Below are 50,517 nucleotides of genomic sequence, written 5' to 3' on the forward strand. Positions count from 1 at the left end.
TGGTTGCTACATCTGAAGGCGGCATTGGAGAGAGTGCAGCAACCATTTAAGAATGGTTCCAGGGTTGAAAAATTTCACTTGAAGACAGATTGAAGAAGTTGGGACTGTTTTGCTTAGACACAATGTGGCTAAGAGGAACTCTGATAGAGGTTGTCAAAATTTTGAGTCTGGATTGAGTAGATAGGGAGAAACTGTTCCTGCTTGTACAAGGATTAAGATTCAGAGGGAACAGATTTAAAGTGATTTGCAAAAGCAGCAAATGCATGGTAAGGAAAAGCTTTTTCACAGTGACTAGTTAAAGTATGGAATGCAACGTACTATCAGGAAGTGCAGTGGAGGCAGGTTCAGTTGAGGCATTCAACAAAGTATTAGATAATTATTTGGATAGAAATAGGGTGCAAGGGTATGAGGAAAAAGCAGGAGATTGGCGCTAGGTAATGACGAGGAGAAAGTGAGGACTGCAGATGCTGGAGATCAGAGTTGAAAATGTGTTGCTGGAAAAGCGCAGCAGGTCAGGCAGCATCCAAGGAACAGGAGAATCGACGTTTCAGGCACAAGCCCTTCTTCAGGAAGGCGGCATTGGAGAGAGTGCAGCAGCCATTTAAGAATGGTTCCAGGGATGAAAAAATTCACTTGAAGACAGATTGAAGAAGTTGGGACTGTTTTGCTTAGACACAATGTGGCTAAGAGGAACTCTGAAGAAGGGCTTATGCCCGAAACGTCGATTCTCCTGTTCCTTGGATGCTGCCTGACCTGCTGCGCTTTTCCAGCAACATTTTCAGCTAGGAAATGACGCTCAACTTCACATTTCCTCATATACTCCATCTACCAGAATTTTGCTCACTCAGTCAGGATGCAGAGGATAGAGATTATGTCATCTTCACAACATGCTTTTGTACCTATCTTTGCATCATCTGATGCCTTTGACCCCCTCATCTAAGTTACTGGTATAAATTGTAAAAGGTTGAGCAGCAGCACAAATACTTGAGATCCCATTTGACACGTTACCAATCTGAGAGAGATCGATATATGCTTTTTGCCAGCCAGCCAATTACACACAGCTCCCCCCCCCTTTCTTAATACTATGAGCCTCTACTTAATAGAATGAATTTTTATCTGGCTCCTTGCCAAATGTCTTCTGGAAACCCAAATATAGTACATCAATATGCTCCCCTTTATCCATAGTGTGTTACTCCTTCAAAGAATTCCAATAAATTGGTTAGGATTTCCCTTTCACAAAACCATGCTAACCTTATTCACTACACTTCTTCAAACCTTGAAATTTCTCTCTCTCCCCCTTTTAAAACCCATCTTTTTAGTCAACCCTTCCTAATATCTCCTTTAGTTCACTGTCTGTCTTGTCTGATTATCTGTCTGAGAGGCACATTCTAGGCACTACAGTCCATTGTTGACATTCAGAGGGAACTGGAAGCTCTATCACTTTTGGATGTGGTAAATATTATATTGGAAAATCTAATTCACTCAAGATATAACAGCCTTTCGGCCTAGTGCACTGGTCAATAAACAGCACAACCAGTGCTGGTATTACGAAACAAGTCAAAAAGAACACAAAATAATTTTATTGACATAACAGGCGTATATTTTTCCACATTGACATGAGCCAAAACAGAGGCCATTTTATGCACAAACCTCATTAGCATTCCAAACACATATCCACTCACAATACATCTCTGAATAAAAATACTTATGAAATGAAGGTATCCATCTTCACATTAAAAAAAAATTTCAAGTAAACTTTTTTTAAAAATCTCTTATGCGATGTGCAATTCCAAAGAAACAATCAGTAGTACTGGAACATATAAGCAGGTTATCAGTGCAATGTAGGTGCTATTAATTCAAATGCCTGCTGAGTAATGTTAGTTCATGCCCACTGTTTGGGAAATCTAAACTCGAAATTCACAAAACGATTCAAGTTGTTCACTTGTGTTAATAAATGGCACAGTTTCAGATGCCAACTTGCTGCCCTTGTTTGGAAAGGACAGAGCTTGGGAGGTTCTTTTCATCTTCACTCTCAATTGGATAGATGTTTTGCAGGGCAATCCATTCAGCCACTGGCTGGATGCTTAAGATGAAAACCACCTATATCATCTTCTGTTCAACTTTGAAAGAAATATTTCCAGCTCCACTCCTCTGTACCTAAGGTACTCTAAACACATCACACAGCATTGCAGCATAAAGATTGAGGTGGAAAGTAGGAGAAGTAAACCTAACTTGAGTTACATAAACAGCAACAATTATCCAGGATTCTACAGTGTAGCAGAGTCAGAATTTTGAATTTAAGAAAAAAAATGACTCTGCACAATATTCAAGCTCTGGTAGACTCCTCCTATTGAATTCTTGGCATCAGTGCTTCTACTTTACTGTCATGAAGCAACCATATATTTTGAATAGCAAAACTCATTGCTCAGGTGACAGTGTGCTAGTGCGGTGGAACTACATCACAAAGTGTAGTGTGAAACAGGAACTGGGACGAATGATATTTAAAAAAATAAGATGAAATCAAAACAATATGGGCATATAGTAGGCAGCAATACTTCAAGTAAGACAGTGTAGAAGCTACCACTAATTTGCACTCACTCTTGTTGCCTATTACTGGCAGAGGAATTAACATGGGCAGCAGATAATTAAGTAAACATCACTTTTTTCCCTTTGAGTTGAGTTAAATATTCAAATCAGTGTCTTATAACAATCCCTCAGTAAACTGTGCCAGCAGTTTTGACAAAGACATGACATTCTATTTGATTATACAGGTAGCTACAAGCTTAAAGCATTCAGCAAATGCAAAAATACTCTCCAAAAAATGCACTAACACCAATTTATATGGCCATTAATGAAATATCAGAGTGCCATAAATATGCTTAAAACAGTAGATCTAGCCCCACTTGACATCAGGTACTTCAATGTGTTTGGCCAGCAGAGTTCTGACAAAAGGTCAATGATCTGAAACGTTAACTCTATTTCTCATTCTTAAGCTTTTGAGTGTTTTCAGAATTTGGTTTTATTTCAGATTTCCAGCATCTGCAATATTTTGCTTTAGTTTTGGTATTATTGACCTGAATATCTTTAGCATTGGAGTGTGAATCATAAGCATTAGGTTGGTCATGAGTTCAATCTACTATGCAAAAGGTGAATTTTCCATGTCCCCTCTGTATTTCAACTGCAAAATCAATAGCTGCATTAAGTGAAAAGTGAAATGGGGAAAATTTGAAGAAGTATTCAGTGACTTTTTTTAAAAAAAAAGATGTTGTTTATATAGTCCAAGTTTCATGTTACTCAAAGCATTTGAATAATGAGCCAGACAGTGACATGCCTTTACCACAAAGCAAAGGAAGGAGCAGTGCAGCTTTGACTGCAACATTGCTGCATTTGATCACACACTTGGCTTTGTCTGAAGTTGCTAAGGCATTTGCATATAACTTATGACATTATATTAACCTCTTATTTTAATAGCAATTTTAAGTGTCCCTTTACTACTGGTCAAATCTTCCAACAATCAAAAATTTGCACATGACTTGACTGCAAACATATCAAAAATGATCTCCCACTGCAGTAAGCTATAAAAGTATTGGTCCAAAAGCATTGTTTCTTTTAAATTAATTCATGTGTGCGCTTTTAAATAAACGATGGAATACATATTTTTCTTTTTCACTCAGATAAATGCATTGAATTTCATTAGGGGAAATCTGCCTCCAAACACAATCATTACACAATAAGAGGCTAGCTATGACAATCTTTTGAATTCTGGAGTCTCATTCTTGCAGTAATGTAGGAATAGTACGTTGTCAACACAACACAGATGTCTTAGGTAAACAAATGCAAAACTGGAATTGCCCATCTAAGGCTTACTTGCTTTTTCTGGAATTGTGGTAATTTGTGGAAAGTAACACCATGCTATGTAACAGCAGCGAGGCTTCAGAATCTGAAATCAGAAAGTATTTCAGTTTTTTTTTAAATTTCGAACTGGTAGATGTTTTTATGTATTTACCACTATTACAAAAAAAACCTAGCTATGTAAAAATGTGACTCCTATCCTGACCACAGCTCTTACAGTTTTATTTTTTCAGAAACCTGTGACTCTCCAAACAGAGCAAAATAGAATTTTCACCAATAGCACAAATGGGAAAAATCTTCACCACTCTATTAAACAGTGAGTCTGACCTTTTCTCTCTCCTTTCTCTTTAAAAAGTCTAACCTCAAAGAAATAGAGAAAGAGCTTTAAAAAAATTACAGAAGTTTAAAACACTACAAATGGAACACCTACAAAGATACAATACTGTCCAAGCAATGTAAGTGTATACTTGGAAATGGTAAGCATAGACTGAATGAGCGCGACACTGATTGCAATAAATGGTTCAGAAGAGCAATGAGGATAAATTATCCCTATTGATTCTACAGTGAGAAAGAGAAATGAATATTAGAAGGTTGGTCATTTGGAAAATTCGGCCCACTGTAGATAAAACAAAAAATCTCGGTTGACATTCCAGTACAGTAGTGAGGGAGTGCTGTACTATTATGAGACATTAAACCAAAGGCCATGTGTTTCATTGCCATGGCACTACTTGAAGAGAAGGAGAAAGTTTTCCTAGTGTCAAGGTTTATTCCATATTAGGACAGCGTGATGACTCAGTGGTTAGCACTGCTGCCTCACAGCACCAGAGACCCAGGTTCAATTCCAGTCTTGGGCAATTGTCTGTGTGGAGTTTGTACATTCACCTCTTACAGTCATAGAGATATACAGCACGGAAACAGATCCTTCGGTCCAACCCATCCATGCCGACCAGGTATCCCAACCCAATCTGGTCCCACCTGCCAGCACTTGGCCCATATCTCTCCAAACCCTTCCTATTCATATACCCATCCAGATGCCTTTTAAATGTTGTCATTGTACCAACCTCCACCGCTTCCTCTGGCAGCTCATTCCATACACGTACCACCCTCTGTGTGAAAAGGTTGTCCCTTACGTCTCTTTTATATCTTTCCCCGATCACCCTAAATATATGCCCTCTCGTTCTGCACTCCCCCACCCCGGGGAAAAGGCTTTATCTATTCATCCTATCCATGCCCCTCATGATTTTCTAAATCTCTCTAAGGTCACCCCTCAGCCTCCTGGGAAAATGGTCCTACCCTATTCAGCCTTTCCCTATAGCTCAAATCCTCCAACCCTGGCAACATCCTTGTCAACATTTTCTGAACCCTTTCAAGTTTCACAACCTCCTTCTGATAGGAAGGAGACCAAAATTGCACGCAATATTCAAACAGTGGCCTAACCAATATCCTGTACAGCTGCAACATGACCTCCCAACTCCTGTACTCAATACTCTGACCAATAAAAGAAAGCATACCAAATGCCTTCTTCACTATCCTATCTACCTGCGACTCCACTTTCAAGGTCTCTTTGTTCAGCAACACTCCCTAGGACCTTACCATTAAGTGTATAAGTCCTGTTAAGATTTGCTTTCTCAAAATGCAGCACCTCGCATTTATCTAAATTAAACTCCTATCTGCTGGGTTTCCTCTGGGTATTCCAGTTTCATCCCACAGTGCAACGGGTGTGCAGGTTAGGTGGATTGGCTGTGCTAAATTGCGCATAGTGTTCAGGGATATGTGGGATATGTAGGATATTTGGATAAACTATTGTAAACGTAAGGTGATGGGGATAGGATAGGGGACTGGGTCCGAGTGGGCCAAATGGCCTCCTTTTGCATTGTAGGGATTATAATCAACCCAAAAACAGACCATCAAACACCAAAACAGACCATTTGTTCATTCATGTCACTGGCATTTGTGGAAGCAAAACATTAGCTTTTGTATTTGGCCTAAGACAGTTTCATTAGGTGTGTCTACCTCAGGCATTTCTATCCATTCTCATAGATTAGCTAGGCATGCGGCCTCTTCCCTACTTCTGGAGTTGAGATATCCCTTTCTCAATTTCCCTTCCTGTGGGGAAAGGCTTGGTCTTCAACTTGCTATTCATGAATTACCATATCCAAGAAAAAATAACGTAGTTGCCCGAAGCATCTGTTCACCATGGTGTCTTAGTTAATTATATGGAATCAGGCAAACCGCTGTTAGTTCAGGGAATTCCGTATTGGAAACGGTTGTGAAAATAGAATGGCTGAATAAATGGGAGGCAAAAATTTCCAAAGGGTATGAGAAACAGATTTAGTGATAATACTTTCAAAAAGCCAGCCACCTTCCTGCATTTTAGAAGTCTGTGATTTTATAGCGACCAAAAGACAGCCATTATATTATCAGTAATAAGAGGCACTTGCTCTGTAAACTTTTACCTTTTAACTTCTTAGAAAGTTGCACCCATTTGGTTAACCATTCCTTACACTCTGCTGCATTCAGGTGCACTGAGTTCAGACCTCTTATATAACATGCCTTGAAATCAGAACCACAAAACATTGATCAGACAAACTACACTCTCAGAGACAAATGGAGAAACAAATAATATAAAATAATATGAAACTTTTTTTTTGCAATTTGCATACATACCTGTGTAAAAGTCAAATCTGAGACATCAATGTTTTGCGCGAAAGTTTAAGTAGTCAACTTTTTAAAAAGCATTATTTGCAGGGGTTTGCATACTGTGGGCTGCCATAGGAACCTATACATGGATCAGCTAACTGCTTCCAGACTGTTGCTATTATACAGATGAGTGTATCCTATTGAGGGATGGTCGGCTGCAGTTGGATAGGTTCACCTTCAGTTGTGGTTGTGCCTTCACAGGGAAACGATTGGGTGATGTTAATAAAGCATCATTTTAAGAAGTTCTTGATAGCTAAGCAGATTCACAACAGAGCTTTTTGGATAGCTTCTCCTACCCATTGAAACTTCTTTATTGAGTGTGTATGGGTGGGAGTGGGTGGACAGCCAGTGGCTTTTGATCCCTGAAAAACTAAGGTTGACTTTTAAAAGAGCTATATGAGAAATGAAATGTCAAGCCAAAGGTATCGGGTAAAATGTTGGACAAGATTTCCTTAATCTAGTGATGGACATATTTATATTTTGTAACAATAACATTTCATTGAACAAGACGACATCAGAAGGTTAATACATGAAAACATAGATAAAAACAGCACAATATTCCGCTCATCACCGACTGATTCAAGTCAAGCCCAGCAGTGGTTTCCACATCTGAACGACAAATAGGTGAATCTGTTCAAGACTTTCATTCACCAAGTTCAGACAGGCTAGGCTCAAAACATCAGCTCCACACATGCATCTGATGATAATGGTCTGTTTATTCAGCAGAGTAACAATTAAGTCTACAATGTTAGTAATGTATCATTAGCATGGTGGAGAAATGAAAGAAAACCCTAGCTAATAAACAACTCTTTTAATGACACTATCCACATTTACATTCTCTCTGCATTATGTCACCCAAGCACAAATTTGAAAAGGACACGGTGGGATATTATAAACAAAATCCATTCACAAGGTCACTTTGAGACAATGGGTTCAAGATGTAAAAAAATATTTCTCCCATTCAGGCCCCTCTAACCCCACCTAAAGTACATGCTATTTTCCAAATGACAAGACAATACTGTCTGCTTCTAATTCAAAGTACTTCTTATGGTCTGACAAAAACAATGTAGGTTTTTACTGCACTGGAACCTACATGCCATCCTTAACATTGTTAGTGGCCAGCACTGTATGATTTTGCAAGCCGTACTGGGATGTTTGTTTGGTGCCCCACAACATGCTTGCCTGATATCATGGAGACCAGTGCCTCAGAATAAGGGCCACCATTTCACTGTGCATATGGATGACTGGCCAGTGCACTTCACTGGCAGGTCAACCCGGTCAAAATCAATTTCCTGTCTCTATATTACTCCAGCCCCACAACCGAAGAAATCTGCGCTCCTCCAATTCTTTCGCCCCATCACTGGTGGCTGTGCCTTCTGCCATCCAGGCCCTAAGTAGCTGAATTCCTTTCTAGAAACTACTCTTCTTTGCCTCCTCAATGACTTCTTTAAAATATACCTTCTCAAAACAAATGGCACTTCTTTGTTTTGGCCTCTATTTTCATTGGAATAAACTTCTGTTAAAGGCATTAAATGAATGCAAGTTGTTGTTGTTATGTAAACTACACAACATCAATTCTTTTTTACTCACAGTCCTCAGTTCATCCTCTGACAGGTTGTGAACACCGAAGACATTGAGAGCTTGGTCCAAATGATGAATCTCCATTATGTGGCTCCGGAGGCGATGGCGCATGATGAAGGTAGGCAAGTGTGGAGTCAGAAACATCACCTTGCTCAAGGTTTTCTAAGAACATAACAGCAGTTGAAAGAGGGGGAAAGCAAGCAAATGGGTGTAACATTTCCTCTATTCCTTTCATTTCAAATGGGACTTAAATATTGTTGAAAGAAAACAAGCCATGAAATTTCACTTTACAAAAATGCCCAACAAATTACTCCACTATCTCAACAAAAACATTGAAAACACAGCATGGCAGAGTTCCATTAAGCTGTGTCGTTAATTAAACCTGCTTAATAGTTCACAGAAATAGACTTCTTAGAAGGTTTCAGCCAATTGCTCACCATCTGGCGTGCATTAATGTATCGTATTTCTAATGGACGTCCCGAGAAAGGCTTTGCCACCAAATACAGCTGGGAGATTTCTGGGTGGATACCTTCCTGAACCTTAAATTAAATACAGAACAATATGAAAAAATGTAAATGCATTGACAGCCAAAATAAAATCAGCTTCCTACATCGGAATTAAGTAAATAATGTATTCAGTGTCAAAAGCTAGGTTGTTTGCCTCAGCAGAGTCATCAATTAGATCAAAAAACAATTAAAATTTCAGGAGAATAAATGATTTAAAAAGCAGCAACTCATCGACAGTCCCCAATAAGCTGATATATCTAATTTAGCAGATATGTTAAGAATTAAATAATTAAAACTTTATTTTAATGGAGGGTGGAGGATTCTTTTCTTCTGAATAAGATGAACATAGAATATTACAGCACAGTACAGGCCCTTCGGCCCGTGATGTTGCACCGACCTGTGAAACCAATCTGAAGCCTATCTTATTCCATTTTCATCCATAAGTTTAGTCATTGACCATTTAAATGCCCTTTAAGTTGGCGAGTCTGCTACTGTTGCAGGCAGGGTGTTCCATGCCCCTACTACTCTGATTAAAGAAACTATCTCTGATATCTGCCCTATATCTATCACCCCTCAATTTAAAGCTATGCTCTCATGCTAGACATCACCATCCTAGGAAAAAGGCGCTCACTATCTACCCTATCTAACCCTCTGATTATGTTATATGTCTCAATTAAGTCACCTCTCAACCTTCATCGTTGGAATGAAAACAGCCTCAATTCCCTCAGCCTTTCCTCATAAGACCTTCCCTCCATACCAGGCAACATCCTAGTAAATCGCCTCTGAACCCTTTCCAAAGCTTCGATATTTTCTTATAATGCGGTGACCAGAACTATATGCAATACTCCAAGTGCGGCCACACCAGAGTTTTGTACAGATGCAGCATGACCTCATGGCTTTGAAACTCAATCCCTCTACTAATAAAAACTTAACACACCAATATGTCTTCTTAATAACCTGATCAACCTGGGTGGGAACTTTCAGGGATCTATGTACATGGACATCGAGATCTCTCTGCTCATCTACACTGTCAAGAATCTTAGCATTAGCCCAGCACTCTTTATTCATCCCAAAGTGAAATACCTCACACTTTTTCACATTAAACTCCTTTTGCCACCTCTCAGCCCAGCTCTGCAGCTTATCTATGCCCCTTTAAAGCCGGCAACATCCTTTGGCACTATCCACAACTCACAAATCATCTGCAAATTTACTACCCCATCCTTCTATGCCCTTATCCAGGACATTTATAAAAATGACAAACAACAGTGGCCCCAAAACAGATCCTTGCGGTACACCACTAGTAACTGAACTCCAGGATGAACATTTCCCATCAACCATCACCTTGTCTTCTTTCAGCTAGTCAATTTCTGATACAAACCGCTAAATCACCCTCAATCCCATGCCTCCCATGTATTTTGTGCAATAGCCTACCGTGGAAAACTTTATCAAATACCTTATTGAAATCCATATACATCACATCAACTGCTTTATCCTCATCCACCTATTTGGTCACCTTCTCAAAGAACTCAATAAGGTTTGTGAGGCCCGATCTACCCTTATCAAAATTGTGTTGACTATCCCTAATCAACTTATTCCTTTCTAGATGATTATAAATCTCATCTCTTATAACCTTTTTCAACACTTTATCCACAACTGAAGTAAGGCTCACTGGTTTATAATGACCAGGATTGTCTCTCCTCCCCTTCTTGAGCAAGGGGAGGACATTTGCTATCCTCCAGTCTTCTGGCATTATTCCTGTAGCCAATGACGACATAAAGATCAAAACCAAAGGCTATACAACCTCCTCCCTGGTTTCCCAAAGAATCCTAAAATAAATCCCATCCAGCCCAGGGAACTTATCTATTTTCACACTCTCCAGAATTGCTAACACCTCCTCCTTGTGAACCTCAATCCTGTCTAGTCTAGTAGCTTATATCTCTGTATTCTCTTCAACAACATTGTCTTTTACCAGTGTGAATACAGACGAAAAATATTCATTTAGCGCTTCTCCTATCTCCTTGGACTCCACACACAACTTTCCACTACTATCCTTGATTGGCACTAAACTTAGTCTAGTCATTCTTTTATTCCTGATATACCTATAGAAAGCTTTAGGGTTTTCTTTGATCCTATCTGCCAACAACTTCTCATGTTCCCTTTGGCTCTTCTTAGCTCTCTCTTTAGGTCTTTCCTGGCTAGCTTGTAACTCTCAAGCGCCCCAACTGAACCTTCATGTCTCAAAAGGATGCCATTGCTTAAAGACAGAACTATTGTCCCCTGTGTTCAAGGATCAGGTGTAACATGGGTTCACTGTAGGGTAGAACTTTTGTTGTTTTTCTCTTTTAACTCCTAAACTGAAAACAGCAATCCCATTTGACATTTCTATTTCCTACACCAGCTACCTGTGATCTTTGAGACAGCTTTCAAATCTACACTTAGATGTCTTATATGTCACATACGTCCAGCATGTCCTTAATGTTGTGACTATCTAGTCTTTCAAGGTGAAGTGCCTTTTCTTATTGGTTATATTTCGGTGCTTTCCCTTTAAGTGTTCTACTTTTGTTATGTGTCAAATGTTATTGAAAATCATTCTCACCTGAAATAACACCACAGAAGCTAGTATCCAATCATCCTTTATTTACACATACTTGACACTGGTCCATATTCCTCAGAGCGAACAGGACCTCTATGACTCCTGTTTATATCTGTCAGCCAGGGCTCCCTGATTGGACCAGGTTAACAGCCCCAATCAGGGAACTCATATTCCATGGGATCCACCTGGCTGACTTTGTTACAATCACTACATCCCAACTTACAAAATAACCCTCAACCTGTCATCATGGCACACTCGTATCCATTCTCTTTCCCCTTTTACTTTAGGTCTTATAGTTCTGTTAATTAAGATGTTAGGTAAGTGAGTTGTCTTGTGGCTTCTACCTAGCACACTAATGGTTGCTAGGAGCTTTGTAAAAGCCGAGGTTTATTTGTTCACTTTTTCTTCCTCACCTTCTTGGAAAGACAACATTCAGATAATCAGTCACAACCTGCACCTTGCTACTCCATAGTATAGATGAAAGTGTGGACTGCTGATGCTGGAGATCAGAGTCGAGATTGTGGTGCTGGAAAAGCACAACCGGTCAGGCAGCATCGGAGGAGCAGAAGAATCACGTTTCGGGCAAAAGCCCTTCATCAGGAATGAGGCTGAGAGCCGAGGGGGTGGAGAGATGGAGGTGGGGGTAATGGTGATAGGTCGGAGAGGAGGGTGGAGTGGATAGGTGGGAAGGAAGATGGACAGGTAGGTGTTGGATACGTGACACCGCTGGCCGCGAGGGCGGTGTCGAATTGGAAGGTTGGAACTGGGATAAGGTGGGGTGAGGGGAAATGAGGAAACTGATGTAATCCACATGGGGTTGGAGGGTCCGGAGGCAGAAGACCGCAATTTCCCCTCCCACGTGGTTGATGATTCCTTCCAAAGCATCTCATCCATGTCCCGCACCTCCACCCTTGAACCCCACCCCTCCAACTGAAACAAGGATGGAACCCCCTTGTTCCTCACCTTCCATCCCACCAACCTCCACATACATGGCATCATTCTCCGCCATTTCTGCCACCTACAAACAGACCCCACCACCAGAGATACATTTCCCTCCCCACCCCATCCGCTTTCTGTAAAGACCATTCCCTCCATGACTACCTTGTTAGGTCCACATGCCCTAACAGCCCACCCTCCCCTCCTAGCACCTTCCCCCGCCACTGCAGGAATTGCAAAACCTGCACCCACACCTCCATCCAAGCCCCCAAAACAGCCTTCCACAACCATCAGGGTTTTACCTGCACTTCCACACGTCATTTACTGTATCCGTTGCTCCTGATGTGGCCTCCTCTACGTTGGGGAGACAGGACGCCTACTCGGACAGTGCTTCAGAGAACATCTCCAGACCACATGCACCAACCAACCCCACCACACCGTGGCCGAACACTTCAACTCCCCCAAGGACATACAGGTCCTGGGCCTCCTCCATCACCACTCCCTAACCACCCGACACCTGGAGGAAGAATGCCTCATCTTATGCCTTGGGACCATCCAACCCCCACTGCATCAACTTGGACTTCACCAGTTTCCTCATTCCCCCTCCCCCACCTTATTCCAGTTCCAATCTTCCAACTCAGCACCGCCCTCACGACCAGCCCTACCTGTCCATCTTCCTTCCCACCTATCCACTCCAGCCTCCTCTCTGACCCCCACGTCCGTCTACCTATCGCAGTCTCAGCTACCTTCCCCCCAGCCCCACACCCCCCTCCCATTGATCTCTCCACACCCTCGGCTCACAGCCTTACTCCATAGTATAGCTTGTTCGTGCATCAATGTGGCACAACATTCAGCAAATGCACTTTTCAAAGCAATAAACTTGGGAATTATTCATTCCCTAATGCAACATATTTGTGTACCTACTTTAGTGCCAAGTTGCAATAGTTGGTTTTTCAGTCTTTTGTCTGGAAATCTTGACACTGCTTTGATCAAATTCTTCACAGCATTTGGGTAAGCCTCAGCCCGTATGGAGTGGTAGATTTCCATGAACTCCTTCTGCTGTTCGAGGTTCCAGAAGTGTCTTATTAACAGCTGCCGTGGAAAGAAATACCTACAAACAATAAAATATTAGATAGGTGTTTGAGATTTTGGAGAAGATTTGTAGCTCAAGTAGGTTTGCTCGCTGAGCTGGTGTGTTTGTTTTCAGGTGTTTCATCACCATGCTAGGTAGTATCATCAGTGAGTCTCCGGTGAAGCGTTGATGTTCTGTACCACTTGCTACTTAAATGTCGTGGTTTGTTGTGGTGGGTGATATCATTTCCAGTTTGGTTTCTGAGAAGTTGGTAAATGGGGTCCAAAGAAACATGTTTGTTAATGGAGTTGCAGTTTGAATAACATGCCTTGAGGAATTCCTGCATGTGTCTTTGTTTAGCCTGTCCCAGGGTGGATGCATTGTCCCAGTCGAACTGGTGTCCCTCTTCATCTATGTGTATGGATACCAATGAGAATCGGTCATGTATTCTGGTGGCTAGTTTCCTGCCCGTCGGTCCAAAATAATGTTTGTTGCAGTTGTTGCAGGGTATTTTGTATATTAGGTTCGTTCTGCTGGCTGTGGGTACAGGATCCTTTAAATTCATTAATATTTGTTTTAGTTTGGTGGTAGATTTTTGGGCTACCATGATAATTAATTTTGGAAAAATGTGGACGTAGTAGGGTTGTTGTAATGGGTGACTTTAACTTTCCCAATATTGATTGGAACCTCCTTTGAGCAGAAGATTTGAATGGAGCTGTTTTTGTAAGGTGTGTTCAGGAGGGTTTCCTAACTCAGTACGTTGACAGGCCGATGAGGGGAGAGGCCATTCTAGGTTTGGTGCTCGGAAACGAGCCGGGGCAGGTATCAGATCTTGTGGTGGGAGAGCATTTTGGTGATAGTGACCACAACTGCCTCACATTCTACATAGCTATGGAGGAGGAGAGGATTAGGCAAAATGGGAGGATATTTAAATTGGGGAAGAGGAAACTATGATGCGATTAGACATGAGTTAGGAAGCATGGACTGGGAGCAATTGTTTCATGGTAAAGGCATTATAGACATGTGGACACTGTTTAAGGAACAGTTGTTGCGAGTGATGAATAAATATGTCCCTCTGAGACAGGCAAGAAGGGATAAGGTAAAGGAACCTTGGATGACGAGAGCAGTGGAGCTTCTCGTCAAAAGGAAGAAGGTAGCTTACATAAGGTGGAGGTAGCTAGGGTAAAGCTCAGATCTAGAGAATTACAGGCAGGCGAGGATTGAGCTCAAAAAAGGTCTGAGGAGAGCCAGGAGGGGGCACAAGAAAGGCTTGGCAGAACGGATTAGGGAGAACACAAAGGCATTTTACACTTATGTAAGGGATAAGAGAATGGTCAAAGAAAGAGTAGGGCCGATCAGGGATAGCATAGGGAACTTGTGTGTGGAGTCTGAGGAGGTAGGGGGAGCCCTAAATGAGTTTTTTGCTTCTGTCTTTACGAAAGAAACAAACTTTGTAGTGAATGAAACCTTTGAAGAGCAGGTGTGCATTCTGGAATGGATAGAGATAGAGGAAGCTGATGTGCTGAAAATTTTGTCAAACATTAAGATTGACAAGTCGCCAGGCCCGGACCAGATTTGTCCTCGGCTGCTTTGGGAAACGAGAAATGCAATTGCTTCGCCACTTGCGAAGATCTTTGCATCCTCGCTCTCCACTGGAGTCGTACCTGAGGACTGGAGAGAGGCAAATGTAATTCCTCTCTTCAAGAAAGGAAATAGGGAAGTCCCCAGCAATTACAGACCAGTAAGTCTCACGTCGGTCGTCTGTAAGGTGTTAGAAAGGATTCTGAGGGACAGGATTTATGACCATCTGGAAGAGCATGGCTCGATTAAATGCAGTCAACACGGCTTTGTGAGGGGCAGGTCAAGCCTCACAAACCTTATCGAGTTCTTTGAGGATGTGACTAGAAAAGTTGATGAAGGTCGAGCTGTGGATGTGGTGTATATGGACTTCAGCAAGGCATTTGATAAGGTTCCCCATGGTAGGCTCATTCAGAAGGTCAGGAGGAATGGGATACAGGGGAACTTAGCTGTCTGGATACAGAATTGGCTGGCCAACAGAAGACAGCGAGTGGTAGTAGAAGGAAAATATTCTGCCTAGAAGTCAGTGGTGAGTGGTGTTCCACAGGGCTCTGTCCTTGGGCCTCTACTGTTTGTAATTTTTATTAATGACTTGGATGAGGGGATTGAAGGATGGGTCAGCAAGTTTGCAGACGACACAAAGGTTAGAGGTGTCGTTGACAGTATAGAGGGCTGTTGTAGGCTGCAGCGGGAAATTGACAGGATGCAGAGCTGGGCTGAGAGGTGGCAGATGGAGTTCAACCTGGATAAATGCATTTTGGAAGGTCAAATTTGAAAGCTGAGTACAGGATTAAGGATAGGATTCTTGGCAGTGTGGGGGAACAGAGGGATCTTGGTGTGCAGGTACATAGGTCCCTTAAAATGGCCACCCAAGTGGACAGGGTTGTTAAGAAAGCATATGGTGTTTTGGCTTTCATTAACAGGGGGATTGAGTTTAAGAGTCGTGAGATCTTGTTGCAGCTCTATAAAACTTTGGTTAGACTGCACTTGGAATACTGCGTCCAGTTCTGGTCGCCCTATTATAGGAAAGATGTGGATGCTTTGGAGAGGGTTCAGAGGAGGTTTACCAGGATGCTGCCTGGACTGGCTTATCTTATGAAGGGAGATTGACTGAGCTCAGACTTTTTTCAGTGGAGAAAAGGAGGAGGGGGGGACCTAATTGAGTTATACAAGATAATGAGAGGCATAGATAGAGTCGATAGCCAGAGACTATTTCCCAGGGCAGAAATGGCTAACACGAGGGATCGTAGTTTTAAGCTGGTTGGAGGAAAGTATAGAGGGGATGTCAGAGGCGGGTTCTTTACACAGAGAGTTGAGAGAGCATGAAATGCGTTGCCAGCAGCAGTTGTGGAAGCAAGGTCATTGGGGACATTTAAGAGACTGCTGCACATGCATATGGTCACAGAAATTTGAGGGTGCATACATGAGGATCAATGGTCGGCACAACATCGTGGGCTGTTCTGTGCTGTACTGTTCTATGTTCTAATTAGGGGCCGGAGTAGTCTGGTCGTCATCTCTGAAATATCTTTGATGTACGGTAGGGTGGCTAGAGTTTCTGGGTATGTTGTGTCTTCCTGTTTAGGTCCGTTGTGCGGGAATCGGTGGACTGCGCTTATTGGGTAACTGTTGTTCCTGAATATATTGTATAGGTGTTTCTCCTTGGCTTCTCATAGTTCCTGGGTGCTGCAGTGTGTTGTGACTCATTTAAGTAATGTCCAGACGCAGCTCCATTTGTGGGTGTTGGGATGGTTGCTCCTGTAGTTGAGTATCTGGTCAGTGTGTGTGGCTTTCCTGTAAACGCTGGTCTGCAGTTCTCTATTAGCTTTTCGTTCTACCGTGACATCCAAGAAGGGGAGTCGGTCGTTGTTCTCTTCCTCTTTGGTGCTTTATACCAGTAAAAATGTGGTTTGTGTGTTTGTGGGTCTCTTCTAGATTGTTGCGTTTTGTGATGACAAATATGTCATTCACTTAGTGGACCCAAAGCTGAGGTTGGATCACGGGAAGGCTGTTCATTCTAACCTTTGCATAACTGCTTCTGTTGTAAATCCAGATATTGGTGATCCCATGTGGTGTCCCATTGATTTGTTTATATATCTTGTTGTTGAATGTGAAGTGAGTTGTGAGGGACAGGTCCAGTAGTTTGAGGATGCTGTCCTTGCTGATGGAGTTGGTGCTGTCAGCTGTTTGTCTAGCAGTGAGGCCAGTGTTTCTTTTGCCAGGGTGATGTTTATTGGTGCGAGTAGGGCTGTCACGTCAAAGAAAATCCATCAACCTACCACCACACTGAAACAGCTACTGATCCCGTACCCCACAGCCAGCAGAATGAACATTAAATACAAAATATTACAACAAACATTATATCAGACAAACTGGCAGGATACTAGTCACCAGGATACATGAGCACCAACTAGCCACCAAAAGATGACCAACTATTACTGATATCCATACACACAGACAAAGAGGGACACCAGTTTGACTAGGATAATGCATCCACCCTGAAACAGGCAAAGACACGTGCAGGAATTCCTAGAGGCCTGGTATTCAAACCGGAACTCCATCAACAGACATATAGATTTGGACCCCAATCACTAACATCTCAGAAACAGAAGTGGAAATAATATCATCTCCCACAACAAACCACGACACACAAATAGCAAATGGGACAGAACACCAATGCTCACTGCTGATTGTTACCTAGCATGGTGATGAAACGTCTCAAGAACAAACCCACCAGCTCACTGTGCAAACCTACAAATTGTTACATACAGATTTCAGAAACATACAAGTTCAGCAGATCAATGCTGGCAGACACGCCAACAATTCTGACACTGTTATATCTTTACTGCCCTTAAGATTCACATAAAGCTTCACTACCACTCCTTATAAAGACATTGACTGGAACCAATCCATGTGATACAACGTTCTGTTCCAATAACAAACATGAAGGCAGATGGTGTGTTAATAAGCGAAGAAGGTTACCTCGGAGTACAATGGGACCTTGATCAGATGAACAAATGGGCCAAAGGGATGAGGAGTGGCAGAAGGAATTTAATTTAGATAAATGTAAAGTGTTGCATTTCCTATGTCAAATCAGGGGCAGGACTTATACACTTAATGGTAGGGTCCTGGGGAATGTTGCCAAACAAAGAGACCTTGCTATGCAGGTTCCTAGTACCCTGAAGGTAGGGTCACAGGTAGATAGGATAATGAAGGTGATATTTGGTACACTTGCCTTTATTGGTTAGTGCATTAAGTATTGGAGTTGGGATCAACTCGGAGAAAGTGAGTACTGCAGATGCTGGAGATCAGAGTCGAGAGTGTGGTATAAGCACTTCCTGATGAAGGGTGTCTGCCCGACAAGTTGATTCTCCTGGTCCTCGGATGCTGCCTGACATGCTGTGCTTTTCCAGCACCACACTCTCGACTATCGGAGTTGGGATGTCATGTTGCAGCTGTACAGGACATTGGTTAGGACACTTTTGGAATACTGCGTTCAATTCTGGTCTCCCTGCTACAGGAAAGATGTTATTAAACTTGAAAAAGTACAGAAAAGATTTATAAGGATGTTGCTGGGATTGCAGGGATTAAGCTAAAGGGAGAGACTGAATAGGGTGGGGCTATTTTCCCTGGAGCATCAGAGGCTGAGGGTAACCTTACAGAGGTTTATAAAATTATAAGGGACATGGATAGGGTAAATAGACAAGGTCTTTTCCCGGAGTTGAGGAGTCCAAAACTAGAGGGCATAGGTTTAAGGTGAGAGGGGAAAGATTTAAAAGAGACATTAGCTGCCACAGAAGGTGGTGTGTGTATGGAATTAGCTGCCACAGAAATTGGAGGAGCCTTGTACAATTACAATATTTAAATGTCATCTGTTGGATACATGAGCAGGAAGGGTTGAGAGAGATATGGGCAAAATGCTGGCAAATGGGACTAGATTAATTGAGGATATCTGGTCAGCATAGGCGAGTTGGACCAAAGAGTCTTTTTCTGTGCTGTACATCTGTATAAGGATCTTAATCAGATGGGCCAACGGGCTGAGAAGTGGTAGATGGAGTTTAATTCAGATAAATGCGAGGTGCTGCAATTTGGGAAGTCAAATCTTAGCAGGACTTATACACTTAATGGTAAGGTCCTAGGGAGTGTTGCTGAACAAAGAGACCTTGGAGTGCAGGTTCATCGCTCCTTGAAAGTGGAGTCGCAGGTAGATAGGATAGTGAAGAAGGCGTTTGGTATGCTTGCCTTTATTGGAAAGAGTATTGAGTACAGGCGTTGGGAGGTCATGTTGCGGCTGTACAGGACATTGGTTAGGCCACTGTTGGAACATTCCGTGCAATTCTGGTCTCCTTCCTATCAGAAGGATGTTGTGAAACTTGAAAGGGTTCAGAAAAGATTTACAAGGATGTTGCCAGGGTTGGAGGATTTGAGCTGTAAGGAGAGGCTGAACATGCTGGGGCTGTTTTCCCTGGAGCGAAGGCTAAGGGGTGACCTTATAGATGTTTACAAAATTATGAGGGGCATGGATAGGATAAATAGGCAAAGTCTTTTCCCTGGGGTGGAGGAGTCCAGAACTAGAGGGCACAGGTTTAGGGTGAGAGGGGAAAGATATAAAAGAGACCTAAGGGGCAACCTTTTCATGCAGAGGGTGGTATGTGTATGGAATGAGCTGCCAGAGGAAGTGGTAGAGGCTGGTACAATTGCTACATTTAAAAAGGCATTTGGATGGGTATATGAATAGGAAGGGTTTGGAGGGATATGGGCCCGGTGCGGGCAGGTGGGACTAGATTGGGTTGGGATATCTGGTCAGCATGGACAATTTGGACCGAAGGGTCTGTTTCCGTGCTGTACGTCTCTATGACTCTATAACTCTGAGGTGGAAAAGAAAGCTCATAAGATGCTACATTCTGTATACCTTAGAAATCTGGGAAACAATCTGTGGAAGAAAATAGAAGCTTTTGTAAAGTACCTGCCAAATTGTATACTTCAAATTCCGCACAAAGATCATAAGACAAAAGACAAGGCGCTTGACATGGCAAGAGAAAAAGTATGACATCTAGAAACTAAAGTGCCAATACTTTAACCATTTATCAAAGCTGCAAAGCTATAGAGATCTCTTCTAAACAGTAATGCAGAGGGCAGAAAGAGAGGTGGACTTCGGCATAGTTGGATGACTGACATTTCAGAGTGGTTGCAGAAGAGCTGCCATGGATCTGTGAGGATGGCACAACAAATTGCTGGATATTATGGTAGAAAGAACACAGAATGGGGAATGTACAAAAGTGTACAGAAAAGCCACACACGGACCAGATCCTGAATTATAACAGCAACCACCCAAACACACACGAGAGAAGCTGCATTAGGACCCGGTCAAAAGGGCTGCAACACACTGCAGCACTCCTGACTGGTGAAGAGAGGAAGAATACCGTTACAAGGGCTTCGCCAAGAGCCGATATCCCCTCAACTTCATCTGCAGATGCTTGGCAGACAAACAACGTGACAAGGACATGCCACAACCCAACACACCAACCGTGCTCCCTTATATATAAAAAAAACTCGGAACTGACAGCCAGAATCCTCCAACCATTCGGATTTATGACAGCACGTATACTAACAGTCACACTCAGCCAACTCACCAGAACAAAAGACCCAAAACCCATCATATGTGGGACAAACATAGTGTACAAGATTCCATGCAGAGACTGCACAAAATACTACATAGGACAAACAGGCAGACAACTAGTGATCCGCATTCATGAACATCATAAACACCATGATCAGCTATCTTTAGTATCTATACTCATAGATGACAAGGACCACAAATTTGACTGGGACAACACAGCAATAATAGGACAAGCCAAACAGAGGATAGCCAGAGAATTCTTAGAAACTTGGCACACATCCACGGACTCCATCAATAAACACATTGACCTCAACCCAATATACTGACCACTGCAATGAGCAACTGAAAGCAGTAGGAATGAAATCAAATAAATTCCAACCTACACAGTACAGGAGGCTCAACAGCACTGAGGATGTTACCTAGAAAGAGGATGAAATGTCTGCAAACCAACTTCCCAGCTCGGTGAACACACCCACAACAACTACAACCGGCACCCGAGCTACAAATCTTTACAAAAACCTTGAACAGATGAAATAGGTATATACCACGACAGCAGATCTCCTGGCAGGAGCAGCTCCAAGTAGGATAGGATACGACACAAATAAACACTTGAGGATTTGCTTTTACTTGTTCTTTCACATTCATTGCTCAACGCAATGGACCTCGAGCAAACTGTATACAATCATAATGGGCTAAATAACTCACTTAGAAAATGGAGAAAATGATAACAGAAGATGCTGGAAATGCACAACAGGTCTGGCAATATCTACTGGAGGGAGAAACAATTAACATATCGTGGCACCATCTTTTCATCAGAACTGGAGGATTAGAAATGAACATACAATTAGGCACAGATCAAGAGAAAAGGGGTCCAGAAAGTATAAAGGAGATAGGAAGGCAGGAACAATTAAATGATAAAAGTGATGACTGTACAAGGCAAAAGGAAGTGATAAGGAGACAAATATAAAAACAAAGGATGGGTTCAAAGGAGGGGTAAATGGTTATAACAGAGGGAAACATGCACCAATTTGTACAAAAGGTCACTTCCCATGGCATGGGATTGTGACAAATGAAAGAGAGATGGGCCCCGAGAGGTATAGACCAGTACGCTAGAAGATTCCCACCATAAGTACACAAGCCTATGTCTCTTCTGTTGTCAATGGCTCTATGCAAATGTACTTCATTAACAGCACAACTCTGTTTGAGAAGTACTTCAAATATATTAAAGGAAAAAGAATAACTGGAGCGAGAATAGGGCTCCTCAAGGACCAAAATGGACATGTATGTGTAGAACCGCAGGAAATGGGCATGGTTCTCAATGACTATTTCTCCTTTGTGTTTATCATGAAGATTTGGGAACTTGGGAAAGCTAGTGCTCATATCTTGGGGACAGTCCATTTCACATCAGAGGTGGTGCTGGACGTATTAGAATGCGAGAAGGTGGATAAATCTCCTGGTCCTGACCAGATATATCCAGGAATCCTGCAAGAAGCTAGTGAAGAAATTGTGGGGTCCCTGGCCGATATTTTTTGCATTATTGTTAGCCACAGGTGCGTTCCCGGAGGACTGGAGGGTAGTGAATATTGTGCCATTACTCAAGAAGGGCTGCAAAGAAAAGTCTGCGAATTATAGATTGGTAAGCTTAACATCTGTGCTAAGTTACTTGAGAAGATTCTGAGAGATGGGATATACAAGCATTTGGAAAGACAGGGCTTCATTGGGATAATCAGCATGGCTGTGTGAGTGGGAGATCATGCCTCACAAATTTATTAGAGTTCTTTGATAGTGACCAGGAAGGTTGATGAGGGCAGGGCGGTAGACATAGTCTATATGGATTTCAATAAGGCCTTTGATAAGATTCAACATGGTAGACTGCTCTGGAAGGTTAGAGCGCATGGGATCCAGGGCGAGCTGGCAAATTGGATACAAGATTGGCTTGATGGTAAGAAGCAGAGGGTGATAGTGGAAGGACGCTTGTGACGAGTGGAGTGCCTCAGGAGTCAGTGCTGGGCCCATTGCTGTTTGTTATCTATATTAATGATTTCGATGAGAATGTACAGGGCATGAAAAGTAAGTTTGCTGATGATACTAAAATAAGTGGTGTCATAGACAGCGAGGAAGGGTATCAGAAATTGCAGCAGGACCTTGATCAGCTGGGGAAGTGGGCCGAGAAACGGCAAATGGAGTTTAATATAGATAAGTGTGAAGGCTTGCATTTTAGAAAGTCAAATCAAGGTAGGTGTTTCATGGTGAATGGTTGGGCCTGAAAGGGTGTTGTGGAACAGAGGGATCTTGAAGTTCAGGTTCACAGTTCTCTGAAAGTGGAGTCACAGGTAGACAGGGCAGTACAGGAGGCTTTTAGCACACTGGCCTTCATCAGTCAGGGCATTGAGTATAGAAGTTGGGAAGTTATCTTGCAGTTATACAGGACGTTGGTGAGGTTGCACTTGGGAGTATTGTGTTCAGTTTTGGTCACCTTATTTTCGGAAGGATGTTATTAAACTGGAAAGAGTGCAGAAGAAATGTACAAGGATGTTGCCAGAACTCAATGGTCTGAGTTATAGGGAGAGGTTGGACAAGCTAGGACTTTTTATCTTTAGAGTGTAGGAGACTGAGGGGGGACCTTATCGCAGTGTATAAGACCATGACAGGTATGGATAGGGTGAATGCACTTAGTCTTTTTCCAAGTTGGGGAAATAGAGGACAAGAGGACATCAGTTTAAAGTTAGAGAAAAGAATAAAAGGGAACCAGAGAGGCAAGCTTTTTACACGGAGGATTTGGAATGAGCTGCCAGTGGAAGCGGTTGAGGCGGGTACATTAACAACATTTAAAAGGCATTTGGACAAATACATAGATTGGAAAGGATTAGAAGGATATGGGCCACGTGCAGGAAAATGGGGTTAGCGTGGATGAACATTTTGGTCGGCATGGACCAGTTTGGGCCAAGGACCTGTCTCCGTGGTGTTGGATTCTATGACTAAATAAGAGAGAGTTGGTTTAGAAACTGGACACCAGTTCTGCCCATAGTAATTAAGAATAATACGGCTGGTAGCAGGGTGCTGTATAGAATTAAACTTACTTTACTATTTCATACCATACACACAGTCTCCCATTCTGCCTGCCAGAGAAAGCGCCATTGTGAGGCCAGATATTTCCTCACAGGGAAGGAAGAGCATTCATCGCAGGTCATTTTTGCACACCACTGAGTTTCTGCAATGAAGGTTAGACAGTTTATCTTACATTGACTTTTGAAATTCTTTCCTGGAATGTGGGCATCAGTGACATGGCCAGCATTTGTTGCGCATCCCTAATTGCTTGTGAATGGAGTTGCTTGCTAGGGCACTTCAAGGACAAGTAACAGTCAAACAAATTGCTAGACAGTCATCAAGTTACCACTGCAGTACAAATGTATATATCCTGATATGCTGTCAAATGTAGACCATGCTAGGTAAGGATGGCAGATTTATTTCCTTAAGAGCAATATTGAACAAGGTGAATTGAACCCAGGCCTTCAGAACATTTAGCCTGTGTCTTTGTGTTACCAGTCAAGTAACATTAGTACTATACCACCACATCTGTTTATATGGAAGTGATGTGTTGTTACCAATTTTCAAGGTGCATGCGCTGAACTGAGAGACAGTATTAATAATAGTACCAAAGTTTAAAGCTTTGGTCCTAAAGCATTTCTGAAAAAGGCTGGATTGACTTTACATAACACCAGAATACAACTGAAAAATATTTAAATACTCACATCAATACAAACACCATATAGTTTGCAAATGGCGGAAGTGATAGCAGCACTACAGGTATCACCTTTATAATATCTCTGCGAAACTAGAAGAGAAAAGATTTACACAGATTACTGCTAAAAACTTATGTCTCCAGGTAGTTAACATTATTAGCTTAGTATTGGTTAAAAAAAAAGCTTTTTGTCTTGCACTCACCAGGTTGGTTCACAAGAATACCAATAAAGGAGAAAACAACTTATACTGTATTACAGAAGAGTGCTGATTAGTTGGCAACCGAACTCTGATTGGTAGAGGCAGGCCATGAAGAATGCAACGTTAAATGACAATTGAATGTTAACTGCCATTAGGCTTTGCTTAGATTTCAAACCAGGCAGGTTGACTGAGATTGGTCAGAGCATTGCTCTGAGAAATAAACCAGTAAATGGCTGCCACTTATTTTGTCAAATTGAACCAGGTACAATGTATACATGTGTTCTTTCTGTCTGCAAAGAATAAGGTCCTTGGTATTAATATACAAAGCTTCCAATATGCGAGTGTGCTAGACTGTGAGTCCAACTTACACTGAAGACAAATTTAGGACTGTAAATCTTTGAACACTCTCAATTATCCAGGACACGTTATCCAACTGCAGAATCACCTCTAACGTTGGATGTGTTGCAAGTTTCGCAAATGTGGTTTGGTTGGGTATGGTTAGTACTTTGTATGTTGCAAGCAACTGAAGAGATATGCTATTTGATACGATCCACAAGTCTTTGGGATGTATGGCGTACATCACCCTGCCACTGAAATTCATATTCACATAATCAGCACTCTCCTGTAATACATTACAAATGTCACTTTCCTGCTTTATTGATATTTTTGCAAACTGTCCTGATCAGTGCAAGGTTAAAAGCTTCAACAAAATGTTTGTTTCAAGTCCTGTACTACCAAATAACTAATTGTTAGTTAACCTGAAAACATTGCACAATACATAGTTGCGTAAACATACAAATACAAAGCTTGAATTTGTTGAATTCATTACCACTCATTACAAAGTGAAATATCACTCCTGTTGCTTCAATTTCTGCTTCTGTGCTTTCGCCTTTGTGCATTGATCAAGGTGAGGAACGTCAATTTTGGGGAATGGGACACTTGCCATTTCAGGCATCTTGTGCTGGCAGGGAGAACTCCCTGGTTGTTATAGCACAATTTAAATGTAGAATAAAGCTTCTTCAATTCAATCACAATTTCACAGGAACAGACCACTCTAAACAAAGTGACAAACTCCATTTCCCGCACCAATATCAGTGGCCCAAGAGTGAACTAAAAATTGCTGGGTCTCACTTTGTCTGCTCCTGCACCCCAAAATCATGTGTTTGGCATTGATATAAGCTTTGGAGATGTCAGTGTATGTCTATTTTCTCAACTAGGATCCAGTGTGTTTGACTCAGACAAACAAGGTTTAAAGCATTGACAAACAGACGAAGCGTTTTGAACAATTATGATTCTATGGATGAAAATGGCATCTTAATGCCTCAGTATCTAGAACAGGAATAACAAAAGAATGAGTCATTCTGCAGCACAGTGACCTTCACTTAGGATGTGAAAAGAGACTCCTACCTGTCTTAATTTTTCCATTTCCCTGTAGTGCAGCTGGTTGTACTTCAGCCCCTGATCAGCCATCTTATGTTTTATTCCAGTGACTTCCTTAAAGTCAAGATACAATAAATAGAAACCTACAATGTACACAAAGTGAAAAAATATCGATTGTGAAACTACTGTTTCATACAAAAGACAAGAAGGAGAAGATGATTTTTCTTTTGTAAAACACAGCGAGTTATGATGATCTGGAATGTACTACCTGAAAGTTCAGTGAAAGCATATTCAATGGTAACATTCCAAAAAGAAATTGGATAAATACTTGAAAAGGAAGAAAGATAAAGAACTATGGACTAAGTACAGGGGAGTAGGTTTCACTGCATAACCTTTCAATGTGCTAGCAGAGGTGCAGGGGGCTAAATAGCCTCCTTCTGTGCCATAAGATTCCATGAAAGAAATATTTGTATTTACATACAGGTCGTTATGCTATAACACATGCTTCATTAACACAAATTCACTATTACACTATTGATGAATTGGAGGCACTGTTTCTAAAGCATGAAACTTTAAAGCATCTATAGGTTATAACACAATTTCGGCCCCGTTAGTTTAAATAGTACTGATTTTGCACAATTTTCTTATAACATGGGATTGCAGGAGAGCCAACGTTATAGCAGAACTGACTGTATCACCTTTCACGGTGTCCCAAAATATTTTACAGCTAATTAAGTATTTTTGGGTTTGTAATCACTGTTGCAAAGCAGAGGAACACAGCAATTTGCGCACAAAAAGCTTCAACAAACAGTAACAGGACAATCTTCAAATCATCTATTTTAATTATGTTTTTCTTTCAAAAGGAACCCCATGGGATTTTGGAAAACAATTTTAGAGGAACAATACAAAGAAATATATACAAATGCTCTTCACCATTCACTGAGGTAAATCTGTTAATGTACAGATAATCAAAGGCTGTAACGAAAGGAGCAGCAACAGTCATGCCTAAAAATGAGGCATCAACCTGGTGAAGCTATAATATGGGACTACTCGCATGCCAAACAACATAAGCAACCTGCACTAGACAGAGCTAAGTATCCCACAAACAATAGATTGGCTCTAACCGCTGCAGTCCTGCCACATCCATGAATGAGTGATAGTGGACTATTAAACAAATTGGAGGTGGTGGTCCCACAAATATCCACATACTCAATGATGGGGGAACCTAGCACATCAGTACAAAAGACAAGGCTCAAGCATTTGAAGCTATCTTCAGCTGAAGGTATTGAGTGAATGATCTATCTTGGCCTCCGCATTGCGGATGTAAGACTTTAACAAATTTGATTCACTCCACTTGATATCAAGAAATAGCTGAAGGAACAGGATACTACTTCAAAGCTTATGGCCCTGATAACATCCCAGCAGTAATACTGAAGATGTGTGCTCCAGAACTAGTCAAACTTTTAGCCAGCCAGATAAATACTGTGGCTACAGGAAGTCAGAGGCTGGGAATTTTCAGGAAAATAACTCACCTCCTGACTCTCCAAAGCCGATCTACCATTGACAAGGCACTGTCAGGAGTGTGATGAAATACTCTTCACCTGCTTGAATGTGTGGCTCTGCGATCACTCAAGAAGCTCGACACCATCCATGTCAAAGCAGCCTGCTTGATTAGCACCATACATATCACCTCATTCACTCCATCTGACAGCAGTGTGCACCACCTACAAGATACACTCAATAACTGACCAAGGCTCCTTAGAAGGTACCTTCCAAACCTGCTAATTCTGCCACTGAGGACAAGGGCAGCAGATACATGGGAACACCATCACCTGAGAATTCCCCTCTATGTCACACACCATCCTGACTTGGAAATATATCACCATTCCTTTACTACGGTTGAGTCAAAATACTGGAAATTAATTCTGAATAACATTGTGGTTGTAGCTACACCATATGGACTGCAGAGGTTCAAGATGGTAGCTCACCACTACTGCTGTCACAAGAGCATTTAAGGATGGGCAACAAATGCAGCCACATCTCATGCAAGAATAAAAAAAAAAGCAAATCAAGCCAATTTTGAAAGAGGAAGACCAAGAAAATAGAAGTGGAAAACATTCATTCAATAATATTTGTGCTCTTGTTTGTGTCCAAGTATCATTGACTCCCTACAGTGTGGACACAGGTCATTTGACCCATCAAGTCCACACCAACACTCCCCCACCCAATCCCTGTAACCCTACATTTAGCATGGTCAATCCACCTACACTGCACTCTTTGGACTGTGGGAGGTAACCAGAGCACCCAGAGGAAACTCATGCAGATACAGGGAGAATGTGCAAACTCCACACAGACAGTAACCCAAGGGTGGAATTGAACCCAGGTCCATGGTGCCTTGAGAAAGCAGTGCTAACCATTGAGCTGCCACGCCACCCTAAGTACAGTGGATAAATTAGATTCCTTTAAAATTTGTCAAATGCAAATAACCTGAAAAAAGAACTAGCAAAAGTGCTTTAGATTCATGCCAATTATACTATTGAAAAACAAGATACTCTAATATTCTCCTAAACTAATAGTCTTCCTAAGGTTAAAAGTTCTGTTTTCACTAATTTTAGCAAAAATACAGAGATTAAAAACTCTTATTTATTTATTAAATATTTGATACGTACCAGTATAATTAATGGCTTTGATTTCACACTATTAATTTCAACTTTTGTTTACAGTCAAGAAAGACCATGTATTGTTTTGGATTCTCTACCTAGATCACTGGACTATACACTACATTTGTGTAAAAAGAAATTCCAGCGTAACACTGTAAAAAAATCATGGACATACGTGTGCTCAAAATATTTCATCCCACAGCATCTGGCCACCCTTGGGCTGTAGCATAGATCTACAGTTAATCCACGCTGGCTCCGTCGGAAAAGAGCACAGAATTCTAAATTCATGTTTCACCCACAAAGTTCCCTACATTCTCACCCTACCTGCCTAGAAATTGAGACTTACCTTATACAGTTGCTTATTATAAGCCAGACTTTCATGTTAATTCATGTGTTCTGTGCATCTATTAATTGATGGCATTTCAACTGCAATCTCAAAGTCAATTTCAAATCCTGCCTGCAACTTTAAGATGCCATAAAACACTCCTTTTTCAACCAACCTTTTGATGCTTGTATCTTCTATAATGGCTTAACATCTTGTCCTTGTTTCCTCCGAAACATCATCGGGCATTTTTGAGAGTTAAGGTGCAATGTGAATTCAAGCAAGTTGTTGAATGTGGTCAGTGAGTAGCAATTTGAAGGAGTACCCTGGTTGGTTGTTTTGTCCTCCTCCTTCCCAGAGTAAAAATGTCAAAATCCCAATTGCAGCCCTGTTCAAGATGGACTGATTCAACAGACCACAAATCAAATTTTTTGGTTTATAAAGTTTAATGTGACACTGGGAAATGCTTTTACTCACTGAAACAGGAGAGACCGTACAGACATTCTGTTAATCTAGGGAATGTTCCCCAAATGTAATGGTCAACAACTACACTACAGAAATGGATGGAGAATATAATTTGACTTTTTCCTATACAGTGTATTATATCAGTATGTAACGAATTGCTTATTTCTCTCTTTCACCATACCCCTACAGCTTTTGTCACCCATGCTGCTGAAGAGTAATCAACATCTTCTGACCGTTAACTCACCTCTGAAAAAGGTTGAGTAGATCACATAAAAACGTGGAAAGTTTCTTTCCAGAAATTGTTCATATTTTGCATTCAAACGTTTGACCTTTGAGATGATGCTTCTCCTCTTCGCAGTTGTGAAAAATTGAGAGAGTGGGTGACCAGTAAGCCTGAGGTGGGGGCAGAGAGCAGAGCAGATGGGAGGATAAAATAAGAATGCCATCAGTTAATCTCTAGGTGAACTGTTGTTATCTAGCTGTACAAGAAGATAAAGGAGAAAGGATGAATGCATCACTAGTGAACCAGACTCTTTAACATATGCAGATTTCAACAAGGAACAACGGAGAGCAATCAAGAATTGGAACTTTGACCAACTTTTCTCTCATTCGTCTGAGAACACTGAGACCAAATACAGTATTCCTGCTATTTGGCTGAAATCAACTGATTCAACACAAACTAAGGAATAAATCAGAGACCTTTTCCATGATTCAGATGCACACTTTACCAACTAAGTAATTGGGAAGCATCATTACACTTAACATTGTCAAGACATGGCAAGTTTCAAATTGCAGTTAGCGGACAAATGTTTGGTTACACATAGCAGCAAAATATTTACTTTGCGCTCAAAAGGATTTGCAAATTCTGCAGGGCATTGCAAACTGTACATTTCAACAGGATTTCTGATGTATTTGCGCTCGGGTTTTGTAACTACTGCAAGGTATTGCATACTATACATTTTAGCCAGGTTTCTACCACAAGGACGTGGCCTTTGAATTTAAAAAAAAACATCATTCGTGGGATGTGGGGGTCACTGGCTGGTTGGCCAATCCTAAATACCTAGAGGGCAGTTAAGAGTCAAAAACATTGCCGTTGGTCTGGAGTCACATGCAGGCCAGACTGTGTAAAGATGGCATATTTCCTTCCCTAAAAGGCTTTAGTGAACCAGATTGATTTTTTACAACAAGCGACAGTGGTCACAAGATGGCCATTTGGCTAGCTTTTTCTTCCAGTTTTTTTTTAAACTGAATTTCAGAACTAATCCAGTGGCATTACCACTCCTGCCAGCACCTCCCCAATTGTAAACAGATCACAGAAATTCAGCTACTATGGTTTTACTCAAAATCCATCATTGTCAGAAAGTCATTAGCATGCCCCATAAATATGTGCACACACTTTTACAATCTCAAAGGCAAAACACTGCAAATGTTGGAATTTTGCAACATAAACAGAAAATACTCAAATCAGTCAGCGTCTCTCAATGTACTGCCATTAACCCAAGTGTTAACAGTTTTGTCTTCCACAGATCTGCCTGCCCTGCAGAGTATTCCCAACATTTTCAGTCTTTTATTCAGATTTCCAGCATCATCTTCTTTTGTGTGGGGGGGAGGACAACACTACAGGCAATTTAGCCTCGCCAATTCACCTAACCTGCACATTTTTAGATTGTGGGAGGAAACCGGAGCACCCGGAGGAAACCCACGCAGACATGGGGACAATGTGCAAACTCCACACAGTCACCTGAGGCGGGAATTGAACCTGGGTCTCTGGCGCTGTGAGGCAGCAGTGCTAACCACTGTGCCACCCAAATGATTTTACAATGAAGAGATCACCTCACAATCAAATTAACTGCAGAACAAGTGCAGTCATGACTTCTTTTAAATGAACTAATATGGGTGTCACTGGCAAGGTCAGCATTTGTTGTCCATCCCTAATAGCCCAAGGGTGGTTAAGAGTCAGCCAACATTTCTGTGGGTCTGAAGTCAAATGTGGGTGCTTCCCGACGATCGACAACAGGTTCATCGTCCTCATCAGACTCCTAATTGCAAATTTGTTATTATACACAAAACTGCTAACAATTCCAAATTACATAATAAATATTGTAATTAATTTAGATCACATCGCCTGATAGGTTCTCAAAAAGACAGCTAAAAATCCTGATAATTGCCTACATGAAAAAACTTTGTTTCTCGTGGAATATGATAAAGAAATCAGCGTCTACAGTTTCATTTTAAGAAGTTTCTCATATAACCCCCAAATTATAATACACTCTTTATGTGTTGACTATCTTTCATGCTTGCATCTATTTAATGGTTGTGGAATTGGGCGTCTAGAAAGAAAAAAAAGCCATGCAGATACAGAAAGAGTGGCTAATAATACATTATACGAAAGACTTCCATTGAACGCGCTCTTACTGGGATACATAAACCGTCGGATAGTGTAAAAAGTCGGAAAAATAACATCCTCTCGGTCCGCGAAGCCTCAAACAACCTCTGGTCAGCGCCATTTTAGAAAATATGAAGCTGGGAAGGTCAAAGGTTATTGAATCTCGCGATGTTATCCATAGGCAAATACATCAAGGTCTTTCTTTTTAAAAAAGTTTGATAAGAAAAAACAATAACGGCGTTCCTTTTTATCGCCCCTATTTTCCTTGTTTTCGTTTATATTATTTCGTTTATATTATCGAGGCTTGGTTGGCTTGCTTCTGGAGGGTGTCAAGGAGACAGCACAGGAGCGGGACGATGGTACTATTGGGGTGGGAAGGCTGTAGTGATGAGCAACCAGGAAAACTGGAGATCTTTCCATGAGAAGAAATGCCGTTAAGAGGAGATCTGATATAGCTATTCACAACTCTGAGAGATTTTGATAAAGCAAATTGCGGCCCCTTTTCAGGGACTCCATTTGTGCATGTTAATAAGGCTGGCATGTCACCACTGACTGCTGCCATTCAAACACAAAACACTGGCACTTAATTGAGATCCAGGCCTGTTGGACTACGCCACAAGAGAGTCATGACTGAAGGGAGGAAATTGGAAAAATATACAGCACCACCAGCTTGTATAGTGTCTCAAAATATACCAAGATTCTCGCAGTTGTCAGGCAAAATTTGGCGCATGGAATTAATAGGTAGGTAGGTTTTAGGGAAGGTCTTACAGGAAGAAATTGAAGGAGATAATTCAAATTGTGACAACAAAGAATTAACACAATATGGAATATAATAAACATTATGGTACAGAAACTTCATGCATAGGTTTTGTATGTTTCTTGGTGGAATAGATAATTATGCTGAAATAATATTAGGGCATGCTGAATACATTTAGTATTCTCAATTATTAGACAACATTATATACTGTATATTATCTATTTTCTAAATTTGTTGCACAATAAAGATGAACATTTTAAAAACATTTCCACATTGTAATCAAAAAATGTGGCAGCCTTGATGGATTGATTTACTCATTTTTTTTTAACCCTTTCCAATAGATTTTGTATTTGATTCCTGTGCAGGTGATCGCAAATTGTTTCTATGGTATTTGAAACTGACAGTACTTTTGACTGAATGGTATTGTCAAGCCAGCAGTGAATTTACCTATGTTTCATTGATGGTAGTTATATTTTACATCTATTAGAAGGAGAGGAGGGAGCATCTACATGCTTAGTGTATTTAAATTAGTTCAGTGTAAAGCAATCCTTATCCTAGAGGTTTTACCTGATTTGACTCAAAACAGGATGTCAAACTGAACCCACATGAGTCAGGTCAGGGCTCATATTATAACTGTTGATGTTACACAATCTAAAATAGCAGTCTAAGTGCACCATCTTAAATTGCAAATATCAGGACTGTGTTTAATTGCACTGACTGCAAGTAATTGCAGAAATAAAACAAGCTAACTGTCTCTTTACTGGCTGTGATCATGAGTTGGGCTTTGTTTATAGGCCACCACTGGTCCTTGGCTTCATCACACTAGCATCCACCACTACCTTATTTTTTTAAATTGCTCTGTTTAGACATGCTATGACACACTTCTAGGCAAATGAACATGGGACATTCTGGCCTAGAGATAATGACATTACTATTGTGCCACAAAACCCTCGCACAAATGATCAAAACACAAGGCAGCCCAAGCCGCCTTGAGACAAGTGCTGAACTGAATTATTTTTCAAAGTTTTTGAATTATTAGTGATGGGGTTAGTGGCATAATGGCAGTGTCACTGGAGTAGTAATCCAGATCCTAAGGCTAATGTTCTGGGGACATGGGTTGAATCCCACCATGGCATGTGGTTGAAATTTGAATTTTGTAACATCTGTTCTAATGGTGGCCATGTAATTGTTGTTGTAAAAGCCTGTCTGGTTTGCTAATGTCTGGGAAGGAAATCTGCCATCCTTAACTGCTGTGGTCTACATGTGACTCCAGATCCTGACAATGTGGGTTGACTTTTAGCTGCCCTCTGAAATAGGAGAAAGTGAGGTCTGCAGATGCCGGAGATCAGAGCTGAAAATGTGTTGCTGGAAAAGCGCAGCAGGTCAGGCAGCATCCAGGGAACAGGAGAATCGACGTTTCGGGCATAAGCCCTTCTTATGCCCGAAACGTCGATTCTCCTGTTCCCTGGATGCTGCCTGACCTGCTGCGCTTTTCCAGCAACACATTTTCAGCTCTGCCCTCTGAAATAGCCTAGCAAGTCACTCAGTTCAAAGGCACTGAAGGATGAGCAACAAATGTTGATATTGCCAGTGACACCTATAACCTATACAGAAATCAAAAACACCAAACATCTTTCTGGTCCTCTGTGTGAGATGACAGTTTAATATCAATAAGTAGCCTCAGTTGTGAAGCCAATAAACTTTACTGACACTCAGACCAGGCTGATATATTAAAAATTGCTATGTGGGTTAGGCACTGAAGAGCTCCTAATCCCATGGAATTTGATATTCAGGAGTGGAGATATTTGTCCTTCCTGCCATAGTTGTGGGCATGTTTGCTGAGCTGGGAAGTTGATTTGCAGATGTTTTGTCCCCTGTTTAGGTGACATCCTGTGCTTTGGAGCCTCCTGTGAATTCTCCTGTCTGCAAATCAATGACTGCAACCACACCCAAGCTAATAAATCCTTACTTAAACCTTGAACATGTGTCCTTCCTGTTCTGTATCATATATCATGGGGAGGGAACCAGTTTGCTTCCACTTTCAGACCAATGACAGTTTGAATTGATTGCATTGAGTATGGGCTGCAGAATTTCCAATGCTGCAGCTATTTCACTGAGATCAGTTAACAAACGTCCTGGTGGTGCTTTCTAGCCGTATGACTCAGAACCACATCAGATGGTGTATTTACATACTAAAGCATCTGATGTTCAGTTCACTCTGATTCAGCAGAACAGAAGTGTTGTTGAATGTGTTAGTGGAGGTGTGAGGTTAAGCTCCTCCTATGACTTCACTTACTTTAACTCTTGGTGATTATTATGGTGACCCTCAGAAGGACAAGACTCATCAAAATAATGAAACACAGCATTGTGAAAAAAGTGGAATTTTCTAATTGAGGCTTAGTTTACACAGTTGTTTATTATAAGCCAAACTTTCATGTGAATGAATGAATCTTGTTTACCTTTAATTAATTATTCAATGTTTGCTCTACGTTTTCCAGATAATACATGGAAACAAATATACAAAAACAGATGGATGATCTGAAATCATGATCCAGGATCCTCCAAATATCTACTGGAATCACTTTAGCAGAATTAGACCATCAGCTTAGCTGTCCAGCTGCTAAGAGGTAACAATAGCAAAATGTTAATTTGGATCAGGGAGAGAAATGGAAGGAAAAGGATCTCCAGAATGGTGGGAAGTGACAAGATGCTGGGGTAAGGGTGCGTTTGAGGTCAGGCATTTGCAGAAAGTCTGTATGGATAAGTTGCTGGAGCAATTGGAAGATGGAAAAGCTAAATTTTGAATGTGTCTGTGATCATTAGGAATTTTTGTGCATTGGGGATGGAGCGCAACAGTTATGGAAGCTATATTCCACAGGTCTTTTTTTGGGTACAGTATGATTTGTTCTGTGTGACTAAATCAATCAGAAATGACATGAGAGAAATAGTTCTGTGATTAAATTGAACTGTGGTTCTAGAGTCTGATTGGTTGAAGAGAAAAGCTGAAGAGAAACAAAAACAGAATTACTGGAAAAAACTCAGCAGGTCTGGCATCATCTTTGGAGAGAAATCAGAATTAACATTTCAGGTCCAGTTTAGAACAGGCTGAAGAGAATGTGGTCTCTGTGATACGATTGGTTGAGATTCTATATTATGTTTGGCTGAAGAGACAGCAATATTACACTCAGACTGTGCACTACTGTTAATAATGTATGTAGATATCCCCATGTTAATTGTTGGAGTTTAGCCTTAGTGTGGAAGTAGCTTCAGCTGCATTGACTAATGGATTAAAAGAAATCATGCTTCCTACCATTCTCTTTCTGCTACCAGTGAATGACGAACAAACATGAATTTCTATAGCATTTTTCACAACCATAACGGCAGGCTATCAAATGCAAATCATCATCTCATGAAACAGAAGGTTATCAAAGAAGAGATTTCAGAAACTCAGGACACCCCAAAGCATTTTACAGTCAGTGATGCATTTTTGAAGTGGTTGTGGTTGTGATGTTGCATACAGCAAGCTCCCACAAACAGCATTATGCAAATAACTATTTCAGTAGGTATTGATTAAGGCATAAATATTGGCTGGGACACTGGAGAGAGCTCCTCTGCGCTTCTTCCCAAACAGCAGAGCACTTTCCCCCTTCAAATTCTGCACCATCATCCCTGTGACCTCTCTGAATGAAATTTTCAAATTAGAGATAACATTTTGCTGCAGGCTCTATATCCAAAATGAACTGGAGTGAGACTGGCCAACTTACTTTAATGGACTCCTTCCAGTCAAAGTGAGAAGTAAACATTTATCTAATCAGCCCAATCTGGATTCAAAACAAATCCTTGCAGTGAAAAGCCCATGTCTAAACCACTGTTGTCTAGGTTACCTGCGGAATGATATATTTTAAAGTATTTCACCCTTTGGTGGATCCCACATAGTTTTGTAACAGCCTCCTTTCTTTGCCAAAAGCACATCAATTTAAGGCTGCCCCTCTGGGCCAACAAAACAGATTTCAATCTAACACAAGGAATGAACTAACATCCCGGAGGAATCCCCACTAAGACTGACAACCCAAAGACTATTCTCTGTATGTACATTTAGACTGTCAACATTCGACAATGAAGGCAGCAGGAGCACAGTTAAGCCCAACTTGTCATCTCTTCCATAGCCATAATCCACATTCTGTAGCAGCTCTTGCTGTTTAGTGTTTCTACCTTCTGGACTCAAAAAGCCCAGGTTCAAGTCCCACCTGTTCTGGAAGTTTGTTGTAATACATCTGAACAGGTTGATTTAAAAATGTTTATGTGGTTCATAGAATGTGAATAAACAGTTACCTTGAAAAGTTCTTAGAATCCAGCAACTTCTGTTGAGGCCTGGGTTCAAGTCCCATCTGCTCCAAACATTTATCACTACAGGCTGATTAAAAATAACTCTGTAAGTACTAAAATAATCTCTATAAATTGTTAACTGCTAGAATTATATTTCTTTTCTTTTTGTCTTCATTTCTGCACTCAACTGACAGCTCAAGTTGTCCAATGATTTCTAGTAGGAAATGATTTCTAATGGGAAACTTAAGTTTCTGATTGACTGATGCCGAAGGCTCCTATTTACATGACATCAATCTTGCTGTTACTTAGTATTTCAACTGCTTTTGGCATTTCAAGTGTCACTTTTTTTGATTCAGTGATATGTTGATAGATGATGGCTTGTTTGCTATTTAGTTAAGATCATGCAATTTGTTGGCAAATTCTAAAAACCTGTTAATAACTGTGTTCAGAAATTGTGAGCAGAAAATAGCTGCTTTTGTTTGTAATGTGTGATGAGCTTTGCCAATGGCTCAGGTACTAAATGCATTGCCTGTTGTGAACTGGCCATTTACATCTGATTCAGTTTGGCTTGTTAGCCAATCTCAACTAAGATGATAGTGGGAATTTGTTATGAGCGGACAGAGTAAATATTGAAGAACATGAGCTGCCTTTCTGTTCAGAAGGATCAGGATTTTGTTTTTTTTTGCTTAGGGGTGAACCCCTTAGCTTGGAAAACTTTTGTTTTCATTTTACAGAAGTCCTGGTGGAAGCTAGATGTCTGAAACAGTTTATTTTGAAGAAAGGAAATAGTTTAGAACTGTCAGGAAATAGGTTACCTCAATGTAAGGATGTTAGATCCAGACTAGAAATGTTTGGTTAGGACTCTGAAGGGGTCATTTAAAGCTGAGGAAATCTAAGCTTGGTTGCATGACAAATCATGGAAGAGGCTTTCAAATTCTCAAGATTGGGAATTGAAATAAACAGTTGAATTAAACTTGCAGATGTGATAGAGAAGCAAACACGCTTTGCTGTTTGAATTCTGTAAAGTGATGGTGTTGTGATAGATAGGATTATATTTTACAGAATTTTGAAATCGTGTAAATTGTATGTAAATAGCTTGGTTTCTTCTATTTTATCTTTTAATTGGCATAATAAACTTTTGTTTTATTGTTAAAAGCAAATCTATAGCATTGCATGCTTGTGTTTCAGTGAAGGAGCATCTCTCTAAATAAAAAAACTATCATTGAGCCAGATTTCTGACTGGGATCTGACTTGTTCAGTAAAACATCAGCTGGATCGTAATAGCACGCACATGAGGAATGGTTACTTGGGTAAGAAAGCCAGTGTGGCATATATTCCAGTGTAAATCTGTGCATCAATAGAACAAGGAGAAATTGGAGAGAGAAATTTATCTTAAAATAAAGCAACTATGGAACAAACCATAAAATCCAAACTCATGAAGGTACCAGACGTCAAGAAATTCCAGGAACACTGATAGTCCAAAGTTTGTTCAATATAAAGTCATAGAGTTATAGAGATGTACAGCAAGGAAACAGACTCTTCAGTTCAACTCGTCCATGCTGACCAGATATCCTAAATTAATCTAGTTCCATTTGCCAGCAGTTGGCTCACATCCCTCTAAACTCTTCCTATTCATATACCCATCCAGATGCCTTTTAAACATTGTAATTGTACCAGCCTTCACTACTTCCTCTGGTAGCTCATTCCATACATGCACCATGCTGTGCATGAAAAAGTTGCTCCTTAGAAACCGTTTAACTTTTTCCTCTCTCACCCTAAACCTATGCCCTCTAGTTCTGGACTCCCCCTCCCCAGAGAAAAGGCCTTGTCTATTTACCCTATCCATGTTCTCCCATGATTTTATAAACATTTATAAGCTCAGCCCTCAGCCTCTGATGCTCCATGGAAAACAACCCCAGCCTATTCTGACTGAAGATGGAGAAAAAAGCTTCAGCATTGTCTGTTGAGCTGCTGGACTCCCACATTATTAAGAATAGGGAGATTTGTTGGGCCTCCCCCTCCAATTCATTGTTTAATTGTCAACCATTATTCAAGACTGGATTTTGGCAGTTCTACAGATCCTTGATCTGAGTCACAGGTTGTGGGATCATGTAGCTCTGGCAATCACATGATGCTTCTTCTGTTTACTATTCAAGCGGCTGTGTTGTTGTCGCTTCATTGGTTGCCATCTCATCTTTTAGTATCTTTGTGTTGCTCTCATACGCTTAATTGAACCAGGATCTTCATTTCCAATAGTTGTGCCCATTGGTGTTGGGATACTCTCAATGGAATAGAATCAGCTTGTCAAGACTGAAAAGGACTAGCAAATTTTAGGAGGCCCATCTTTTTCAATGTAGCCATATAGGCAAGTATAGAAAAAGTTGACATATAGTCCAAACTTTCAAATCAGAATATAACAGTGATTACATCAACACTGCCACCAAAGCTTGCATGTGTTTTCTATTTTAATTTCTATTAGGAAAGTTTTTCTTGACCCCATGAAGTCAAATGTCATCAGTCAAACATGGGCAAGGAAATCTCCTGCTGCAACTACAACCATGTTCCCTCAACTGATGAGTCAGTGCTCCATGTTAAGCAATTAGGGTGGCACAGTGGTTAGCACTGCAGCCTCACAGCACCAGGGTCCCAGGTTCGATTCCAGCCTTGGGAGACTGTGTGGAGTTTGCACAGGTCAGGTGAATTGGCCATGCTAAATTGCCCATAGTATTAGGTGCATTAGTCAGAGGGAGATGAGTCTGAGTGGGTTACTCTTCGGAGGGTTGGTGTGGACTGGTTGGGCCGAAGGGCCTGTTTCCACACTGTAGGGAATCTAAAAAAAACATTGGCAGGAAGCACTGAGTGCCCTAGAGTGCAGAATGTACTCTGGGTAGGGAAATAAATCATCAAGAGTGGCTCAGCAACATTCTTAGGGATAAACCTTATGCGCATTTGGAAAAGCTTGGCCTAATTAGAGTCAGTCAGCATGACCTTGCGTGAGGCAGGTCATGTCTGACTAACCTGATTGAATTTTCCCAGGTGGTGACAAAGATAATTGATGAGGGTCGAGCAGTGGATGTTATCTATATGGATTTTAGTAAGGCTTTAGATATGGGATCCACAGTGACTTGGCCATGTGGATTCAGAATTGGCTTGCTCAAAGGAGGCAGAAGGTAATGTTAGAAGGGTGTTTTTCTGGCTGGTGGTCTGTGACTAGTGGTGTTCCACAGAGATCCGTACAGGGACCTCTGGTGTTTGTGATATATATAAATGACTTGGATGAAAATATAGATGGGTCAGTTAGTAAGTTTGCAGATGATGCAAAGATTGGGGGAGTTACAGGTAGTGTAGAAGGTTGTCAAAGGATACAGAGAGATATAGATCAGTTGCAGATATGGGCAGAGAAATGGCAGATGGAGTTTAGCCCATATAAGCGAGAGCTGCTGCACTTTGGGAGATCAAATGTTAACAAAAGGTATACAGTTAATGTCAGGACCCCGAAGAGCATTGATGTACAGAGGAATTTTCAGGTTCAAGTCCATAGCTCCCTGAAAGTGGCCATGCAAATAGGTCTGGTGGTAAAGAAGGCAGATAGCAATCTTGCCTTTACTGGTGGGGGAATTGAGTACAAGAGTCAGAATGTCATGTTGCAGTGTTGTGAGACTTTGATTCGGCCACACTTAGACTATTGTATTCAAGTCTAGTTGTGACATTACAGGAAGGATGTGGAGGCTTTGGACAGGGTTCAGAAGAGCTTTACCAGGATACTGCCTCGATTAAGGATGTGAATGAAAGGATATGAACTAAAAGGAGAAGCTAGAAATACTCTGATTTGTTTTTTCTGTAGTAGCGGAGGCTGAGAGGAGACTTGATAGATCTTTTTACCAAAAATCAATGTGCTGGAATAATTTTCTAATTTTGATAATGAGCATCAATCATAGGAATGGGACACTGTCAACTTCCAGTACGATCAAACTCATTTAGTGAGGGACCTGAACATCAAAAGTCTTTTCCCGAGGGTAGGGGAGCTGAAAACTAAAGGGCATAATTTTAGGGTCAGAGGAGAAAGATTTAAAAGGGACCTTGGGGGGGGGGCACTTTTTAACACAGAGGGTGGTTTGTATATGGAATGAACTGCCAGAGGAAGTGGTAAATGCAGGTACAGGCACAACATTTAAAATACGTTTGGACAGGGACATGAATACGAAAGGTTTAAAGGGATATGGGCCAAAAGCAGGTAAGTGGGAGTAATTCAGTTTGGGAGTCTTAGTTGGCATGGGCAAGTTGGACTGAAGGGTCTATTTCTGTGCTGTATGACTCTATAAATTCCTGGGCCACAAGATTCACTCAATTGAATTAAAGTGGATTGAGTGGACAGGCCCAAAGCCCAAAAAACACCTAGAAACAGGTAACTCTCCCATTCTGCATGACTAGTTTTATAAAACTGCATACCAGATACACAATTTGAGTTAGTCATTGAGTTAATAGTTATTAATTATGTTATCCATAATATCCCTCAGACAATAATTAATAAGTCATAGTGTGATGTAAGTGTTGAAAACCCATCTCCTCATCTCCTAACCATTTACAAAAGGTATCTTAATCCTGAGAGAAAATGATCAGGAAAAATGATTGTTCCTTAAAAGTGGAGTCAGACGTAGACAGGGTAGTTAAGAAGGAGTTTTGTAAGCTTGCCTTTATTGGTTAGTGCATTGAGTATAGGATTTGGGATGTCATGTTGCAGCCTTACGGGACATTGGTTCGGCTACTTTTGGAATATTATGTTCAATTCTTGTCTCCCTGCTATAGGAAAGATGTTGTTAAACTTGAAAGAGTTCAGAAAATATTCAGAAGGATATTGCCGAAATTGGAGGATTTGAGCTAGAGGGAGAGGTTGAATAGGCTGGGGCTATTTTCCCTGTAGCGTCGGAGGCTGAGGGGTGACCTTACAGAGGTTTATAAAATTGTGAGGAGCATGGGTAGGGTAAATAGACAAACTCTTTTTCTAGGGTAAGGGAATCCAAAACTAGAGGGCATAGGTTCAAGGTGAGAGGGGAAAGATTTCAAAGGGACCTAAGGAGCAGTGTTTTCACGCAGAGGATGGTGCGTGTATGGAATGAGCTGCCAGAGGAAGTGGTGGAGGCTGGTACAATTACAACATTTAAGAGGCATTTGGATAGGTATATGAATAGGAAGGGTTTGGAGGGATATGGGCCAGGTGCTGACAGGTGGGACTAGATTGGGTTGGGATATCTGGTCAGCATGGACGAGTTGGACCGAAGGGTCTGTTTCTGTTTTGTACATTTCTATGACTCTATGACTGTAAGTAACAAGCAGGTTGGGAGAGGGAGGGAGGCAGAAAGAGAAATGGGCAAAGAAACAGGAAAAGAAAGAACAAAGACAGAAGAATTGGTGTAGAAGGATTATCTTTCCGGGCTGAAAGGCTTATGAAGAGTGGTTGAACAGGTTAGGTCTATACATACAAAGTTTAGAAGGATGACAGCTGACCTTGTTGAAACATATAAGATCCTGAGGGGACAAGATAGGGTGGATACTGAGAGGATGTTTCTTCTTATAGAAGAGAGGATGCAGTTTAAGATTGTGACATACATGAGAAATATTTCTGTCACAAGAGGAAACATTCCCTCAGTTCCACTTTTTCAAAACCTTTTGTAACTTTAAAGACTTCTATAAGAAGCCTTCAGCCTTCTCTTTCATGAGTAAAGAGACCCAGCCTGTCAATCCTTTCCTGTTATCTATGCAGCTGCACTGTAGCTGTCACTTTTTTCATTGCTGGTACTCTGGCATTCTCTGAATCTAATTTTGCCATTCTTTCTGGAGTGTTGATAGGAGGGAGTATATGCTGCTCGTCAGGTGGAGTGTGGGGAAACATAGCCCACGTAACCAAAGAGCTATGTTGATTATTTTCCTATGGATAGATATCCAGTTATTCTGTTGTACTGTCCAAGAGAATATAGGGAATAAAGTGCAGTAGAAAGATACTGAGCAATGCAGTTCCAAAAAGCCCCAGTTTGCACTGGTCTTTGTTGACTTTACTACTTTCCATTAAGGAGGTGCAATTTGGCTCAGCGGCCCTGAGATAGGCAGGAACTAACCAACCACATGTTTGATATGTTATTGTCTGGCAACACACCCTGTACAGGTATTAGCATTTACTAACTTTCATAATTATAGCTTGTCCTGGCACTAAACATCTAGTGGAGGAGCAACAAGGACAACAGGTCAAATAAGTGAAACTGTACGTAACAAGCAGGGCAAAGCCCATTAAAATTGTCAGACGCATCATCAGGGCATTTATAGGCAGATTTATGAAACACCTGATCTACTACCAGCTCATTTAGTAACTGGGATAAAGTTACTGATGTTGAAATGTGCTAATTTATAGCAACCAAACAAGCATTGGGCATGACTAGTGGTTGCCCCTATCACATACTGTGAGAAGATTCACAGGTGCTATGAGTCTGTATTCCAAACACCAAATAATTATGACTTGATTAGGGGAACTAAAACATTGCATCATTTTAAGAATGTAAATATTGTTTACCTCCTGAAAGATTCCTTAATCTCCCCAGTGCAATTCCTGTCCAAGATGACCTTGGCCCTGTTCTGCGTCAACGTTACTCTAACCGATTGGGACGAAGTACGTGAGTCCAGAGTAGGTTGGCTGTCATGCAGATCTTCCCCCTTGGGGGGTGGTGTCTTATTTTGTCTGGTGTTTCTCTAAAGCAGTATAGTGAAGAAAGGTAATGTTATTGGTTATAGTAATGCAGAGGTTGTGGTCTTGGACGAGTAACTTGACAGTTTTCGGTCCTTTGTGTTAAATTGATAAATTAAATTTACTAATTGTTTGTGGGAAGACATCAGAACTAAAATGACCATGAAAGTTGCCATATTTCTATTAAAAACTAATGTACTTCAGGGAAGGGAACTTGCAACCTCCATTTCGTCTGGCCTGCAGGCACTGGTAGTCTCACATGTCTTGGTTAACTTTGAAGTACCTAGCAGGTTGTACAACAGTTTCTTTAAGAAGGTCCACTACCTCCTCCTGAGGGCAATAAATGTAGCCTTGTCAGCATTGCCCATATTGAAAGCAAACCGTAGGTGCTAATAAGCTTCATGCCTATCTGTTAAATTGTGCATAATCTGTCTTGCATCACCAGATTACCTCTGATTCTGGTATTACCGATTATGCAGTTTACTACTTAATCATATTAATTGTTCACAAGTGTTCACTGAAAGAATCCTGCATCATTAAAGTGCCTTGATCAATAACACGTGAGAAAAAAAAACTCAGAAGCCTTTTATCGAAGCAGTCATATGATAGCAGTTATAGTCAGCAGGCTATCATAGAATGAATGACACAGATGGGTTTGGGGGGGGGGGGTTACAGGGCTCAGATTTCTCCAGGTTAGACATGAGGAAAATTGGTTCCAACACTTGAGCCCTGTGTTTGAACTCTATATGAATACATACTGGAAAACTCAGGATTAGGTTTAGTGCAGTGGTCACACTGGTACCTACTGTTCAAAATAGTGCTGGAGAGCTGTAGTGATTGTAACAAGGTCAGCCAGGTGGACCTCATATAATGTGCGTTTACTGATTGGGGCTGATAATCTGGTCCAATCAGGGAGCCCTGGCTGACAGATAAAAACAGGAATGTCAGAGGTTCTGTTCACTCTGAGAGCTGGCTCTGAGGGAGCTGGATCAGTATCAAGGACTGTAAATAAAGGGTAACATGGTGATAGGATACCGGTCTCTATGGAGTTATTTCACCAGATTCCCTGTCCCTTGGGTGTCTTTTCTATACTATCCCCTACTTATAAAACTTCCAACTTAACTGTACGACAAAGAAGTCAATCTAGTAAAGACAGGTGTTGGGAAACTATAAGCTTAGATGTTAGTTTCTAATAATACTATTACATTTTAACAATTAGTATGCTTGCTGAAGGTGAGAAAAAACAGGAATGTTAGAGGTTCTGTTCACTCTGAGAGCTGGCTCTGAGGAAGCTGGATCGGTGTCAAGGACATTCCACGTGTAAATACAGGGGGACTTTGTGACAGGATACCAACTGCTGTGACGTTATTTCAGGAGCGAAAAGAACAAAGCATGCTCCTGAAGAAATTCACTCGCAACAGTTGTCTTTGAGTTGGGGTAAGTATTTCTGGCATTGTGCCGTTATTTGGGAAGCTTGACCTGTTTGATCCTGCTGTTGAAGACTGGGCCAAGTATGTGGAAGGAACATGTTACTTTTTCTGGGCAAATGACATTGGGATAGATGAAATGCAACAAATAATTCTCCTGGCAGCTTGTGGTCCCACAGCTTTTTCGGTCATTAGGAGCCTAAGTTTCCCTGAAGCACCAGATACCAAAACCTTTCAAGAGTTGATGGATTTACTTAAGGAGTATTACGACACCAAGCCTCCTCTAATTCTGAGACACTATCACTTTTACTCAGTAATTCGAGAACCAGGGAAATCTGTGTCGAGATTTTTGACAAGGTTAAGATACCTGGCAGAGGCATGTGACTTTGGTTTAACCCTTGATGAGACGCTGAGAGACCATTTGGTATGTGATATTAATGATGTTATTATGCAAAAGCGTCTACTAGCTGAAGCCCAACTGGACTTCAAACAGGCACTACAACTGGCTTTACCATCAGAAAATGCAGTAAGAGAAGCTTATGAGTTCCAGGGTATTCTGATGAAAGTGACATTCTCTCCAGTCTGACTGAGCTTGGGGAACACCATTTGAGTAAAAGCAATTGCACAGCCTCACTCAGGACATATCCTGAACAGAGGGACTCTCGGTCAGCCCACTGTAAAACCCCAGAACAAATCCAAGCCTCAGCCAATTAGTTATAATTTTCTGCAGGATCTGTGCCGGCAAGCCATTGTAATTGCTGCTGGTATTTGGATTTGAGACAGCAAAAGAGTCCCACCAGGTCTGAATTGAATAAGAGAACACTAGGGTGGTATCTAGGAGAGTGCACACCCTGGAAAGCCCACCTGCATATGGTTTGGAACAGTTAAATTGCTTAGCAACATCCAAATCAGAGCCAATCTGGTTAAATGGTCACCCAGTTCTAATGGAGATTGATACCGGTGCAGCCATATCAGTGACCACAGAACCAGTCTTTAACAAAATTCACTCTGAACTCCAACCCTATTGTTTGTGCAAGACCTTGGCTAGACTGAGAACTTATACAGATTAAGGGTACAACTTTGGTTCTGGTCTCTTATGAGAAGCAACTGGTTCAGTTCCCACTGATTGTAGTAAAAGGCACAGGCCCAAACTTGATGGGACGGAATTGGTTGAGACAGATTCACCTTCATTGACTCAAGTAGAAAATAGCTAATTAAATACCTGGAAGTTTGTCAAGAAGGTCTAGGGAGTATCAAAGGAACCAAGGCCACCTTGTATATTGACCAGGAAGCAATTCCATGATTCTCCAAGGCCCACCCAGTTCCATTTGCCTTACGGGCAAAAGTAGAGGCAGAAATCAGGAGGCCAGTCATCAAACAAGACCAGGTTATGGAATGTCCAACACCGATTGCACCGATCGTGAAGCCTGACGGGCTGGTTCACCTTTGTGGGGATTTCAAACAATCGGTAAAATGTTTCTTGCAGCTGGATAGATACACAATCCCTCGCACAGAGGATTTATACACAATGCTGGCAGGGGAGCTGTCCTTCATGCAGCTGGACATGAGCCATGTGTACTTGCAATTGCGGTTAGATGATGATTCCCAGTAGTATGCTACAATTAATACCCATAAGGGTTTGTTCCAATATACAAGACTGCCATTTGGGGTATCTTCAGCCTGTGCCATTTTCCAGTGGATGATGGAGAACATCTTACAAGGTCTATCCTTGTCACCATTTATCTAGATGACATGCTACTAACTGGGAAGACTAATAAGGAGCACTTACAGAACTTGGACCTTAGACGTTTCTCCCAGGTGGGTGTACACCTTTAAAGGTAAAAAACATATGTTCCAAGCACACCAAATGACCCACTTGAGCTACAGAGTCGACAAGACCAGGTTACACCCATTGGAAGATAAAGTGATGGTGATCAAAAGTGCCTCAGCTCCCATGTCTGTCCCAGAGCTTAGGTCTTTCATTGGGTTGGTGAATTATTACAGAAAGTTCATACTTTACCTGGCCTCCATCCTGGCACCATTGTATCAATTCCTAAAAAAGGGTCAGCCTTGGAAATAGTCATATGGGCAAGCCCTAGCTTTCAGGAAAATGAAAAAACAATTATAATCCTCTAAAGCATTGGCATACTATGATCCCAAGTGTGATCTGGTATTGAGGTGATGCCTCCCCATACAGTATTGGGGTGGTATTAGCTCATAGGTGGCCCAATGGAGAGGAACGCCCAATAGCGTATGTATCCAGGACTTTGTCTAATGTGCTCCAATTGAGAAGGAAGGTTTGGCAGTCATATTTGGAATCAGGAAGTTCCACATAATATGGACATAAATTTATAATAATAACGGACCATAACCCCCTGCTAGGTCTACTTAAAGAGGACAAGGCAGTGCTGCCCATAGCTTCAGTGCCAAATGATGAAGAAGCAGCGCTCCAAAACTTAGTGCTTCCAATTAAACCTGTTGGACTATAACCTGGTGTTGTGTGATTTTTAACTTTGTACACCCCAGTCCAAAACCGGCATCTCCATATCATCCTACATACCAGACCTCCCTATACCTGAGCACAGTCAACTCTAATCAACTTTTGTAAGTTCTTGTCCCATACCACTAAAATTTGCCTTCCTCCAATTAAAAACTTTAACTTTTATGGAAGGCTTATCTTTTTCCATAACTATTATAAAACAACTAGAATTATGATCACTCGACCCAAAGTGTTCCACTACTATCACTTCAGACACTTACCCTGTCTTATTACCCAAGATAAGGTCACATTTTGCTCCTTCTCTAGTAGGAACATTTACATATTGATAAAGAAAAGTTTCTTGACACATTTAACTAATTCATCGCCATCCAAACTTTTAAAGCTGTGGTAGTTCCAGTCAATGTTTGGAAAATATTATAGCCTTATTATTCTTACATATATCTGAGAACTCTCTACATATTTGTTCCTCATTTTCCCTCTGACTATTGGGGAGTGCTATTGTATAATCCCATCAAGGTGATCATTCCTTTCTTATTTCTAATTTCAATCCATATATTTTCACTGGCTGATTTTTCAGAGATATCTTCTCTAGTTTTAGCTGTGATATTTTCCTTAATCAAACACACCACTCCCCCTCCTGTTTTACTTCCCTTTCTATCCTTCCTATTCTGAAACCCAGAACATTGAGCTGCTAGCCCTGTCCGTCTCTCAGCCAAGTTTCTGTTATAGTTATGACGTCCCAATCCCATGTCCCCAAACATGCCCTGAGTTCATTAGCCTTACCTGTAAGACCCCTTGCATTGAAATAAACGCAGTTAAATTCTTCAGAATAACTTTGATCTCTGAAATGCTCTTGTCTGTCTTTCCTAATTAACTTGTTCTTTTCAGATTCGAAACCATCTACTAAGGATTCCTCCACTCCCCTCGTGGCTAATACGCCCCAGGAGGAGCTACAAGAGAAAGAACTGGCCTATGTCCTCGGAACTAGGGGGAGGAATGTAGTGACTGTAACAAGGTCAGCCAGATAGTCCTCACAGAATATGAGTTCCCTGATTGGGGCTGTTAACCTGGTCCAATAAGGGACCCCTGGCTGACAGTTATAAATATGAGTGTCAGAGTTTCTGTTCACTCTGAGAGCTGGCTCTGAAGGAGCTGGATCAGTGTCAAGGACTTTCCACGTGTAAATAAAGGGTGACTTAGTGACAGGATACCAGCCTCTGTGTAGTTAGTTCAGGAGCGGGGTGCAGAAGACTCCCACAATAACTAGAATCAATACCCTCAGGAGGCAGCTCACTATGATTACGTTATAAAATAGCATGGTCTAATTAAAGGGATATTGTCTTAGTAAATTGACTTTCAGCTGATTCTACCAAGTTTAAAAATAGGGTCACTGAATAAAGCATTTGGTGAAGAAATAGTCTGTACCCCTACCCACATATCTAGTCCTTAAGAAGTGTTAATACCCGAAACATTGACTTCTCCACCTTCTGATACTGCTGGGCTTGCAGTATCCTGTTTGTCTAAATCATTACATCACAACCTTGCTGAAATGAAGTGTATGTTCTCAATGCAAATATGGCACCATGATCCATGATCCATCTACACACACATACACATATCACAATAGTGCTGTCATGCCACCTCCCATTTTCTACCCACATAAGCTTTTAACTCAGAAACCTCTGCAAGTACAAAAATGAATATTAAGATAATAGCAAAGAAATGTGGATGCTGGAAATCTAAAACAAAAACAGAAAATGCGGTAGAAACTCAGCAGGTCTAGTAGTATTTTTAGAGAGAAAAACAGAGTTAATGTTTCAAGTCTAATGACCTTTCATCAGAATCGAAAATAGCAGAGAAAGTGTGGTATTTATTCAGATTATTGGGTGGGGGGTGGGCTGGATGAATAAAGTACATGGAAACAGGAGTCCAGAGAAAGAGAAAAGGAATAGGCAAACAAAGAGATAGCTGATGATTAGGGAAGAGACAGATAAATGCTAACGATAAGAATCAATGCTAATAATAAGGTAAAGCACTAACAAAATGTGTAAATGGTTGAAAATGGGTTGGATGTGCTGGGAGCAGCGGATACAAAACAGGACCTAGGGGTGTGAGGGGAGGGTAATGAACATGAAGGAGGGTGTTCACATTCTGAAAATTTCAGGTCCTGTTTTGTATGGGTTGCTGATTTGCCATGCAGTGTGTTGTCAACAACTTGGCTTCAATTCCTGCACCAGCTGAGGTGATCATGTAGGACTCTACTTCTCAACCTCTTCACTTGCCTGAGGTGTGGTGACCCTCAGGTTAAACTACTACCAAGCATTTCTCTCTAATGAGAGAGCAGCCCTTTGGTCCAATAGGACTATGGTGACTTAAATAGCTCAATGCAGGAAAATGAAAGCGCTCTGCATATTGGACACTAGGTGGAGCCAATGTACTAATTTTGATTGTATTTTAAAATTGTAATTTTTCTACTTACTTCCTTTTTCCTCAGCAGCTGCTTTCTCTTGCTATGGTATGCATGAGGGAAATTGCCCTCTGCTAACACCCCAAAATGGCAAGTTTTGATAATGAGCCAAGTGAATGTTTACCATAGTATCTGAGTGAAAGTTTCACAATAAAGATAACCTGTTGTCATCTCAGGCCCATGTTTGTGCACTACCCAACTGAGGTCATTGAGTAATGAGCAAGAATCCTGGGTGTGTTTGATCCTCAGTAGCAAGACACTCCAGCTTACACTGTTTCCTAACACTAGGTATACAGGGTGGCATGATGATTCAGTGGTTAGCACTGCTGCATCACAGCACCGGGGACCAGAGTTCAATTCCAGCCTCGAACGACTGTCTTTGTGGAGTTTGCACATTCTCCCTGTGTCTGCGTTGGTTTCTTCCCACAGTCCAAAGATGTGCAGGTTCGGTGATTGGCCATGCTAAATTGCCTGTAGTTTCTAGGGCTGTTCAGGCTAGGTGGATTAGTCATGGGAAATGCAGAGATAGGGTTGGGGGTGGGTCTGAGTGGGATGCTCTTCAGAGGTTTGGTGTTTGATTAGCCGAATGGCCAGCTTCCACACTGTAGGGATTATATGAATTAGAGTCATAGAGATATACAGCACAGTAACAGATCCTTCAGTCCAACTCGTCCATGCCGACCAGATATTCCAACCTAATCTGGTTCTATTTGCCAG

At 41.3% G+C, this 50,517-nt stretch overlaps 1 protein-coding gene across 2 annotated transcripts; it reads right to left on the reverse strand.

Annotated features, from left to right (window-relative positions):
• Nucleotides 1-1,565: 1,565 nt before the first annotated feature.
• On the reverse strand, nt 1,566-31,757 carry letmd1 (LETM1 domain containing 1). 2 transcript variants are annotated; one of them, XM_043681956.2, is made up of 9 exons: nt 31,620-31,757; nt 29,449-29,597; nt 25,785-25,900; nt 24,188-24,270; nt 13,093-13,279; nt 8,571-8,672; nt 8,143-8,295; nt 6,309-6,405; nt 1,566-3,940 (listed from the first exon to the last, which is right to left on the reverse strand). In XM_043681956.2, the coding sequence occupies exons 1-9, from the start codon at nt 31,709-31,711 to the stop codon at nt 3,864-3,866; spliced, it is 1,056 nt and encodes a 351-aa protein (XP_043537891.1). In that variant the 5' UTR covers nt 31,712-31,757; the 3' UTR covers nt 1,566-3,863. The 2 variants fall into 2 exon arrangements, with proteins under 2 accessions (XP_043537891.1, XP_043537892.1); XM_043681957.2 differs by lacking the exon at nt 6,309-6,405.
• Nucleotides 31,758-50,517: the final 18,760 nt, after the last annotated feature.

This window comes from Chiloscyllium plagiosum, unplaced genomic scaffold (genome assembly GCF_037043375.1).
Source record: "Chiloscyllium plagiosum isolate Xiang-an unplaced genomic scaffold, Cpla_swu_hap1 HiC_scaffold_53X, whole genome shotgun sequence".
Taxonomy (NCBI): Eukaryota; Metazoa; Chordata; class Chondrichthyes; order Orectolobiformes; family Hemiscylliidae; genus Chiloscyllium; species Chiloscyllium plagiosum.

What these genes read in the sequence shown, in the direction of transcription:
- letmd1 (XM_043681956.2), bottom strand. Translation starts at nt 31,711, where the DNA reads ATGGCGCTGACCAGAGGTTGTTTGAGGCTTCGCGGACCGAGAGGATGT. An exon ending in TATTGCAACTTGGCACTAAA is followed by an intron (nt 8,673 to 13,092) that starts GTAGGTACACAA and finishes ATTTAATTTAAG; the next exon opens with GTTCAGGAAGGTATCCACCC. An exon ending in ACTTTCTAAGAAGTTAAAAG is followed by an intron (nt 3,941 to 6,308) that starts GTAAAAGTTTAC and finishes TTCTGATTTCAG; the next exon opens with ATTCTGAAGCCTCGCTGCTG.